The sequence below is a fragment of the Lissotriton vulgaris genome, chromosome 3_1 (assembly GCF_964263255.1).
Source record: "Lissotriton vulgaris chromosome 3_1, aLisVul1.2, whole genome shotgun sequence".
NCBI lineage: Eukaryota > Metazoa > Chordata > Amphibia > Caudata > Salamandridae > Lissotriton > Lissotriton vulgaris.
In genome coordinates this window covers 731,273,790-731,345,878 of record NC_141689.1, presented here as the reverse complement: position 1 = coordinate 731,345,878, position 72,089 = coordinate 731,273,790, and positions in this window count along the sequence as shown.

Sequence of the window (72,089 nt, the reverse complement as noted above, 5' to 3'; positions counted from 1 at the left end):
AACCACTAGCGATTCTGCTTCTTTTTGTCCTTCTTGGAGCCTCTTGTGTTTGGAGCTTCTGGTTCCTTTTCTCTTACTTCGCCTGGGTCGTCGGTTTCTGGGGGGCCTCTCTCTAAAAAAGGACCTGTGTTAGATGTAGAAGCACTCTCTTCCGTTTGTGTTCTATTTTGATCTTGACCCCTGTTAGTGTCGAGGGTTGTCTTCCTGGTTTGTCTGCTCGAAGTGTCACTCCCAGAGGAGGAGGTATCAGTATGCTGGCTTGTCGGTTTATTGCGACGACGTTGGGCATAAATATCAGCCCAAGTGTATACCTCATCCAATTGGTAATCTAAGGTATCACGTTTGAATTTCCTAAGTTTCCTATCATTGATGTCCTTAGTATGTTTATCCAGTTGGATTTTCATATCCTCAAGCATTTGTGAAATGTCTTCTGTTGTTTTGAATACTTCAATTTCTTTCTCAACCTCTTTAATCTCATTGGTGAGGTCAATCAGGATGTTAGACAATTCTTCGATGATAAGCAGTATGAGGTCTAAACTGCATTTATTTAAAATTGTATTCCATTTGGCTTGGAAATTTTTAGAGTTCTTGCACAAAGACGGTTTGAGTGCGATTCTGAGTCCACGGGGAATGCGGAGGGCTTGGTGGTATTTTACTAATGTCTTTGCATGCAGTTGCTGGTTGATGCGTCGTTTAGATAAGTATAGGAGATGTTTGACACATTGTTCTCTTGTGCGAGTACTGGACTCTTGTGAGACGTCGTCTTGGATTAATGCATAGATGCGTTCTTTTTCGTCATCTCCATATGCTAGGAGGTCTGCTCTTGCTTCTGTGGATTTTGATATAGTTTCGTATTGCATACTGACTGCGTGCTATCGCCTTGATGGGCAGATCAACAGTTAAACTCAAAAGGTGGGATAGGCAATGCACAGCGTAATTGATAGAGAAGGTATAGTTAAATGTTCACAGTTTATGTGGATTTTAAAGGTGCTCCAACTGGTGGCGTAACCGTCCGTTTACGCCAAAGCTATGACTTTGAATGTGTGTGAGCATTGGAAATGCGCACATCCCAGAATTTGGGCACTCCCTCTGGTTCAAAAATAAATTGACTCCATATAGTTTTATGAATTTCTTCAATAAGGATTATTTATTTTCAAAAGTTCATCAGTGGATTATTTGCATCCAATTGATTATGTATTTTTTTTCCACAAAATCATCATTGCTCCGATGCATTTCGGGTCCATTACCCTTTCTCAAGGAGCACTGTAAAAATAAGAACGATCTATATTGACATCAAGGTTATGCAACCTAAAGATAACGTATTCAGAAAGCGCATTTCCCAAAAAAGTGAAAACACACGTGTACATTCAAAAAACGAACGAAAGACTGTGCAGATAGATGTGCAAATAACCAGGGAATATTAGGAAGTTTAACCAAACAAGGAAACAAAGAAATGTGTCAGAACGGAATTGGTGCACCCAGAACAAGGAGTGGATGCGTTACGAAAATGCTGGGATAAAACAGTGAATGCTCACGTGTAAGCGGAGCTTTGATGCGGAGCTGTAAAGGGAAAGTAAAAGCGGGCGGTTAGGTTGTTACTCGAGAAGCGAGTGTGAGTTAAAGCAAAAGGTTTACTGCCGGGTCTCGGCTAATGTGCTTACCGATATGAGATTAAAGGTGGGGACAAATGGAGTCTCCAGGTCGTTTGCTGCAACACGGGCTCGCCGGGCTGAAGTGACGGCTCGCGGGTGCAATTGACACAACTTAAACGCTAAGCGGGATCGGCTAGCGTGGAAATTAACAAAGGACCAAGTAGTATTGGCTATGGGGGCCATATTGGAATGTGCAAATGGCATAAACGAAAAGTTCGTGCAATGGACATAAATAAACAAGTGATCAAGGAGTGAAGATAGCAAACATGTATACTGACAGATAACAAAAAGTCATGAAAGAATTTGACATGAACATGGGAGATGCTGCAACAAATAATAATAATAAAAGTACATGATCATCTCAGTGAACTTGCACAATATAAATGTGTCCATACTGTACCCGGCGGGGTACTTTACAGAAAGCAACTCAGCTCTATACGATCATTAAGTCCAAAAGGTTTATATGATTGCAGATGGTAAATCCATGAAGTTTCCCTTTGTAATAGGAACTTATTGTTATCTCTTCCTTCTTTTTTTTCAACCATCTCGAGAACCAAGAATTTCAATTGTGCCACAGTATGTTGATTTTCCATGAAGTGTGCTGCCACTCTATCAATTACGCTGTGCATTGCCTATCCCACCTTTTGAGTTTAACTGTTGATCCGCCCATCAAGGCGATAGCACGCAGTCAGTATGCAATACGAAACTATATCAAAATCCACAGAAGCAAGAGCAGACCTCCTAGCATATGGAGATGACGAAAAAGAACGCATCTATGCATTAATCCAAGACGACGTCTCACAAGAGTCCAGTACTCGCACAAGAGAACAATGTGTCAAACATCTCCTATACTTATCTAAACGACGCATCAACCAGCAACTGCATGCAAAGACATTAGTAAAATACCACCAAGCCCTCCGCATTCCCCGTGGACTCAGAATCGCACTCAAACCGTCTTTGTGCAAGAACTCTAAAAATTTCCAAGCCAAATGGAATGCAATTTTAAATAAATGCAGTTTAGACCTCATACTGCTTATCATCGAAGAATTGTCTAACATCCTGATTGACCTCACCAATGAGATTAAAGAGGTTGAGAAAGAAATTGAAGTATTCAAAACAACAGAAGACATTTCACAAATGCTTGAGGATATGAAAATCCAACTGGATAAACATACTAAGGACATCAATGATAGGAAACTTAGGAAATTCAAACGTGATACCTTAGATTACCAATTGGATGAGGTATACACTTGGGCTGATATTTATGCCCAACGTCGTCGCAATAAACCGACAAGCCAGCATACTGTACCTCCTCCTCTGGGAGTGACACTTCGAGCAGACAAACCAGGAAGACAACCCTCGACACTAACAGGGGTCAAGATCAAAATAGAACACAAACGGAAGAGAGTGCTTCTACATCTAACACAGGTCCTTTTTTAGAGAGAGGCCCCCCAGAAACCGACGACCCAGGCGAAGTAAGAGAAAAGGAACCAGAAGCTCCAAACACAAGAGGCTCCAAGAAGGACAAAAAGAAGCAGAATCGCTAGTGGTTAATATCTCTGACACTCAACTATCACAGCATGAGATCGAACTTCTGCAAAAAGGTACATCCTTCATTCCGACCTCATACACTAATCAATTGGAATTAGAAACCAGCACATTTAAATTGACAAGGAAATTAAGGCTACGACACTTTTTTGAGAATGTGATTCCACCAACCATAGATCAAAGACCGGATCAACTTTGTGGATTACGCCCAACGAGCTCATATATACCACCTACCAGTCACAAAAGCATAGACACGTTTGAGACCTTAGTCAAGCAAGACTTGGGCAAAATAAACTTCAGGAAAAGAACTGGGACAAGAAATCTGACACAGAAAGATAATGACACACTCAAAAAGATCGCCAATAACAAATTGATCAAATGCACCAAAGCTGATAAAGGCGGGGCTCTCGTCGTCATGAACTCTAGTATGTACGATACCAAAATGGATGAACACATCAATGCATCCGACACTTACATTCCATTGGAATCCAATCCTACTAGTTCATACAAAGCCGCATTGATATCAATTATTGACAAAGCCCATGATACAGGCATTATCGATGAACGCACCAAGAAATACTTATTGGTTGATTACCCAAGAAGTCCCACCATAACTTTATTACCCAAGATACACAAAAACTTAAAGGATCCGCCAATGCGGCCTATTGTATCCACCAAGGGATCCCTCCATGAGCCCGTAGGCAAATTTCTTGATCGTTATCTTCAACCATTCGTCAAAGAATCTAAAAGCTACGTGAAAGACACCACCGAGTTCATACTCAAACTATCAGAAATCAAAATAAACCACAACGACAACCTGATCTTCTGCACTGCTGATGTGAACAGTCTGTACACCTCAATTCCACATAGAGGTGGAATAGAAGCCATTGAGAAAACCCTAGCACACAGCAATATCCCGGAAGCCATGAAAGTTTTTTTGATGGAGCTTATGATTTACACACTTTACCATAGTTATTTTTGTCACAACAACCGCTGGTTTCAACAATCTTCTGGGATGTCCATGGGCAATTGCGCTGCTCCAGCGTACGCTAATATTTACATGTCTGACTTTGAACAGAAGTACATATATGATAATCCATCTTGGACCGAAAATTTGTTGATGTACGTCAGGTACATCGACGACCTATTCTTCATGTGGAAAGGCACCAAAACCATGCTGGAGCATGAACTCAACAACCTCAACACCAAAGACCACAGGATACAAATGACATGGAACATTGATGACACCCAAATCAATTTCCTGGACGTTCTAATCACTAGATCTGACACCGGCTTAACCACAGACCTCTATAGAAAGCCAACAGACCGTAATAATACTTTACACTTTGCTAGCTTTCATCAACATGCGTTAAAACGACACCTTCCATACAGTCAAATGTTGCGCGTTAAACGCATCGTATCCAATCCAGACACTTTGGTCCAACGGATCGATGAAATGAGTTTAAGATTCACATCTAGAGGATATCCACAGGAACCTACAGAGGAAGCCAAGATTAAAGTATCCAGAATTGAACGCCAAACAGCGTTGAAAAAGACAACTAGAAAGGAGACAAACCGGATGGTAGTCGTCTCAAAATACTCAACACTGAGTGGAAGATACAAAAAAATCATTTTACAACACTGGAGAATTTTGGCAGCAGAACCTGATTTCAAAGACATGTTTAAAAATCCTCCGATTTTTGCATATACTAGAGCTAGCAACCTAAAGGAGATCCTGTCCAAAAAAACACCCATTTCACCTATCTACAAAGGCACCAAACCGTGCCTTAACTGCAACAGTTGTAATAACATCATCATGGGTAACAGAATCAACCACCCAATGAGAGGAACAGCAATCAACCTGAAAGTTAACGCGACGTGTGATTCAGCCAATTTAATTTACCTCCTCAAATGCCCATGTGGCAAGATCTACATAGGCAAAACTGAGCGAAAAATCAAAGTTAGATTAAACGAACACAAATCTAATATCAGGACAAAGCAAACCAAATCTAGCGTGGCAGCACACTTCATGGAAAATCAACATACTGTGGCACAATTGAAATTCTTGGTTCTCGAGATGGTTGAAAAAAAAGAAGGAAGAGATAACAATAAGTTCCTATTACAAAGGGAAACTTCATGGATTTACCATCTGCAATCATATAAATCTTTTGGACTTAATGATCGTATAGAGCTGAGTTGCTTTCTGTAAAGTACCCCGCCGGGTACAGTATGGACACATTTATATTGTGCGAGTTCACTGAGATGATCATGTACTTTTATTATTATTATTTGTTGCAGCATCTCCCATGTTCATGTCAAATTCTTTCATGACTTTTTTGTTATCTGTCAGTATACATGTTTGCTATCTTCACTCCTTGATCACTTGTTTATTTATGTCCATTGCACGAACTTTTCGTTTATGCCATTTGCACATTCCAATATGGCCCCCATAGCCAATACTACTTGGTCCTTTGTTAATTTCCACGCTAGCCGATCCCGCTTAGCGTTTAAGTTGTGTCAATTGCACCCGCGAGCCGTCACTTCAGCCCGGCGAGCCCGTGTTGCAGCAAACGACCTGGAGACTCCATTTGTCCCCACCTTTAATCTCATATCGGTAAGCACATTAGCCGAGACCCGGCAGTAAACCTTTTGCTTTAACTCACACTCGCTTCTCGAGTAACAACCTAACCGCCCGCTTTTACTTTCCCTTTACAGCTCCGCATCAAAGCTCCGCTTACACGTGAGCATTCACTGTTTTATCCCAGCATTTTCGTAACGCATCCACTCCTTGTTCTGGGTGCACCAATTCCGTTCTGACACATTTCTTTGTTTCCTTGTTTGGTTAAACTTCCTAATATTCCCTGGTTATTTGCACATCTATCTGCACAGTCTTTCGTTCGTTTTTTGAATGTACACGTGTGTTTTCACTTTTTTGGGAAATGCGCTTTCTGAATACGTTATCTTTAGGTTGCATAACCTTGATGTCAATATAGATCGTTCTTATTTTTACAGTGCTCCTTGAGAAAGGGTAATGGACCCGAAATGCATCGGAGCAATGATGATTTTGTGGAAAAAAAATACATAATCAATTGGATGCAAATAATCCACTGATGAACTTTTGAAAATAAATAATCCTTATTGAAGAAATTCATAAAACTATATGGAGTCAATTTATTTTTGAACCAGAGGGAGTGCCCAAATTCTGGGATGTGCGCATTTCCAATGCTCACACACATTCAAAGTCATAGCTTTGGCGTAAACGGACGGTTACGCCACCAGTTGGAGCACCTTTAAAATCCACATAAACTGTGAACATTTAACTATACCTTCTCTATCAATTACGCTGTGCATTGCCTATCCCACCTTTTGAGTATATCTGATAACTCAGCATGTATGAGTGATGTTCCAAATTTTGTGCAAGGTTTGAAGCAACAATTTCCTAATGTTTTCAGTGGCAAGTTGGGGGAGTATCAAGGCTTTAAGCACTGTATTAAATTGCATGACAATGCTACACCTTCACGCCACAGAGCAAGGAACACACTATTGCCATACACAGGAGAAGTTGCAGAATTTATGTAGAAAAACAATTATGGAACCTGCAGAATCTTGACCATGGGTTTCTCCGGTGGTGAAATCAGTTAAATCTTCTGGCGAATTGAAGGTCTGTATTGATTTTCACAGTCTTAATAATGCCATCTGGGTGGATGCTCATCCTCCTCCTAATCTCCATGAAATGGTTACCACCTTGACAGGAGCGCGGGTGTTATCTTGCTTAGTTCTAGCTAGTGCCTACCATCAGCTGTCTTTAAATGAGGTATCCAAAAATCTCATGCCATTTATAACTCCTGAGGGATTGTTTAGACTTTGTTGCATGCCGTTTGTTTTAGCTAGTGGGGCTGCTGTTTTCCAAAGGCTAATGAAAATGACTTTGTATGGTTTAAATGGCTCTGTTGTGTTTCAGGATAATATATTGGTATTTGCCAAAAATGTTGATGAGCACGACTGAAACCTTAAGAAGGTGTTGGCAGCATTGTCTTTAAAGGTCTTGCTCTGCGTGTGTTAACATTTTTGGTGGCCTGGAAGTGATAGCACAGTGGAACACCAGGTCAGAATGTGAAAGAAGTGTGCATTTAATGACAAATTGGCTAAGACAGTGCCTACTGACCGCACTACATGAACTTTCCTTTTGTACCTTGGCGTCAGGTTTTTCTTAATATCATAGGTACTTTCTCAGTGTTGCCAAGGTAGGAGCCTTTTGGTATTGTTTTGGTTGATTACTATTCTGAGTGGTCCGAGATCAAAATGGTGTGAGATGTTACTTAAGAGGTTGTTGTAGAATTTCTGAATAAAGTTTTTTTCAGGGAGGGCATTCCCCAAGATATTGTAACTGACAATGGGCCCCAATTTGTCAGCAGGTATATGGAAAGTTATTTAGAGAAGTGTGGTGTGGAACACAGGAGCAATGCGGTGTTCCACCCAGAAGCAAATGGTCAGGTTGAGAGATTTAACCATTTCTTTAAGGAGGCTATCCACTCTCTGGGAAGGGTGAGTTGAGTTAGAAAATTTTGTTGCAATCCATGCTATTAGCATATTGGACTTCATCCAATTCGGGGACTTCTGTTAGCCCAATAAATTGTTGAGGCAGCGTAAGCCTAGCACCAGGCATCCTGGTGGTTAAGGAACAAAGTAAAAGCAGAACATGAGACAGCAGAAGTGGATTTTAAAGGGACCAGGAGTAGGGTGGAGGACTGCAAAGCTAGACTGAAAGAGGATTTAAAGAGAAGGAAAGGTGCAGTCAGCAGACAAGTTGTTATGGTTGGCGACATGGTTTGTCTTAGGATAGGGGGTGTTGTGATGTAATCTTATGCTATCTTACCTCTGTATTCTTTTTAAGAATGGAAGGTTGACAGTACTCAATGTTAGTCAGTTGCTGCTGGCTCTTCGAGCTGGTTGGATGCCAGGTTGTGCTGTAAAATAAATACTTACTTTAACTTCTCCAATTCTCCTGTGAGTTCTCTGCATCTCATCATAACATTTTTGGCAACAAACTTCAGCTGGTTTCCGCATCGGAGAGGAAGCACAACCTGGAGATCCTGTTTGCATGCTTAATCGTCTCTCTCCATTTCCCATGGACTCATGACTTCCTGTATCTGCTCCAGCAATGGTATTGGCCTCACCTGGATCAAGAGTCATTATTTTCTTCAAGGTACTGTGTTTATTTCATTTTGTTGATCTCTGTGCTGCCGTTGGAATTGCACGCTCTACTTCAGGCATCAAGATTCAGATCGACTGTGGGCTACCTCTGTGTGACGTTTTATCAATTTCATCACTGGAACGCAGGGCGCTTTACGTCATCTACGTGCCGCCATTTTGATTTGTCTCAAGTGGCAAGAAGCTGTTACTTGCACAGCTGATCTTTTATCGCTGCTACATGACGCGTGATCGGCAAACCAGTGGTTTCTTGATGCAGTCACACTCACGGTCATCTGCTCACCTTGAATGTCAATTTTATTGCCAAATACTTGGGCAATCAATTTCAGTGATCTGCATACCCTTGGATACGTGGTGTTTGTGTTGCTGCTCAGAGCACGTTCTGTTTGCGATTTGTGCAGGCACATCTACGGTGATCTGTACACCTTAAAGGAACATTTGTTCTGAGACTTTATTAGTTTTTGAGGTATTATGTCTGTACAATCCAATGTAATTATGCCCCTTATGATTTTAGCTCTTCCAGACACCCCCCCAATAGTCTGGGAAGATTAGGTGGATATGTTAGAAAACTACATCACTCATTAGAAGGGCACAATTTCTCACCTGAGAAGAAAAAGGCATTGTTCCTTAGTGCTTTAGGCAGCAAAGGTCAACATGTATTCAAATATCTCCCAGTAGCCACGGGTCCTAATGGCCAGCCAATGGGTGAAATTTATAAAGCAGCATTAAAAAGACTAGAGACCAGGTTTGCAAATGAAGTTAACCAAGTTATGGCAAGATATAAATTCTACACTCAACCTCAAGTGGATGATGAATGCATAGAAAAATGTGTGGCCAGGTTGCTTGAGCAATCTGTGAAATGTTGTTTTGGTACAATGACTGGGGAATTAATTAGAAATCAATTTATTGTGCAATGTCATGATAGGAAAATTCAGGAGAGACTTTGGGCTGCTAAAGACCCCTCGCTAAAATAAGATGTGGAAATGGCTAACGTCATTGAAGAGTCTAAAAAATGTATTAAGAGCTGGGAGGGAGGGATAGAAACAGTTGAAGTAGCAAGTTTGGAATGTATTCAAGCTGAAGACATAGAAGTTAACACAGTCTCAAAACAATTACTAAGGGAGCGAATGTACTTGGCTATAATCCCAAATCCAAATGATTAGAATGCTTGCGTTGTGGTAGTCAGTATCACAGTGCTGACTCGAAAAAATGCTTTGTTAAAGACCAAGTGTGTAGAAAGTAAGGGGCATTATGCATGTATGTGTAGACAGATTGATAATACTGAGAAGTATGAGCTTAAAGTCAATGTAGTGCACCACGGCACTGAGGTTATAAAAAATGATGTTAACATTTTTTTTATATAAGGTGCTAGTATTTGAAGAAACTCATGATAGCAATATTGTGGAAGTTGGTAAAGAAACAAGACGATTGACAAGACCTACAGCTGTAGTCAATGTGTGTGGAAAAGAAGTTAGTCTCCTGGTTGATTCTGGATCCATGTCCACTATTATTCCTGAGGCTCTCTTCAAAATGTTGTGAAGTGATGTTTCACTATTCGATAAAGATATCAATCTCATTGGGTATCGAGAGCAATCCATCAACATCTTAGGATATATGTGTGGTGTCAAATGTTTTGGAATGAGGAGCACTAAAGGAAAGATATACAATGCTAAAGAAGGTACACCCATTCTTGGTTGGATGCACCAATACGACCTTCATATTGTTATAAATCCAAGGTCCCCCAATCAAGTTATGGTTGTTGATGACCATATTCAAATTTAACACATTTTACAAGATGCACATAAGATATTTGAAGATAGATTGGGGTGTGTGAAGGGTTACATTCACAAGATAATTCGTAAGCCTGATGCATGTCCTGTGCAGCATAAACTTAGGAGAGTGTCGCTGTCAGTGAGACAGGGCCTCAAGGATTTATTGCAGGACTTATTCAAGGAAGGAGTTATTGAACCAGTTGAGGCATCGTCATGGATTTCTCCGGTCGTTTTAACTCAGAAACCAGAAGGGCATTTAAGGTTTTGCATGGGCTTTAGGTCTCTTAATCATGACATTGTCACTTAACACGTTTCCTCTGCCCAACATCAATGAGCTTTTTCAATCTGTTGGGGGCAAAGTGCTTATCACCAGGAGTCTAAGTCACTCACTGCCTTTATTACCAAAGAGGGCACATTCCAATTCAGTCACCTGCCGTTCGGGTTAGCGTCGGCAGCGAGTGTATTTCAAAAAATGATGGGTAGTATTTTTGAGGCGATAGGTGGTGTAGTGCATTTTCAGAATGGAATTCTGGTCTCTGTCAAAACTGTTGAACAACATAATTCCTGAGGCAGGTATTGTGGAAACTTGAAGAGAAGGGTTTAACAGTTAACAATGACCATTGTACATTTTTGTTTGAACAAGTTGAGTACTTGGGGTACACCATTTCTGGTGGTGGAATAGCACCCACACGGAATTTGTTGGAGGCTATAAAAGATGCTCCATGTCCCAAAGATAAAAACCAACTCAGATCTTTCTTAGGACTCGTAGAATACTATTCCAAATTTGTAAAAGGGTTTGCTGATGCTTTTGAACCCTTAAGGAGATTGTTACGCAAAGGAAATAAGTACATGTGGGAGGAAATACAACAAAAATCTTTTCTTAGCTTTAAAGATGAAATATGTAATGCAGGAATTTTAGCTCCTTTCCATACCACATGTAAGTCCTTTCTCACGGTTAATGCCAGTCTCACTGGCATTGGTGTCATTTTGTCACAAAACCAACATGGGGTGGAAAGGACAATAGCTTTTGATTCTAGGACTCCCACACAAGCTGAAAGGAACTATTCAGTGATTGAACAGGAAGCTTTTGCTGCGGCTTGGGGTGTAGAATATGGTAGAGTATCTTTGTGGAGTACAAGACTGGTTTTGAGGATGGACCACAAACCATTGATGAAGATTTTATCTGCTGGAGGTGCTGGAAAAGGGTCTGCACGTTTGGCCAGATTTGGAGCCGGATTACAAGAATACCTGTATGATATTGAATTTATTCATGGTTAGAAACATTCGCAAGCAGACTGTTTGTCAGGCATGTCATTGGATTGGGAGGATGTTGACAAGGATGTGGTGACGAAGCTTGAATCTTAGTGAGCTGTGGCTCTTGTGTGTGATTTTCTTGAATGCAATTTTGGTGCATTTTCGAGGTTGCAGTGGGGGAACGAAATGCATGCCAACTTGGTATTAAAGGAAGTTATTGCCATGATCAAAAAAGGAGCTCGCAGAGAAAATATGGAGTCTATAGCAGCCAGACCCTATTGGAAGCTTATTGATGAATTGTCAGTAAGTGGTTCTAATGTTGTTATGAGAGGTGATCGCTTTGTACCTCCGTGTGGTTTGAGATTTCACATCTTTAAGTTAGCTCATGAAGGGCATTTAGGTCAAGGCACGACCATCAGGAGAGTCAAACAAGAGTTTGGGTGGAGAGAGCGAGAAAAGGTTGAAGGTGACTAGCCAGACTGTCATGGGTCAAATTGCTGATCCGGGAAAATCCCTGGTGTACTACATGTTTAGTTTTCATAGGCCCACTATCCAAGTGTCTTCTGATATGCGCTTTGCTGCTGTCATTATTGATGTTCATTCTAGATGGCTGCTGGTTAGGTTAATGAGGGATGTCACAACTAAATCCACCATTGAAGTTTTGGAGAAGATATTTTTAGAAGAAGGTGTGCCTCACAATCTGTTAACTGATAATAGTACGCACTTAACCTCAGGTGAAATGCGGTGTTTTTTGGAGAAGTGTGGCATTAAGCATTCTTGTACCTCTCTGTACAATCCCATGGGTAATGTAATGGTGGAAAGGGCCAATAGACTGGTCAAAGCTACTATTTAACTTGTTTTATCCACTGGGCAAGTTCCAAAGCGGCTGGTTGAGGAGATGTTTTGGACTTAGCGCACGAACGTTCATAGTGTCACCCATATATGTCCTTTTCAAGTCATGAGGGGACATCTTCTAGGTTGGTTCCTGTCTGGTTAAAGGATTGGGTACACTCTGGAGGTGAGCAAGTTTAAAGTTGGTGATTGGGTCAAACTAAGATTAGGAGTAGTGAAATCCAGTTTGAGCATATTTAAAGCACCTTGCCATATTGTCAAGATCGGCAGATATTTTGTTTTTGTTGAAGGTGGTGAAAGGTGGAATTTGCGTCGGGTGGCCTTGTATCAAAAGGGTTGGGACATATGCTAGGCAAGGTGATGATGAAGGGTGTGCAGGAGCCATGTTCATGGCTGATTATTGTGGGTCTTCAAGTGATGGCTCTAGAGATCTAAGCATCTCACCCGATCCTCTTTCAATCAGTTTGAAAGAAAGTCCGGAGTATGAAGGTGGGTCTAGTGTTAAACTAGACTAGACTCACTCATCTGCAGGATTATGTCACAATGTGAGTTACCACCAAATGGAGGTTATAAATTACCTCCAATAGGAGGTTGGTGTTCTTTTTCTTTTCTTTTCTTTTCTTTGGGAAGGGTTTGTTTTCCTTGTTTTTGTTTTGTTTATTTGCAAAGGGGGAAGATGTGTTGTGATGTAATCTTACGCTATCCTACCTCTGTGTTCTTTTTAAGAATGGAAGGTCGACGGCACTCAATGTTGGTCTGTTGCTGCTGGCTCGTGGAGGTGGTCAGATGCCAGGTTGTGCTGTAAAGTAAATACTTACTTTAACATCTCCAGTTCTCCTGTGGTTTCTCTGCATCTCATCATAACAGGAGCCATTTGTAGAGAAGGGGTTTGCCAGTTGGCCAGATCCTCATTGAAGTGTTCAGGAGTGCCGTACGTGCGGATGGTGGTGGTGTCTGGAATCTCAATAGGGTGTCACTTGTCAAGGGTGATGGATTGTACCATGACAACCCAGGGAGCAATGTGTTTTTGGGTGTGTCTGAAAAGGAATGTGCCAAGAACACAGTAAAGAATGTTTCATCTGGTTTGAGTATGACTAAGGTAGTCAAGACTGCCTCTAGAAGTGTTAAGTCACGTCAAACTCTATCGAAATTAAAGGATTTTATCATAACAAAAAGAAATGAAACGGGGAAAGGTGTGTTCTATACGCGAGCGCATCATGCTTGTTGCGCTCATGCGGTACTGTTTTATGAAAACACGAGCGGGACATGCTGTGTTGCATTCGTGTCTATTTCATATAATCTAGGCACGTGGGAGCTGTGGGCAATGGTTTTGCTCATGTGTAGCGGCATCTTTTCAACCATGGGGTTTGCTCTTATATGGTGGGCAGGGGCAGGCAGTTACCGGCAGAAGAAGACCGGGCTTGTATGAGATGACATACATCTTGCTAAATACATGTTTCTTCCACTACACCTTGGATCCATTGTCTTCGGTCACTTCTTTACATTATTCATACCTCTTGACACCTCTTGACACCTGAAATATGTTGTTCTTTAACAGATGTGGCTTATTAAATGATGTGATCACAAAGTGAAGCTAGCACATTATCCTCAGGAGCAGAGCTAAAGGTTCGGCTGTCTTTTACACGGCGCTGCCAGGTGGGATGCCAATGGTTAGGTGAATAATGATATTTTAAGTCTGATAGCGTATATTGCTTTCCATTTCAGTCTAAGTATATCTGGGTCATGCACACTTCTAGGTTCTCTGAAACTTGTCTCCATGTTTATAATGTTAGGTTACAGTAATGCGCAGACATGTAGCTATGTTAGGAGAGGGTTTATTCCAAGTAAAATATAAATATAAATTACCCTAGCCGGAAAAGGTGTAAAAGCCGCCTTCACCTTGGTAACACTGGCTGCCTGTCCAGGAACCCCTAATCACCTTAGTATTCTGTGACATCACTATGAGCCAAACCATGTAGTACACCACAGCATCTGTAACCTAGCCCACAATAGGCTTTACTAAAACAACTCTGAGTCATCTGCAGAGCTCTGTTTTAATGATTCACACCCACATTCACAGTGCAGACGGGCACTCCATCTGCAAGCCTGTAAAAAGTCTCCTATCCAGATTTCCATGAGGTCCAGCTACATACATAAACTGCAGATTTATCACAGCACCTCTATTCTGACGTTAAGTCTTTGTGGGAAGTACAGAAACACTCACAGTGCTTTTAAAAGTGCATCTGCACAAAGCATTCTGGTAGAGTGTTGAAGCAAGCTCTTTTATCTTTGAGGATTGTTTATGAAGTTAACATGTCTGCTGCCGACATTTGCTCAAACGCCAGGTTCAGAATTTCAAATAGCAGCAGTGGTGGAAAATTACATGCCTTCCAAATGAGTGTGTCTTTAACAGGTGCTGCAAGCACTGGTGCAGAGGATTAGGTGCCGGTGCTGAGCACCGGAAAGCACCTGCTCAAATTAAGCACTGCATAACAGTGGGGTCTTCTGAAGTTCTGATCGTTCCAAGGTTAAAATAAGTTCTTCTGAGTTCAATATGTATAATATCCCCAGCTATTAAATGAAATGCCCTAAATGCCTCGAAGCAATGCCCGTAAAATGTTCTATATAACTACTGTCTAGTTCATCCACATACAGCAATCACTTTTTAACTATTTTTGTGCAACCAATGGCCAACAACTGTACAACCACCCCAGTGTGTTTATAGTTTTTTGTTTTTTAAGGGTGGGGGCAAAGCGGAATAGCTTCCGCTTCAGCCTCTACTCCCCCCCCCCCCCCCCCATCTATGAGGTCAACACACCGTGAGGCACACTGGTGTCACAGCTCATGGAGCAGGGTTTTCTGTATATAAACCTGCTCAGGTTAAATCTCCCATTGTGTGTTAACAATATTTTGAAATTAATTGCTAACTTTATTTTGGAAAAAGAAAAATAGGAAGGTGCCGAAAAATGACAATGGGTTTAAGTAGACCACAAATGATTTCTTCATAAATAAGGCAGCAAAAGAAAGGTTAGAAATGATATTTTTCATGACAAAATGGGAAAGGAGAAATGCGTTCTTTTTATCATTTATTTGAGCACTAATAATTACTAAAGTATTAGGTTAATATGATCGTAAGTTTGAAATGAAAAATGAAATGGAGCTTTCATTGTGAGCAGATAACCAAAATTAGTTTGTTTCTCCTATAGAAAACTGCATGTTTTACAAAGAAGGCCTACTGCTGACTTTAGGGTTAATTTGCTTTAAACGTAGAAATGCGGAAAAGTGTGCTTTATTCTTTATAAATGACTATTGTACTCTTTCAAATGCTGCCACCTGTTTTAAATATCAACGGAACTTCCTAATGCCTGAAACAAAATATTAGTTTTGTGGATAACTGTGCTAAGAAAGTTACAAACTTTGTTCGAATGTGTGCCTGTCGAGGAAGAAGAAAAATGTTATTTCCTCTGCTGAAGGACCATGATGACAGCATAAATCTAAAACAAGGAACTTTTGAGAGAAAAGAGTGACGGAAGTAGTGTGACTTGAACCCTATGCTCCTAGACCAATGAGAGAGAGACTTTTCTGCATTATGTTACCAAAAGGCAGGGACAGACTTTAATCTTAGGGTAAAACTATTAGTGATAGATTCTTTGTTAAAAGAACACGGTGAGGGAGACTGAGAGGCATTCGTGTGAGCTGTTTCTATGAGATCCTTTAGCGGATGCTGTCTGTAAGCTGACTCCTTATCTTTGCTCCTCATACCTTATGAGGATTGCCCCAGCTTTCCCTTCCGGCTGGAGGGTTAGCTTTCCAACTACCAGCACGTTATGCTGTAGATTCAATAGGTTCGCAGGAGATTCTATAATTGTATTGATATTAAGAAAATGCTATTTGTCCCTTACCTTATCCACTCAACTCATGCTCCTTAAATGAGATGTTGTTGTGAGTTACTGATTTGTGTTCTCTTGTGTGACAATTCTAATTCGATGCTGTGCCTGTATTTGACCATTTTATATGTTTTACAAAGAATAATAGATAAAAGCAAAATAACAGAGAGAAACTGAGTCTGTCAATATCAATTATTGTAAATAATGAGATTATAATTGTATATAGTGTGGTTAGAAAAATATGCCCTTCATTCTACGTCCTCATAAGGGGAATATTCATCAAGATCTTTTGCCAAATCCCTGTCAACTCTCCGATCTGTCAGAGGAACTGATGTTGATATGGGCCAAAATTCAGTCTTATGTAAAAGAGACTTATAAACGGATTCTGCACGTGGTGTAAAAATGACACACTCTGAATTAATTAGCCAAACCCCATTTTCCGCTGTGCCACAAGCTATCACAGATACCCATCACAAGTGGAGGAGCCAGAAGGTGAGTGCTCTCTCCACAGTCAGGTGGTGTTTCTGATGGCCATGATGACTCCCAGGTCTCAAGGAGGCCTCGTTGGAAAGGGATGAGTCTCCCCTTTCCAGATGCCTTCCTGAAACTGTTTCCTGGTTGTAAATCACGGCTGCTCCGCACACCAGGGACCTGTGTTTTAAGGAGGGAGCTGGGGTTTACCATTATGGTGAACAGGCCCACTGAAATAAAGTTTTCCAAAGCCTTATAGTGATTCCATAAGAAAGTTATTGTAACATCAGTTGGCCCACAATGCAGCAGGTCCTGTTCAATTGGATCATAGCAGAGCAACTGCTCTAATGGGAATCCATGAGAACACCCATGCACTGAATGTGGTATACAATAACAACAAAAATGTATATAAGTTGAAAGGTGTGCAGAGCGAGCCCGCTCGGCACAAGCATATTGCACTAATCATGTAATACATACATTCCAACATTTCTCCCCTTTTTATCTGAACAGCATTTCCCTGGTTTTATCTGAAACACCCAAATAAAATTGAAACCATGTAAACTTTATACAGAATGAGAAGCTTTTAGTGACAAAAGTAATCGTCATATCTTTTAGGACCTCTCCTGATGCGAGAACCCAGCTGTTTCATGCATGTGCTATTCAGAGCTGTGTCTTTCAAAACTGTAGGCATATTACTTGTAAACTCCGGATATCAACATGCTGGGTTACTTCAAGGCAAAGGTTTTGTGCCTTGGTAGGGAGATGGTCTCCAAAGTATATGTGGCTGTCAAAGGTAGCAACATCGTGGGTTGGCAGGATTTGGCCAGAATGGGCATACTTTTAGATGCGTAAGGTCAAGGATCAGACCAACACTGGGTGTCCACTCTTGTCGCCGTTTGACCCATGGAGCAGGCAGTCGACAAATGAGATATTAAAGCTGTTATGTATCTCTTTGAGATTACCCAGTATTCTTTTAGCCCCACCTTTGGCATCATAGTTTGCTGCCTTTTGCTTATGTCGTGGGGCTACCTAAATCTATTGGGATCCATGACCTGCAGTTGGCTTTTGTCCAGACAAAAATACGAAGATTTGAAGAATCTACAAAGGAGAAACAATCTCCATGTGTTCTGAATACCAGAAAGCAAAGGAGAGTGATAACCCCTTGCAGTTTATTGTACAATTGTTTGGGAAGGCATTCCCTGATCTCAGTGACTGTGAAATGGCCTCACAAATCCAGCCCATCACCTTCCTCGATTCCAGAGTAGTAATTATCACATCCTCACCCAATTCTAATATACATCGGTAATTGGTTTTTGAGTCAAGCGATCTCTCTAACGGCCCATCCTGCCTCGCCTGTAGCAGTTGATGAAATGTTGATCTCCATTCATTCTAGTCCCTTGAATAGAGATTCTATTGAAGGGGGGTAATGTGATGCTTTCAGCTCTGGCTGAGTTGCACAATTTGACCTTGATTAACTTAAATGTTCCAGAAGAATGGAAACACACCATCATCTGTCCGCTACTTAAGAAAATAACTTAAACCATAAAATGATAGGAAATTACAGATCTATTTCTCTACTTCCTGGAGTTAGTAAAATTTTAGAGAAAATTATAAATAGATAAACTACAGAGTACCTGGAAACCAATAGCATTCTTCACCCTACTCAGACAGATTTCTGCGTGGGTTGCAGCACATAAACTGCTGTTTTAAGGGCCACAGTGGATCTTAAAATGATCACAGACCTGGTTTGGTCAGTGGCACTGATTCTCCTAGATTTGAGTGCTTCATTTAATATGGTCTCTTACCCCAGGCTAATTAATCAGCTGGAAGAGGTAGGCATTACAGGGAATGCCTTAAGGTGGCTTGCTTTATTCATGGAGAAATGCAGGTTTCAGGTTAGTGAGGGTCTGTTCTCTTGAGTTTCTTTCTATGAGACTCAATAGCTGCCTATAGAAGGTATCTGATTGGATCGCAGCTAGTTGCCTGAAGTTAAATAGTGAAAAAAACAGTGGTCTTGGTCCTATGTCTCAAACCTATGCTTTGAAATCTGATTATCTGGCCCCCTACTCTAGGAGAACATTGTTCCCCTAAATTGGAGGTTAAGAGCCTAGGGATTATCCTAGACAAACAGCTAACCATGGCCTCTCACGTAAAGAAGGTGGCTGGCAGTTGCTGCAGCCTCTTGAGAGCGCTGAGAAAGATTCTGAAATGGCTCCCGATTGAGTAATGAAGAGCCGTGATTCAAGGATTGATTCTTTCTCGCCTCGATTATGACAGCTCACTCTATCTAGGCTGCCCAACGTCAATGATAAAATCCTCAAAATCATTCAGAATGCTGCCGCCGCCAGAATACTGTTAGGTATTCTGAAAACACAGTCAGCAGGTGCGGTACTAAAAACTCTTCATTAGCTGCCCATAAGAGGAACAGTACAATTTAATGCATTAGCATCATACATCGACCAAAGCACAGCATAGGTCCACAGGTTCTTCATCAACTGGCTACCCCTTATCGTACCAATAGGGACCCTAGATCAAATCATTTAAAGCTTCTTGTTGCACGCAAAATTAAGAGAGCGAAGAGTGGAGGTTAGTCTTTTAGATATCTTGCACCCAAAGGTCTATAACTCCTTGCCTATTGGCCTAAGAATGGATGACACCTGAATGAGTTTCAGAAAGAAGTTGAATACCTATCTATTCCGCTAGCCTATTTTAGGTTTTTAAAATCTTTTAATTTCCTCACTCCAACTTACTGACAGTGCTGGAAAGCCCGATTTTGGGTAGCCATGTGCTTACAGGAACCTGTGAGGCTAAAGATCACTAAAAATGGTCATGTGTTATAAAGAGCAAGAGAAGTAGCAAAACGGGTCTGGCGTGTGGCACAGTAAGGCTGCGCCCAATCTAGAAACAAACAAAACAAATTGCCAGTACTGTGCAATGATTTATGGAGTTTTTTGTTGAAGAGCTACTGATTGCTCTTTCAAAAAATGACCACTCTTTCAGTCAAACCAAGTTTATGAAAAAAATATTTTTGTTAAACTTTATTTAATCAAAGTTGCTCTTTTATTTTTGTATTTTAGCAGTATTTTGTTTTAACAGTATTTTTGTTTTCAGCTTCCACCGCCCCACCCCCCTTAGATATGAATTAGTGTTTATTGTTGTCTAGTGTCTATGTTGTACGTTCATTGTCTAATTGTTGTTTAATACACTTGATTTATTACTTCCTGTGTTCACAACCCTGTTCCTCCTCCGTATTATGTACATTGTTGTAGATAGCTGAAAACAAAAATACTGTTAAAAGAAAATACTGCTAAAATACAAAAGTAAAAGAGCAACTTTGATTAAATAAAGATTAACAAAAATACTTTTTTCATAAACTTGGTTTGACTGAAAGAGTGGTCATTTTTTGAAAGAGCAATCAGTAGCTCTTCAACAAAAAAACTCCATAAATCATTGCACAGTACTGGCAATTTGTTTTGTTTGTTTCTAGATTGGGCGCAGCCTTACTGTGCCACACGCCAGACCCGTTTTGCTACTTCTCTGATTTAGCGGGCGCCGGCCCGCGAGGTTGATACGAGAGACCTGAAACAGTCTCTTTCTCCTGAATTAAGTTTCCCCACAGTCTGTGGTTTGTGGTGAGTGGCCACTGTTGTTTACTAGATCACCATAGATTGGTTGCCTTTCATTTTTTTGTTAATTTCACTTTTTTCTTTATTTATATAATTTTTCACTTCACTGTTGATGGTATGAATGGTAGTGGATGAATTTTATAAAAAGATCTATCTAGGCAGAATTACTAGACCTTTTTCACTTTTTGGACTATGTCAGAGGAACAGACATTTGCGTATAGTGAGGATCACATTAAAAAACTTCTGAGGGACCCTCCTTCATTCGGCTCCGCCACACTCAGTAACGCAGCTCAAGTCAATAATGAATCAGATAAATTGGTCCTTCTGAAGAAAAAACAAATAAGGACAGACCTGCATGGCCACTACCTACTCCAACATCTTAGGTCAGGTACTATACCATCTGGACTGATAGTTAAGAACATACCAGTGATATTCACTGAGGATAGCGTGTACAAAAAAGGCTTTAGTTTTATTGAGACTAAATGTAGCCGAGACCTGATGGTCTTGACTATTGAAACCACTCAACGCTTATCAAAATCTCAACTTGAGGAAATCGAAAAACTTGAGTCTGAAATAAAAGCGAACCCCCTAATTCAAGACTCAAAGACACTACTTGATAGAGTCGAAAAGGAGATACTTGAATTTAAAGATTTTACTGTTCAACAGAAAGACAACAATTTCGAAAGAGACAAACGTAATTTCACTTTTGAAAAAGCTTATCCGTATCTGAAACAGGAATTTTACTCGAGACCTGAAGCAAGGCGCTTCCTCAACGATAACCAGGGTAGATCTCGTACAAAATACCTCACGTTTTCTGACACCTCATCTTCAGGAGGGAGTGACTCTGAACAAGGACCGTCCCGTCCGCAGTATAACCAAAGAGGTGGATACCAAAGGAATTATCAGCAACAATATCAGTCGAATTATCAGCCCAACTATCAGAATCAACAACAGCAACCTTTTTTAGGACAGGACCAACAAAAGCCCCGTGGAAAAACAAGATTCAACCAACCATGGGAGATGTCAACAAGGAGGCAAAATTACAAGAATTAGTACCATATCAAAAATCTTCAGTATTCAATCTTTCACAAACTGTGTTAACTCCATCTGAAATTAGTGTCCTGGAAAAGGGACTCACCTTTGTACCATCTAGGTTCACGGATTTTGTCAGATTGAAGCTTGAATTTATAGAGTTTTGCCGAAAAATCCGATTGATAACCTTCTTTGCGGACTAGGAGAATCCTCCCCAAATTGAAACAACTGGCTTTAAGAAGAAATCAAGCTTCTGCCCTCCAGCATATAAAGTACCCAAGGAGGTAACATACTTTGAAAAAACCATACTCTCAGCCCTGGCTGCGCAAGAAAAGAAAAGAAACGGATATACTAAATCGAATTTGTCTCAGGAACAGAAATCGGCCTTGCAATCTATTAAACAAAACGAAAACATCATAGTGAAGCAAGCCGATAAAGGCGGGTCGATAGTAGTTTGGGGAACAGATGAATACATCTTGGAAGCGACTAAACAATTGTCGGATCCAAACTGTTACCGTAAAATCAATAAGGACCCCACTTTGGAACTACAGAAAGAATTAAGTCAAATTCTAAATAATGGATTAGAACAAGGTTTTCTTGGCAAAAACGAATTCAACTTTCTATCCAACAAACATCCACGGATTCCATTATTTTATGTACTCCCAAAGGTACATAAGAACGAAAAAAAAAACCCAGGACGACCCATAATCTCTGGATGCGATTCATTATTTGAACCAGTCTCAAAATTTATAGATTTCTTTTTGAAGCCTTTTACACTGACGGTCAGATCTTTTCTTTTGGATACCACGGATTTTTTAAAAAAATTGGAGCAAATACCATTTAGTGAGAACCAAGACCTGCTAGTAAGCATGGACATAGTCTCACTCTACACACAAATCCCCCAAGATCAGGCATCAGAGGTCCTAGAGATTTTCTTGAACAAACGGGATAATCCTTCAAAAATTCCAACTGAATTTATACTACAACTTGCCAAATTAGCCCTAACAAAGAACTATTTCAAATTCGGCGAAGACTTCTATTTTGAGATCAAGGGGGTCGCCATGGGCTGTCCTTTTGCCCCGGAATTGGCGATCCTCTATATGAGTCAATATGAGGAAATGTTTGTTTACCACAATCACCCATTCCTCCAATGGATAGGGGGATGGGTAAGATACATAGACGATATCTTTTTTACATGGTCAGGGACATCTGAACAGCTGAACGAATTCCATGTCTGGATCAATGACAGGACAACTGATATTAAATTCACACTACAAACCTCTAGGACCAGAATGTCTTTTTTGGATGTTGAGGTCTATTGTGCGAATGGACAATTAGTTACTACTTTATTCAAGAAAGACACGGATCGCAACAAGGCATTAGATTTCTCAAGCAACCATCCGAGGAGCCTTAAGCAAAATCTCCCAGTAGGACAGTTTCTGGCATCCGCAGAAACTGTACCTTCAAAGACGAATTTATGGATCATGCCAACATCCTAAAAGAGAAACTCCTAGCCCGTGGCTATCCAGCCAAACTATTAAAACAAGCAATCAAACGAGCATGGTGGACGCCACGAGAAGAACTACTTGTGAGAAGAAAAAAACATTAACAACAACGCGTGGTCTGCGTGTCAACATATTGTCCATCATCCAATATCCTTAAAAAGTTGATCCACCAGAACTGGCATCTACTCAAAGACCTGAACACCCAATTCACAGAATGCCCCTTGTTCGCATACAAAAAAGACAAGAGTATCGCCAATTACATCGTCCGAGCAGCGATACCGAAACAAAAGACACTGACAGTACGGGACTATGTGAATCTTCCACCCATCACTGGCCACCGGAAATGTGGCACATGCCTTTGCTGTGCGTCCACTATAGAAGGAAACCTGTTCCAACATGCAGGGATATCCTGCAAGCACGATCAATTTACGAATTGTAAATCAAAAAATGTGGTGTATGGCATTTTATGCCCCTGTGACAAGTTGTATATAGGAAAAACAACACAAGAAGCTTGACAAAGGATGTCCCAACATAAGTCTCGAATAAAGAAAAAAGTGGTGACCGCCCCATTGGTCCAACATTGGCTCGTTGAGCTACATGGAGAACAAGATCTGAAATGGACTATAATATCCAAAATTGACCATGACCCAAGAGGCGGAGATGTAGAGGCTAAACTACGTCAAAGAGAAGCCATGCTGATTCTGAAATTTAATACGACCACACAAGGCTTGAATGAAATGTCTGAACTATATAGTCTGTGAGTGTACAATCAATTATTTGTCATCTTTCAGCCTCGTGTAGTCAAACCTCCTTTTATCAAATATGCATCCTCTGGCATCCGATCATCCAATCCGGTTACTTGTTATTCCTTAATACATTGATTGAAACCCGGAAGCGCTAATCTCGGCACCAGCGGATCACTCCCAAACTTCAACTCCCATGACTCATACTGTACAAACTACAATTCCCATGAGTCATTGAGCATGAACCTGGAAACATCCCTGACTTAAAACAACACGATCCGGTTAAACCAGCATCGCGTTACCAGTCAACCGCGACCCAGCCTGGAGGAGGAAGACGAACAGCCTCAGGTAACCAGACACCGCCGAGAGTTTAGGTTAGCGGGTCCTGCAACTCGCTCGATATTGTCGCATTCCGTGAAGTAATTACCTTTTGACGCATGTAGAGCGGTGTCTATTACGAACAACTAGATACCGCCATTAGTTGAAGCTAGTGGTTCCCTTAACCCGCCTGGGCAACGCCGCCTTCCGTTGTGTTATTCTCCTTTGATGCACTTAGTGAGGAGTCCTGAACAGCACACTGAGAGCCGCTGTTTGTGTCTTTTATCTCTAGATTGAGTCTCGAGGCCAGCCCCCCGAAGAAAACTATACAAATAATGGACTGCCAGTCCCTTTGGATGCCCGCATGAGGTCTTGGATGTTAATACCTTTCAGTGAGTACCACAGATTCTAATCTCGCTTTTAGCACGAGATCATCTGAAAGATTATGTCTGAAAAAGAATTGTTTTGATTTTTTCAGTTCATCGCCACGTTCAAGCCGCAGTGATAACACTGACAGGTAACATACTGAGTGCGTTTGGATGCTGAGTGAAAGTTGAGAGTCACTCTTCTGTTTCCACTGACAGTGTTTTATTTATTTATTCCACAGATTGATTTTGTGTGGTCCTGAAGAGAATCCTATTAAATGCATTAGGATTCGAAACGCGTCGACCTATTGAGGTGTTTGTTGTTAGGTGGCGCCACTGTTGTGGCCGGTTGGCCAGCATTGCGGCCAAACGTTTGTTACAATCTGGAAAGTGTTAAGTTGGATTTAAAATTGATTGTTCGTTTTTTGGTGAATGTAAACACTCATTTGGTTGGACCCAACTGCTACTTGACTGTAAATAGGCTGAATTGTACATAGAACAAAGATAAATTTGCTTTTCTTTGACAAACAGTTAGAAAAAACGCCACCAACTTCCACCGCCCCACCCCCCTTAGATATGAATTAGTGTTTATTGTTGTCTAGTGTCTATGTTGTACGCTCATTGTCTAATTGTTGTTTAATACACTTGATTTATTACTTCCTGTGTTCACAACCCTGTTCCTCCTCCGTATTATGTACATTGTTGTAGATAGTTGAAAACAAAAATACTGTTAAAACAAAATACTGCTAAAATACAAAAATAAAAGAGCAACTTTGATTAAATAAAGATTAACAAAAATACTTTTTTTCATAAACTTGGTTTGACTGAAAGAGTGGTCATTTTTTGAAAGAGCAATCAGTAGCTCTTCAACAAAAAACTCCATAAATCATTGCACAGTACTGGCAATTTGTTTTGTTTGTTTCTATAAAGAGCAAGAGGCCATCTCTATTCTACAGAAATTTCAAGGAACTGCATTGTAGATATGTAGATAGGTTTGCTTATGTCCTAGTTGGGATATAAGTTGGATATAAGCAATATTTGTCTGAGTCTAGCCGGTATTATGAGCTTGTTGGGCCTACTTAGGCCATGAAGGTAATACTATTATCGAAATGTATTCTCTGTCTATTCCCATATCTCTTTTCTTTTTTCTTACATAGTAGCGTTGTATGTAGTGGTTGGGGGAAACGGGTGGGCAATGAGGGGGGAGTCTCACAGGGCTTTCTCGGTCTTTGACAGCCAAGGGGTAGGGTATGGTTCCTTTCACAAGAAACAGGAAGTGTGTGGGGGGTAAAAGGGCGGGGCCAATCAGTGGGGCTCTACTGATGATTTAGGTTGAATTTGGAGTGGCGAAGGGGGAAATAAGTCAGAATGATCAGTGGCTACCTTATGATTTGACGTTTTTTGTCAGATACTGTAATTTGGGCTTTCAGCATGGGATGGTTCACTTTAAGTTGTTGTAGGGGGGCTTTTCTAATGACTCATTTAAAATGCATGGATGTGCTGGAATGTCTATGGCCTAAATTTGTCTAGTTAATGTCAATTGGTCAGGTAAGAGGCTAAAATATATAAGCCACATGTACTGTCCCTAACTGAGAATCACCTTACTCGTAAATATTGCTTACTCTTAAGACACCTTGGGTACAATATTGTTGTACGTACATCACAAGCAGTTTCTATACATGGAGTAGCCATATTGGTGGATAAGAAGTAGGCGCTTAAAATATAGAAAACTGCATCAGACCCGATTAGGAGGTGGGAAACTGCTCAGTTGTTAATATATATTTACAACAAGGGGTGGTGAGGGACAGAGTCTCTGAATTAAGCAGAAAGCTCTCACCCAGTCAAGAGATCAGGGCTAGATCCAACACCGTTTTTTAGCTCACTGCACCATCCCAGTTTCAGAACCTGGCTGTATGCAAATTAGTCTGTTCCTGTCCCAGTGCATGATGGGAACAGGGCAAACCAAACTACAAAAGCCAATTCTTACACTGGGAAGGAAACAAGCTCCCGGGGACCGGTTTCTGGCATTACAGCCGTATTCGGCCCGGTTTGCTTGAATCCTGATGGTGCAATGAGCAAGGGTCTCACATCTGAGAATACCCTTCCACGCTTAGGGTGGACAAAAATATTTACAACAAGGGGTGGTGAGGGACAGAGTCTCTGAATTAAGCAGAAAGCTCTCACCCAGTCAAGAGATCAGGGCTAGATCCAACACCGTTTTTTAGCTCACTGCACCATCCCAGTTTCAGAACCTGGCTGTATGCAAATTAGTCTGTTCCTGTCCCAGTGCATGATAGGAACAGGGCAAACCAAACTACAAAAGCCAATTCTTACACTGGGAAGGAAACAAGCTCCCGGGGACCGGTTTCTGGCATTACAGCCGTCTTCGGCCCGGTTTGCTTGAATCCTGATGGTGCAATGAGCAAGGGTCTCACATCTGAGAATACCCTTCCACGCTTAGGGTGGACAAAAATATTTACAACAAGGGGTGGTGAGGGACAGAGTCTCTGAATTAAGCAGTAAGCTCTCACCCAGTCAAGAGATCAGGGCTAGATCCAACACCGTTTTTTAGCTCACTGCACCATCCCAGTTTCAGAACCTGGCTGTATGCAAATTAGTCTGTTCCTGTCCCAGTGCATGATGGGAACAGGGCAAACCAAACTACAAAAGCCAATTCTTACACTGGGAAGGAAACAAGCTCCCGGGGACCGGTTTCTGGCATTACAGCCGTCTTCGGCCCGGTTTGCTTGAATCCTGATGGTGCAATGAGCAAAGGTCTCACATCTGAGAATACCCTTCCACGCTTAGGGTGGACAAAAATATTTACAAGGGGTGGTGAGGGACAGAGTCTCTGAATTAAGCAGAAAGCTCTCACCCAGTCAAGAGATCAGGGCTAGATCCAACACCGTTTTTTAGCTCACTGCACCATCCCAGTTTCAGAACCTGGCTGTATGCAAATTAGTCTGTTCCTGTCCCAGTGCATGATGGGAACAGGGCAAACCAAACTACAAAAGCCAATTCTTACACTGGGAAGGAAACAAGCTCCCGGGGACCGGTTTCTGGCATTACAGCCGTCTTCGGCCCGGTTTGCTTGAATCCTGATGGTGCAATGAGCAAGGGTCTCACATCTGAGAATACCCTTCCACGCTTAGGGTGGACAGGGTATACTCAGACATGAGTCCCTTTCTCACTGCACCATCAGGATTCAAGCAAGCCGGGCCGAAGACGGCTGAAATGCCAGAAACCGGCCCCCGGTAGCTTGTCTCCTTTCTGGTGAAGAATTGGCTTGGTAGTTTAGTCTGCCCTGTTCCCATGATGCACTGGGCCAGCGACAGACTGATTTGCATATAGCCAGGTTCTGAGCTGGGATGGTGCAGTGAGATAAATAACGGTGATGGATCAAGCCCTGATCTTTGGACTGGGTAAGAGTGGTCTGCTTAATTCAGACACTCTGTTCATCACCAACCCCTTTTCTGAATCGTTTTTTGCCACTATAGGTGTGGCAGGGTATACTCAGACATGAGTCCCTTTCTCACTGCACCATCAGGATTCAAGCAAGCCGGGCCGAAGACGGCTGAAATGCCAGAAACCGGTCCCCGGTAGCTTGTCTCCTTTCTGGTGAAGAATTGGCTTGGTAGTTTAGTCTGCCCTGTTCCCATGATGCACTGGGCCAGGGACAGACTGATTTGCATATAGCCAGGTTCTGAGCTGGGATGGTGCAGTGAGATAAATAACGGTGATGGATCAAGCCCTGATCTTTGGACTGGGTAAGAGTGGTCTGCTTAATTCAGACACTCTGTTCATCACCACCCCCTTTTCTGAATCGTTTTTGGCCACTATAGGTGTGGCAGGGTATACTCAGACATGAGTCCCTTTCTCACTGCACCATCAGGATTCAAGCAAGCCGGGCCGAAGACGGCTGAAATGCCAGAAACCGGTCCCCGGTAGCTTGTCTCCTTTCTGGTGAAGAATTGGCTTGGTAGTTTAGTCTGCCCTGTTCCCATGATGCACTGGGCCAGGGACAGACTGATTTGCATATAGCCAGGTTCTGAGCTGGGATGGTGCAGTGAGATAAATAACGGTGATGGATCAAGCCCTGATCTTTGGACTGGGTAAGAGTGGTCTGCTTAATTCAGACACTCTGTTCATCACCACCCCCTTTTCTGAATCAGTTGTTAATATATGGCATGAAATATATGCTTTGCCCAGTCTATCGGCCAAATCTAGACGAGCCCGAGACTCTGGATATGCTTTGCCTTGAATTGTTGTATTGGTCTGGGAAGTTACTCATAGTGGGTGATTTTAACAGCATAGTGGATTATAGTATTGATTCCACAAATCACTCTGCCTCTCCACGCATGATGAAAAGAAGGCCATCTATAGCTGAATAAGCACAACTCTATGGGCTGAGCGATGTTTGGAGGGCAATTTTTTCAACTAAGCCGGGCTACACTTATTACTCTTCCCCTTATAGACACTATTCGAGGATATATATGGTTTTCGCTAGTGGAAGTTTGATTCAGGAGGCCAAGATGGAAGTTTGCCGTAGGATCACTTCTGATCCTAACCCTAAATTATTGTTTCCTAATCTTCATGCAGTTCGGCTAGTACAGCTCCAGTTTTTGTTCCCTCGCTATCTTCTATCAAATGTAGATTATTGTAAGCTTATGTTCAGCTCACTGTCAGAATTTTTTCCAGAAATTGTGTGTTGTTGGAACCGGTTCTTTCTGGTTGGATGAAGGAATGCCCCTAGCCTATGGGGTAGAGACTATGAGGCAACCCTATGATCTTAATAGATTTTGTACATTTGCTCGGCTCCAGGTCTCTTTCAAACTCTCTCACCATTTCTTTTTTAAATACCTACAGATAAGGGATTTTTTCATGTCTGAAAGCAGGCTTACAGCTGATTTGGGACCTACTTTCCTGTTTGCATAATGCACCTAGGAAATCATTCATCAGTATGATTTAAGAAGGGCTCTGTCAACACAGGGTTGATGATAGTCTGGCCCTCGTGGCTAAATGGAGCAAGGTGCTTTCGGATTAAATTCTTGCCTCAGCAATGCTGTAGAGACGATTAATGGCTCAGTTCACTCTATCAATCTAAATTTGCAACAATTTAAGACATTATGTGTGGGGTGGGAAGACCAAGGGCCTGGTTTAGATCTCGGTGGATGGCCTATTCCGTCACAATGGTGACCGATATTCTATTCGCCGATATATAAATCTCATAGTATATAATGAGATTTATATTTCATCTGACAGGATATCTGTCACTGTTGTGCCACAGTAACCCGTCTGCTGAGGCCTAAATCAGGCCCTAAGTGTCCCAAATGTGGGTGTTAAGCAGCAGATATTTTGCAAGTGTTTGCCACCTGTCCTAATTTGCAAGACGTTTGGGCACGTGTGACCCAACGTTTAACCCTTTGTCTTGCATATGATGTACAACTTTCCTCTAAAAATATTATGTAGGGTAACAAAATGGAATTTGATATTGGCCTTAGACGGATGTTGTCCATAATAATGTTTTCAGCTAGGCTCTGTATTGCTGTATTGCTAGAGCATGGGTTACACTCCCACCCCCTAGGGCAGTTGAGTGGTGAGCTGCTGTTCCTGACATTGCATGGATCTGATAACCAATTCTGTATAATTTAATCATGAGTTGTTTTGGCTTATTTTATGTTATGTTATGTTAGCTGCAATTTAATGTGCCATTGCTATTTTGGTTGTAGGTGTAGTATCCCTGTGTGTTTCTTTTTACTTTTACTTTGTTCTTTGAATCCTAATTACTCTTTTTCAAGTTTGGCCCCTTTGCAGGATACTACATGTAAATGTAGTGTTTTGTTTCTTGATCACCTGACTTAAGAAAACAATAAAAAGAAGTAAAAAAAACCTACTGTGCCGAAATCTTTGGCCAGACAATATTATCATGTTTACAAATCACAAAACATTGAGGTAATACTATAAAACAAATGTGCTGCATTATGCTGCTTAATTTGCCTTTTCTTGCCACATAATTTAGTCAACCCTGTCACATAACTTGGTGCTCTCCTGCCGCATACTACCACACAATTCGAGTGACCCTGTGAGTTTTCCCAAGGAGCACGCCAATGCACAACGTTGTAGGGGCTACTATGTGAATGTGTGCTTCTTGAGATCAAAAGTACATTTCTGGCTCCAGGAAATTACTTTTATACTGGCAATGATCCAGCAGCTCTCCCAACCATAAAGTTTTGCACAAGCAATGACAAAAGTATGCTGTTGTGTTGAGTAGTAGTAGTAGTAGAAAGCTTTATTCGATTTTAGAGCAAATATAAAATAATAAAAGCGACAATCAGTATATACAATTTCATATACATCATAATTACACAATAAAAATAGTATTAAACAAAGTGTGTGAACACACGTACAATAAAGCCTTACATTCATACTATAATTCTAACAGCTAAAAATACAAAGTCAAGCATGTCGATCAACAATGATCTAGTTGTTCTATAAAATTACCGTTAGTCTCCAAAGTGGCTCGGATTTTCAGACAGGTTTTTAAATACATGGCTATACATTTGACATTTGATGCTGTATCTAAGAATTGTAATGCCATAAAGGCAGGATGACATCTTCTCAAACCAAGGGACGATAGGATAGGAATAATCCATCGTTTGCGTGGTACAACATAATATTTGCAGAACAGTAGTACATGTATATTTGACTGTTCAGAGGTACCATCACAGGGACACTGGATGATGGGGGTTGACCAGTCCTGTCTCCCTGGAAATATAACCAAACGGAAAAACAAATTAAGTCTAAACCGAGTCAACAGATACTTCTCATAAGTAGTCAGACAGAAAGTAAGATACGGCTGGATGCCCAAGGAGCGTTGGATAGTTAAAATGTGGCAGTTTGTTGCTTTTTGGGATTCTTGAGCCAAGCGGATTTCCCCCAGATGAGATATGCACAGCAATCGTAGGGCCTTTCTAGTAATAGTATTTAAGACTGCCGGGTCTTTGAAATATTTAGGGAGGCCCAGGTAATTTAGGAAGTTATGTACATATAACAGCCATGGAACATTCGACCAATTATCTAAAACCAGACAGTCTTCAATTAATGTACGGGTTAGGTGGCACTGCTCCGTCGTCCAAATGCGATGCCACAATAGTATTGGCTGGATTTTTATGTGGTCATCAATGTAGTCCATGCCTAATTCCATGTTACAGGCATAGGTTGGAGAGGACTGGGGAACGGCCAGAAAATAGCGGATGAAGATGTTCTCAACCCTTTGTAAATTAGCCACAGGTACATAGCCCCACACCCCAGCGCCATATATAGCTGCGCTATGGCATTTGGCGTAGTATATTTGCAGAAGTTCTTTGGGGGGCGGCTTACCTATTTTACGGGAGAAGGCAATCAATGCGGAGGAGGCTCTTAAGAATAGGAGATATCTACTATCAGTGGCCGATTTCCAGGAGGAGGTATTATAAAAAAGTATACCTAAATAGGGATAAGTCTTGGTACAATCCAAATTTGCATTATCAATACAAATCGATTTATGCTTAGATCTCTTTTTCCCAAAATGCATGACTAATGTTTTCTTTATGTTGACCTTTAGGTCCAACGAGGCCATGAATTTGCAGTATGAATTTAATTGGATCTGGAGTTGGACTGGGGTTCGGGCCATAACTACTGCGTCATCCGCATAGAGTAACGCAGGAATCGGGCGACGGGCGATTGTTGGGAGGTCCTGACTCCCTTCTAACATGGCCTTCTCAAGGCCATTTGTATATAGGTTAAATAGAAAAGGAGCCAGGACACACCCTTGTCTGACTCCCTAAGTTACTCCAAACGGATGTGTGAGCTCTCCATTTACCCCAAATCTTACCCTTGCCGAGGCACCTGAGTACAGCTCACGTAAAAAAGATATTATACGGGGGTCCACACCCATTTCCGCCAGGATTGACCACAGCCTAGAGTGTGATACACAGTCAAAGGCTGCGGTCAAATCCATGTATACCAGGTGGAGGTTGCCTTTCTTCGTCTGGACATATTTTCCAATTAGAAGGGAGAGATTCAAAGCCTGCTCTACCGTACCCAAACCCTCCTGGAAACCATATTGCAGGTCTGTCATGATGTTATTGTCTTTGGACAAGACCTGCAATCTCTCCAGGATCAAGCGACCTGCCATTTTACCAAGGGAATCCAGAAGGGAAATGGGCCTGTAACATGTTGGATTATTTCGGTCTCCCTTCTTAAAGATAGGGAGCAGGATGGAAGTAGACCAAGTTTTTATAAGGCCTCCTTTTAACGCGGCTTCGATTACTCTGGTTAGTACCGGTGACCAGAGCTCCTGGGTGTGCGTATAGATGTCCAGTGGCACACCGTCCGGCCCAGGTGCTTTGCCAGATTTTGAGGAAGACAAAGCCTTAATTACTTCCTCGTGACTAAAGGAAAGTTCGATGGGGTAGGGCGATAGATAAGAGTTTTAAAAAGTATTGTGGATTGTCACCCTCAAAGATCTGAGAAAAGTGGGAAACCCATTCCTCTGCGGGAATCGCTACTTCCACGCTGGGGCCATTTTTATCTATGTTCAGGAAGCGGGAATTAACCACTTTCCAAAACTGTAAGCTGTCTTTCCTATTACAGCTCTCATGGAGCTTCTCCCAGAGCTCTTTTTTCCTCTCTTTTTTACAATCTTTTTTCGCCTTGTTATAGAGTTTTCTCAACCTGCTAATTTCTATTTGATCCCTCTTTGTTTTATGAAGGGCTAATTTTAGGGCAGATAGGGTTTTGCGACAGTCTGAGTTAAACCATCCTTTTTTTTGTTGGGCATTCTGTTTTTGTTTACGGAGGAGCTCCTTACTGATCACTTTAGTTATGTCAATGAAATTATTCAAAGTTTCCTCAGCGGTGGAAAAAGGATTTAAACATACTTCTAGCATAGGGAGAGATTTAACAATAACTTTTTGTGTGATAATGTCTGGATCAACATTTGCCCATTTTACCGAGTACCCATTACTTTTATTCTGGTTTAGGGCTTTTTGATTCAGCAGGCCCAAATGATCAATTGGGGAGGATCCAAACGGTGCTCTGATAATCACGCTGTTTGGGAAGTGATCGCTGCTCGCGTCATCTCCTGTACAGAATGATTGCAGATCATCCCTCATGTGGTTTGAAGTCAAAATGAAATCAATTATGGTGCTGCATCCCCTGCCATGGAAAGTAGGTGAGAAATTGATAGGTGGTACAACCAACTCATCGGCAAAACCCAATCCTAACGTAAAAAGTTTCTCATTTTAAGCATTCCCAACATTTGAATGAGCAAAGTGAGTTAAAGGGCTCCCCTCCTCATCCTCAATACCACATTTAGAGTTGGAGTGTTCACTACATAAGGGAGTATTAAAATCACCACCCCAGATTAACTTAATTGGGTGAGAAAGACTATGTTCCCGCTGCTGCTCTACGGTGGCAGTTATCTTATTAACAGTTTTCACCAATTCTGGGGGTGACATATTGTTATAAAAGTTTATCAGTAAGTACGTGGGTCCCCGATCCGCTGACAATTTAACTATTTGATAGTTCTCTTCAGATGCTATTACTGTGATTTTCTTGAGTAGAAGGGTGTTAGCTACATAAACTGATAAACCACCCTTTGGTCTGCCTGAAGAAGAAGGACAGGCACTCGAGAAATACAGTCTGTAACCCTGTAGTTGGATTTCGGTTTCAGACCATGTTTCCTGACAGCATACTACAGTATGATTTCTGACTATTTCTAGCCAATTAGGTTGCTCAATTTTAGTCCGCAGACCTGCGACATTCCAGAATATAATTGAAAGGGTCAGGGTGCTCGGCTTTGAGACCTTAGTAGAGTTTTGCCGCTTTGTGATCTGGAGTTCAGCTGGCTTTTGAGGCGACGAAGGGGCGTTATGTTGTAAGATATGGAGCCCTTCGGAATGAAAACCGGCATCATTGATGTTATATGGGGGATCAGTTTTACATAGAGTGTTAACATTAAGATCTTCAGAGGGAGGGACCGTCACCGCGGTCTGCCCTTGAGATGGCATGGGGGGGACCTGGACTTTACCGTTGGGCTCAGCCGTCAAGGCACAGTTATCCAGAACTTTGTTTAAGGGGTCCATTTTAACAGTAGGCACGTTACGATGGGCCTCCTTCAAATTGCATTTTACCGCCGTGATCGGCTCACCCTGAAAATGTGAGTTGTAACTGTTTAATAGAGTTGGGGTGATATGTAGTCAATCATTATCATCTAGGCCTGACAGGGTGTCATAGCGGTTCTGGGTGGGAATCATAAAGGGTCTCACAGACGGAGGGTGGTTATATCGCCCTTCCCATGTGTGAGAGCCAGTCCATGGCAGGGAATAATGATCCCAACGAGTCCTGACCGGGTCAGCAAAATGCTGAGGGATGGATCGATGACAATTTGCCTGATAAGGTAAAAAGGCCTAGATGGAACTGCCTGCTGATACGGTAGAAATCTGGAATGCTCTGTAGATATATCAGAATATGGTCTATTGTGGGGAATTACCTCGTCAAATATAGGTCTTATTTCATCTGCCTGAAATTTAGTCAAATGCTTAGTATTAGTCGGAAAGACCAGGTTCTTGGGGTAAAAAAACATAAGGTCTCGGGCTGTGATTTCGTTTGTACCATTTGGGGAAGACCAATCAAGAATATGAGTAACTGCCCTAGGATCTCTAAAGTTTATTATAACAATGTCCCCCGTAATATTTTTTGTGCTAGGACCTAGCCAAGGGAGACGCCTCACATGTAAGATTTTGCCGTTAACATGTGGGGGAAGTGATCGATTTTTCCTTAGCCAAATAATTACCTTATTCTTTAATTGGTTATAGTTTTCATTAATGTTCTTTTTGCCATCTAGACCTTCCTCCAAGGGCGGGACTCCAGTAAGCACCACCACTAATGGTAGTGCTTCTGGAGGCAGCTCTACATTTGGCCTCTTAGGGATGGTAGACCTTACAGGAGCTTCATGGACGGTGACTTTATCAGCACTAATTTGAGAGTTTTGCTTACCCTTTTGTTCTCCTGCGCTAGCGCTGTTTTTATCTGTTGTGAGTGGTACTTTGCTTAGTGTTAGGTTTTGAGCTTCCAAAGTAGGGGTCTTTACAGATGTAGTAGCTGATAGGTCTATAATATTTGACGGAGCCTCCTTCGCAGTCAGTGCTACGGGAGGAGGATCGGGAGTTCTCATTCCTCCCTTAATGAGTTTGAGTTTGAGTTTGAGTTTAAAATTACTTTTAGAGCGCACGTATACCAGCGGTTTCTTGGCGCTATAGCTAACAGGATCCGGGGCTAAAAGGCTAGGAGAGCTAAAGGAGTGTTATTCGTTTAAAAAGCAAAGTTCGGCGCTCCCGGCTTCCGCCTCAGGAGTCCTTCGTTAGTTAATGTCGGTTAATGCTTGTTCCAGGTTCCCCAGTTGTTGACCTATTTTTTGTAATCTCTCTACCAGGGGTAATATGAACGATCTGATTAGTTTTTCGATGTTTCCCATTAAGATGGTGCCTAATTGGTCGAGTATTGGGAGGGGTAGTTCGGAGGGCAGGACAGGTGGCACTGGTATAGGGGAAGCGGGACTCTTTGATTTGGTACAATCTATATGATTTGATTTATAGATTCGGGGTCTACTTCCTCCTGTCCTTCTTTTTTTAGAGGGAGGTCCTTTGTGCCTGGGATTTGACGGGACTTGTATATCACTGTTGGCAGTGTTGACCTCCGGAGGTGGTGATACTAACAAACCCCCAGCCGCTTGTGTCATGAGTTCTGGGGAAAACAAAAGATCTATAAGGAGGTCGTTGGCTGTAACTATCGGTGAGGGAGAGTTTTGTAAGAGTAGTGGGATACCGTTACTATTAGTGGGAGAAACTTCATTACCAACACTTTCACAATCAGTAGAGGGTAGTGGAGACAGGGCCTGTTGTAAAGGGCCCAATGAGGACCGCTTATTCTTTATTAGTTTGATTGAACAACGTCTTTCAGCCCGTCGTTCAGCTAATGTAATATTTCTCTCCCTTCACGTTGAGGTCTTTTTGAAATATTTATCCAAGGTTGCCTGTTTTTCACTACCGCCCACCATATTAGGATTGGATTGGACCGGAGAGGTCATTTCGCCCACCTAACACAAAATATTTATGAAATAGTCACAATAGCCGATTTACCTGAGGTTTATAAATAACAATGAGCTGCAAGATAATGCTTGCTATACATGTATCGCCGGGGGAACTTAAATCGGCTTTCACACACCGGTCGGATTTGCCAACACACACAGAAAAAAGGGGGGGCCCGGACCGGGCTTTTCCGGCCTCTGAAGACCTCAGAGGACCCGCCCTTTGCCCGGCCTTCGCCCCGGGCTGCGACCCGCGCACGTCCCGCATGCGCGCGTCCCTGTTGTCTCAAAAAGGTCAGAGAAGTGGGGGCGGGAAGAGGACCAGCTGTGGCGAGTTGGAATCCGCACAACCCGCTGGTCCTCGCAGTCCTGCAGGGTCAGTTAAGGATCTTGGTCACTGCCACAAAGTTCTTCCACGAGCAGCACCCGCGGAGCGGATGCCACGAGAAGTTGGCTCACAGTCCCGGGAGCAGTTTACACAGTCCAGCAGCAGCCCGCACAGAGTTCAGGAGCACCACACACTCTCTTGATGCAGGGAATCCACAGGTAGGAAATCGGCTCACTCCTTTCAACGCGCTGTGAGGTGGGGGCGGGAAGAGGACCAGCTGTGGCGAGTTGGAATCCGCACAGCCCGCTGGTCCTCGCAGTCCCGCAGGGTCAGTAAAGGATCTTGGTCACTGCCACAAAGTTCTTCCATGAGCGGCACCCGCGGAGCGGGCGCCACGAGAAGTTGGCTCACAGTCCCGGGAGCAGTTTACACAGTCCAGCAGCAGCCCGCACAGAGTTCAGGAGCACCACACGCTCTCTCGATGCAGGGTTGTGTTGAGTATGTGGCAACATGAAGTAATAAGGTGTCTTTTATTTGCCTTTTTTTAGTGTCTTTGGAGAACCCTCTTCTGGAGCAAAAAAGATCAGAGTTTATTTATTTATTTACTATTACACATAAACACAGACCCCCTCCTCACCAACTGATTGTGGAAGGGTATACTCAGATGTGAGTCCCTTGCTCATTGCACCATCAGGATTCAAGCAAGCCGGGCCGACGACGGCTGAAATGCCAGAAACCGGTCCCCGGAAGCTTGTTTCCTTCCCAGTGTAAGAATTGGCTTGGTAGTTTGGTTTGCCCTGTTCTCATCATGCACTGGGACAGGAACAGACTAATTTGCATATAGCCAGGTTCCGAGCTGGGATGGTGCAGTGAGCTAAAAAACGGTGTTGGATCTAGCCCTGAAATTTTTGACTGGGTGAGAGTATTCTGCTTAATTCAGAGACTCTGTCCATCACCACCCCTTGTTGTTAAATATTTTGTCCACCCTAAGCGTGGAAGGGTATACTCAGATGTGAGTCCCTTGCTCATTGCACCATCAGGATTCAAGCAAGTCGGGCCGACGACGGCTGAAATGCCAGAAACCGGTCCCCGGAAGCTTGTTTCCTTCCCAGTGTAAGAATTGGCTTGGTAGTTTGGTTTGCCCTGTTCCCATCATGCACTGGGACAGGAACAGACTAATTTGCATATAGCCAGGTTCAGAGCTGGGATGGTGCAGTGAGCTAAAAACGGTGTTGGATCTAGCCCTGATCTTTTGACTGGGTGAGAGTATTCTGCTTAATTCAGAGACTCTGTCCATCACCACCCCTTGTTGTTAAATATTTTGTCCACCCTAAGCGTGGAAGGGTATACTCAGATGTGAGTCCCTTGCTCATTGCACCATCAGGATTCAAGCAAGCCGGGCCGACGACGGCTGAAATGCCAGAAACCGGTCCCCGGAAGCTTGTTTCCTTCCCAGTGTAAGAATTGGCTTGGTAGTTTGGTTTGCCCTGTTCCCATCATGCACTGGGACAGGAACAGACTAATTTGCATATAGCCAGGTTCAGAGCTGGGATGGTGCAGTGAGCTAAAAAACGGTGTTGGATCTAGCCCTGATCTTTTGACTGGGTGAGAGTATTCTGCTTAATTCAGAGACTCTGTCCATCACCACCCCTTGTTGTTAAATATTTTGTCCACCCTAAGCGTGGAAGGGTATACTCAGATGTGAGTCCCTTGCTCATTGCACCATCAGGATTCAAGCAAGCCGGGCCGACGACGGCTGAAATGCCAGAAACCGGTCCTCGGAAGCTTGTTTCCTTCCCAGTGTAAGAATTGGCTTGGTAGTTTGGTTTGCCCTGTTCCCATCATGCACTGGGACAGGAACAGACTAATTTGCATATAGCCAGGTTCAGAGCTGGGATGGTGCAGTGAGCTAAAAAACGGTGTTGGATCCAGCCCGGATCTTTTGACTGGGTGAGAGTATTCTGCTTAATTCAGAGACTCTGTCCATCACCACCCCTTGTTGTTAAATATTTTGTCCACCCTAAGCATGGAAGGGTATACTCAGATGTGAGTCCCTTGCTCATTGCACCATCAGGATTCAAGCAAGCCGGGCCGACGACGGCTGAAATGCCAGAAACCGGTCCCCGGAAGCTTGTTTCCTTCCCAGTGTAAGAATTGGCTTGGTAGTTTGGTTTGTCCTGTTCCCATCATGCACTGGGTCAGGAACAGACTAATTTGCATATAGCCAGGTTCAGAGCTGGGATGGTGCAGTGAGCTAAAAAACGGTGTTGGATCTAGCCCTGATCTTTTGACTGGGTGAGAGTATTCTGCTTAATTCAGAGACTCTGTCCATCACCACCCCTTGTTGTTAAACAGATACTGAGACAGCATTTAAGGGAGACGAAAATGGAATAGAATCTGGAAGTAATTTTTCAGTCAGTGAAGTTCCATTTGATGAATCATCTTCCAGCGATCCTGAGGAACATGGTCATGGCAGTCGAGATGTCCCTTCACAAGCACAGCCTATGCAGAGAAGTGACAATAGCTGGGTAGACCAACCCAGAGAGCAGGCATGTGCTGTGGCAAGCACAACAGACTGCTCTCATAACAGCCCCCAAATTTAGTACAGCCCCAAGTTACCCCGTTCTGAGGAAATTGCACATCAAAAAATTTTCATACAGAACATTTTCTGAGGATTCATAGAGGCACTCTTGGGGTACATTCTAGGGCACACCAATGAACTCCCACTTCATTTCTAGTCCTTATGCTCAAAAATAGTTTAGTGCTTAAGCCAAGCTTGCAGTCTTTCTGTTCTAATAGCAAGGTTTGCGTAACACCTATCTTTGTTCCTCGCATGAGTAGTAATCGGTTTTTGCTATTTCATAATTTGGCCTCTCGTGGAACATTTGTCTGCCAGGTATCCAGAGATTTATGCTCTTGGAAATAATATAGCCATTGATGAGCCCTGGATCCTGTACAAAGGGCGTCTCCTGTTCAGGCAGTACATACTGAACAAAAGAGCTTGTTATGACTTCAAACTGTACATACTGTGTGAGAGCTCTATTGGCTATGTAAACGTCTTGAAAATGTTTATAGTGAAGGACTCTGCTTTAAACCCTGTAGGTTTCCATCCCACGCTCGGAGTCACAGCAAAGTTTTATGGGTGTTTGTCTGGCCACTCCGTCATAAAGGGTATTACCTTTATAGGGACAACTTCTATACAGGAGTAGAGCTGTTTAGTGAGCTATACGAAGCTGGCACTGTGATATGCAGCATAGATCAATGTAATCAAAAATGATTCTTGCAAGAGCTTGTTTGTAACAAGCTCCAAAAGCCCCAGAGCACTGTGCTGCATTCCAATGAACTGCTCCCAGTCAAGTTCTCTTATAGGCAGGATCTGTACATCCTCACTACTATCTATCCATAGTTCACAAGCCCACCTATAGCGTTGATTACAAGTGCATGGGCAGAGTGAATAATAATGACCAGATACTCAGCCATAAAATGAGAGTAGGAAAGCTCACACTTGGTATAGGAAGCTGTTTACGCACCTGATCCAGATGGCAACATACACATGTTGCTTGTCGTCAGACTGCCACGAAGAGACTCATGTCTTTCCTTGACTTTCCATTGACTGTCATTGAAAGTCTTACTGCTACAGAAGCAGCAGCTTCCAGCTCATATGCTTTGGAGGATGTGGCAAGGCTGCAGGATTGACTCTTCGCCTATCTCATTCCTGCAGCAGTATGAAAGACTCGACCATGTTGTTGTTGCAGAGTCTCATATTAGCAAGGAAAGAGGCAGGGCACTCATTGTTCCTGCCCCCAGTGACTATCTCAGACATCCATACGTTTCCTTCTTGCTTTATGCTGTACCATACAAAAATAAAGTACTGGAAAATTGACTGAGGTAGAGCTGCTGTTGCATAAAACTTTCAATGGCTGCTCATGGATACATACCTTCCTTGGGCCACTTTTTCACTAAGGAAGTAGCCATAGAAATTATTTTACTCTATTCTAGGAATTCATGGACTTGCTAATGGCCTGCTTGATACCTTTATCTGCCATCAGAACATTGTAGGTGTTCTGTTTACCATATGAAGAGTGCATTACAGTCACCACACCGTACATAATGGTGGACGGAACATAAGCCACTTTATCATGGAGTGGCAAAAATAAATGTGTTAGTAGTTTTTGAAGTACTCTTTAAGGAGGCTAGACAGTCTTCCCCAGAATGTTTGCCTTAGATCAAACTCACTCGCTTTAAGGAATATGGGCCTCGAAAGGCAGTCTTAGACACCCTCAACCTGCATTACAAACTGAATGAAGTTGGATTTTAGCACAGTGAGTGGGCTAAAAATGCACAAAAGACATGATTTCTTGAGCTTTAGGTAGTTAGCAACAAAAGATGGTAGTGAATATACAGGATCAGTCTGGACTTTGAAAGAGACATACACAGGTAGGAAAAGCTTGGCTAAGTGTGCTTTCACAGGAATATCACTTAGGAGAGAAATGTGTGGAATGTGCAGCTCTGTCTTGGACTCAAAATACAGGGGCTTGACCAGCTTCTGTCTTGACCTTGACACACACCAGGACTGTCAGCTCAGTTTTTCGTGACAGAGGAAACAGGGGCAAGGTTTCTAGAACCTTCTCTTCAGGTTGGCTAAAGGTATTAAAGGCTGGAAATCTTGGCACCCACACAGGAGCTCGCTTGCCGAGCAGACATGTTGCAGCAGGGAACATTTGAGAGTACCCAATCGAGAATTCTGCCTGGGATGAAAAGGGCTCCTCCAAACGAGTTTGTCAAGAATGTCAAGGGAACAATTGGTGATGTATTTCTTTGACTTAATTTGTGCATATAATCTCTATGTTTCTCTGCTCCATGTATATATGCCATATGTCATTCTGGTTTTGTGCCTAAGTTACTTGCTATTTAGGAGTCTGCATTAACCAAAATATTTTGCCTTCCTTCTAAAAGTATTGGATTAATAAATATGTGTGTGTCACTTTAAATGCGCCTGAATTTGTTTTCTTGCCTCGTCTTAAGAGAGTGCTGGATCTTGTTTTCTTGCCTTGTCTTTTGGGAGTGCTGATTTACATGTGTTATTTAAAGGTACAGCAGTGCATTTGCCTCCTCTCAGGAGTGCTGGGTTTAGGTGTGTCCTATTGTTTCAAATCAGATGCAATTCATATACATCACACCATTCATACATAGCACCAAAACAGGCTGTAGTGACTTCTCCTACCATGCTCCGAAAGGCTGGAATGACCTGGCCCACACATCTGCACCACCTGTAACATTATTGAATTCCACACAAAGTTGAAGACTTGGCTCTTCAACAAAGTGAGTCCATGGCTAACCCCTGACTGCTCCTGTGTCAAAGGCAGGATACCTTCTTGGGGGATAGTGTTCTTTACAAAACAAATCATAAAATTACAGAGAACTCTGCACCCAGCACTACATATATGGGTGAAATGTGTGTTCAGCTTGCCATGTTCATCCTCCGTCAGAACATAGTAGATGTTCTGTAGGGAGGATCACCAGGGCCCATGCACAAAAGCTTCCATTTTTAAAAGTTCACATTTAAACTTGACATCATTTTAGACAGTGACTTTTCACAGGCTTTGCACGTATATGATAACATACTCAGAAAGGGTTCAGCTTGTGTACACATTTCTTCATAAGCATTTTATAACAGCACTGTACATTCTGTTCAAGGATAAAGTACACTGAGCACGCTGCCCTTGAATTTTGTTTTCCATTAGGCGACAGCTCTAAATTGGAAAGACAAACAATGACACAAACAACGTAGCTCAGACACAGTGTGAATGGACCCAGTTTTTATTATATATGCTGCTTCTTAACTTAGCCCGCCAGAGGGGCACTTCTATGGATTATCCTGGACGTCCGCCCATGACTGATTGCCAGCTTTGCTGACTTCCATCATTGTCCTGCAAAGGACGTCAGCCTGTTCTACATCAGACTGGCATCCTGATACATCACACACAGGTAAATGGGGAGTTAGGCTTCTCCAAGCATTCTGGCAGAACCCATTCACACTATGCTCTCTATATTATAGTTAGTGTTAGGTAGAAGTATCATTATGATATATATTCATATATTCATATAATCACTGACATAATTATAATGGTTAAATTATTAATCTTTATCACCATTCCTGTAATGCTGGCAACAATGCTATGTTTACTCCTACTAATAATTGCACCTCATGTATTTTACACAAGAATGCTTCAATAAATGATCGAAATGCCAATTTGAGTATTTCATGTATCTCCTTTCGGCGTGCCTGGGGTAACAAGGAAAGAGTAGATCTGTTTCCTTGGGGTAATTATAGTAGTTATGTTCTGAGGTTGCAGGCACCATATAGTACCCTGTCAGGTTTAGGGTTCCAGATGGTGCATTAGCTGCTAGCCAAGAATTTGGCCCATATATTCTGATCATATGAGGGGACTCATTCCCCATATTTTGAGGCATATGTTTTCCAAACGCACAGTCCTAGTTAATTAGTAGGAATCGTACGACATGGTACCACCAGTCTCATAGGTCAGGTACTTATTTAATGCTTCTCCTGTGTCATTCTTACATGTGCCCAAAGCCCCTGGTCACCACATACAGTGATGTCCCTGGTATTAGGGAATACTCTTCTTCAGTGAAATAGGGAACTCCTATTTTTGCTTAGGGTTGTTCAAGCTTTTTGCCTTTAGGTTGTTCAAGCTTTAACCTTTAAAGGGATCATACCACTATAGTTTTCCCCTTCCCTGAATTCTGTTCCTTAAACTGGCAAATGCAGTACCAGTGGTTATTCCACTATATTGTAGACATGTTGTAACACAGATGGTACAACACCAAAGGCTCCCTCTTGGTGAAAGAGATTTTACCTTTGTGGCAGAGGCACAGAAATCGTATAAAATAGAAGTATCCTATTTATGGGTCACTTTTCCTGCAGCACATACCAACACATGTACATACAGAAGCAGTCAGACCAGGCCAATACAGAGCCTATGAAGATTTAGAAATATCATTAAAATTTCAGGATCACACAAGTTGCTTCTAAGGCGCTCTACTAAATCCACTAGTAAATGTGAGACTGGGTCCCGTGAGCAATGATGGGGCAACATGGCCAGTCTTAGCTGGCTGCACACCATATCCACAATTAGGAGCACTCACAGTAGTAGAGCATTGTCCTCTTTACACAGGTCTGGAACAATAGCAATACACCCAGTGAGACCGTTCAAGTTGCACAGCCGCATTTAGCAATCCCTGCAATTAGTCCAGTTACTATTAATGTGATAATGGGTAAAGATCCCACCATATGGGAGGAGATTCCATTCTGGATTGCACAAAAAACCCAGCTTTAAGCAGAATTTCCTCATATGGAACCACAAGATATATATAGAATTCTCACTATGCACATACCTTTAGGGATGGTTACCCGGGTAGGTTGATGTGCCACTTGGAGCACAGTTGTGGCTACAATATATACCATCACACATAGTACACCATCCATAGCTGTTTTGCCTGAAGTGCTAAAGCAAATTCAAAATGGATATGGGGCTGCCCGTTCCCTGGGTCTGGGGATGAAACTCATTGGCAACTATGCGATAGTAGCCTGAAATATTTTAAGTAACATAAAAGTGGAACTAGCAGTCTTGGCAGTATGCCAATGCCACGTACAGGTTCCGGTAGCAGATTTTTTTTGCTGAAACCTATACTATAGGTCGAGATAATTTGGGAGCCAGGCCTAATAAATCACAACTTAAGGGTAATTCTGATATAGATAACTTGAAACAGGCAGAAGAGTCTTCGAAAAAACACTGTGATAAATAAAAAAGTAAAGGAAAAAACAAAGTCACAGGGTGGATCTCCACAACCGGAGTCCGCTGAAAAACGTTATGATTTGCATAACGGGATATCTGACATCACGTCTTGTTACTTCCAGTTACAACTACCAACACCATACACAAACCATGTGTGAATTCATAGTCTTCGACTATCATGACTTATAGCAAAGAAGTTTATTATGATCCACCTTTGGAGGTATCTACCATTTCTACACTGTACAGTGAGGTCCCTATTATTGCAAACACTGCTGCTGGCTATTTTGCCAATGTTGATGACTTTTCCTTAGATTCGTCAGACACATGGAATTAGAGTATCTATTTTTTTGCTAAAACAGACTTACTTTTTTCCACCTTGGATTTATATTGGGATTGCCATTTCATTACTTTTCCTTTTTGTTTGGATTGGATTTGTGACAGTTTTATTTTTGCTCCTAAATGAACATTCTTTCCCAGAATGCTCTGCTGCTGAACTTGTAACCTAGGTATTGGAGCCAAATTCTTGATTGCATAAACTGCAAAGAGACCTGTCCCTTCTAAACATTTCTGCATTTCCAGTCCTGGATGGCTTTGTATGGGATAAGGTTCCAGTTGATATTTTTGGTCCCATAGAGACTTTATAGATCCCTTATGGTTTTAAAATTTCATTAAGTGATGTAATAACTCTTGGCAACTTATCTGATGATTGTGATGTAAATTTTGTAATGTCCATGCTTTTAGGGTGTGAATATTATACTATATTTGAAAGTGAAGTTATGTATAGTCAAACAAATAATTATGATGAATAGTTCTATTATCATCAATAGAGCTAGTACTCCATGTTCAATTTTCAACTATACACAGTGGGAGCATTGCCCAACACCACCAGTGGGTAACTGAAAACATACCTTCAAAAGTTTGCATATTTTTCTGCCAACAACCCTGTAGATCCAGTGGTTTATTATTTTAAACATTCCCCTTCTCCGGCACAGAAAAATAGACAAACCAAAACTATGTTTATTTATATGGCTTCCTTTATTTCCCAGTTGTCCATACAGGGGTATGACATTTGGAAAAACAATATTGATTTAAAATCAATTTGGTGAACACAAATTTGACAAGATCAGGGCAATGAGGCTTTGTTTAGAGTGTGTCTAATACAAAGGCAAATGATTTTTTTAACTAAACAGAACAACGACCATCATGCCTAGGCTTGGCTAAAATAAAGTACATGAATACACAAAACAGTCCCTCAATTGTACGTTTTGATAATTGGCAAAGGTTTACACATTACACAGAAAAGCAGCTCAACTACATGATACAGGATGGAACATAGTTCTTCACATTCCGATCCAGATGATAAGCTAGTGTGGTCATTAGACACTAATGATTGTAACACACTTTTTTTAAACAGACCCACGTGCAGACACGACACTCAGGAATTGTCACTTCATACAGTGTGGGAAAGTTATGCCAGCAGTGGTTACAGCATTCCACTTTAGAGGAGGTGAAAAACAGTTGTCTCTCCTTTCTGATTGCATGGATTTACAGGATTTTTCGTTAGGTCCTAGAGCACCACATCATAAACACATTCCATATATAATGAATATTAAAAAGTTTCCCAGCTGCTTATCTCATACTAGAAGTTGACAGGGCTAATTCAGAAAATGCATTGACTGTTGTTGATGAGGGCACAAGTACATTATCAACAAAAATGTATTCTATGAATAACATTGTGTCCTCAGCAATAGAAATCATACAAATTGACATGTCCCTCTTAAAACATGAGCAAAGTCAGCTTAAATCAATTATGAAGTTAAGCTGGAGGTTGCAGACTTTAGAATCTGGTCACATGCCTTAGAAATATCGAAATGTGACTGATTTATTTTCGGCTTATAATTTAGCACATTCACAAAAAATAATGGCGAAGAATGACCCGACTTACACAATGTTAAACATAGAGCGTGTAGAGAAATTCCTATTTACAGTAGCTAAAACACAATCTGCAAATGGTTGATACACAGATTTATTTCACTGCCAATTTCTACATTTCATTTAACATCTTATTTGAAACATTTTCAAGTAGGGAGATATGAGGCATTAGGGGAGAAATTTGTACCTGAGCAATGTATCCTGCTTTTTAGTTCCATATGTAGGAATGGAAAAACTGAATTATTTCCCAGCATAAATGAATGTGTAACCTTGTTTGGCCATTCTCTAATTTGCAAGGAGGTCATGCTTCATGACATTTGTAATGCATCTATGGCCAACTTAGCATGTTATCTGAAAGCTGGACCAGCTGCTTGATTCGCCCAGCATTCAGATTCCTTTCAAATGGAAGTTATTTGATGCTGAATGACCAACGTTGCTGTGGGATGAAACCAGGAGTACCCTGTGTGGTGACAGTTTCCAGGGTTGTGACCTGCTGTAATTATTTGTTGTTTCCACCTGCACATATGGTCAGAGATATGCCAGTTTGACCTTCAATAGTAATTTTTTACTTGAACTTTGATGAGTTGAGCAGATTGAAAGACTTATTGTTTTAGAAGGAGGTTTCCTTCACATCTGCTAGAGAGATGCTTGATCCTTAAGTTGCAAGGTCTTCCTCTGAAATATAATCGCTACTATGCACTAACCCCCCTCAATATTTTGGAGAACTTGGGCACTATATATTTAATTCATCTAATACTGCGGGGTAGTGCACTTTTGCAAAACAATTCAGTCTGGCTTTGCTAGCAGATATGTCTTTGGTGTGATTAAATCTTTTATACACTTCCTGGTTTCTAGTGTGTTTAGAGGCATACCTCTGGTACTATTCCTGCTAGTTGGAAATTTGGTCTTATTTTTATTGATCCACTATGGATGTTCCACCTCGCGGCAAATGGTGATGGAACTACCACCTATGCTGCTGTGTCATGAACGATGATGCAGTTTTTTGGCGAGTCTTTGGTTCAAGAACTAATTAACAACTGGTCTTTGCTCTTTCAACTTGAATGTGTACTTTGCGTATAACCTGTGTTCCGCCGTGAGTGTGCTCTGGATATTAGCCTTGGAATTTAATCGGTTCAATCTATGGATATAATCTAGTTATGTGTCCCCTTAGGATTTATGTTCAGTGTTGTCCTATGCGAATGCCATTGCTAAAGAATGCATTCTATGGACTTTCCTTCGACGTTTCAGCTCCTGGATTCATTGATCCTGGCTCCTCCTCTACTGCTATAGTACAGGCTGATTGAGTTGGATACAACCATGTTTGTTCTTTAAAATTTGTGGTCCGGGCCCCAACGGAAACAATGTCTGCCAAAGCTAGATCCATCATGGTTGCTAGCGACTCTCTCAATATGTAAAACATACCCGGAGTCTTCTGAATTTTAATTTGGCATTTCTCTTTTTTTTAATTGCTTTTATACGCATTTATAAATTGTGTGTTTTATAATTGGCTTTTTAATGCAATTTGCTTTCATTTTTCTTCATTATTAAACTGCATTATTATATATTTTTATGATTTTAGGCTCATATATATTTAAAATTTAATTTAAAATATGCCTTTAAGTATTAGTCTCTGTCCGGCCAAGCAGTGGGTATAGTAAAGTTCAACAGGGCCCGCGCACAAAAACTTCAATTTTTACATGTTTCAACGTGACATATTTTTAGAGGGACTTTTTCCATTCTTTGCATGCATGTGATAATGTACTCAGAAAGTGTTCTGCTTGCAAGCATATTTCTTTGCAATTATTTGATAACAAAACTGTACATTCCATTCAAGGATAAAGTACATTGAGCATGCTGCCCTTGCATTTTATTGTCCATTATGAGACAGCTCTGAATCGGAAAGAAAAACAGACACTAACAATGGACCTCAGACATAGTGGGAATGGAACCAATTTTTATTTTATAACCTGCTTCTGAGCTTAGCTCGCCAGAGGAGCACTTCCATGGATTAGCCTGGATGCTCACCCGAGACTGAATGTCAGCCCTGCTGACTTCCATCATTGTCCTTCAAAGGATGGCAGCCTGTTCTACACCAGATTGGCTTCCTGATACATCACACACAGGTAAATGGGGAGTTAGGCTGCTCCAAGCACTCTGGCAGAACGCATTCATACTATGCTCTCTATATTATAGTTAATGTTAGGTAGGAGTATCACTATGATATATAGTCTTATATTCATATAATCAATGCAATAATTCAAATGTTTGAATTGTTCATCTTCTTCACCATTCTTGCATTGTTGGTAACAATGCTTTATTTCTAATAATTGTGGCTCATGTATTTTACACAAGATTCCAATTGCTTCAATAAATTATTGAAATGACAATTTGTGTATTTCTTGTGTCCCCCATTGGGCATGCCTGGGGTAACATTGGAAGGGTAGATCTTTTTCCACAATTTCCTGGAGGTAGTTAGTGCGATCATGTTTGGGGGCTGCAGACACCATACAGTACTCTGGGAGGTTTAGGGCTCCAGATGGTGCACTGTGAGCTAGCCAGAAAATTGGGCCAGTCCCTATATTGTGATGGATATATTGTCCAAATGCACAGTTTTACTTAATTAGTAGGAACCGTACAACTGTCCAGGTTGCTTTAGGACAAGAGCTTTACAGTCCCAGCACTTCACATAAATGTGGGTAGGAGATATGCCATGTTCTCACTGCCTACCTTCTGTGTCAAAAATGAATGTTCGTTGTAGTTTAGGACGTGCTTTCTAGAGAACTTAGGCATCGAGTGTGCACTAAAGGTGCATGAAAGACACATCTTCCTGAGCCTCATGTGGCTCTCAAGGGAGCTGCTAGTAAAGGTTTACTAGGCACACGTTTGAAAATGCTAAGAATGTCGACAAGGATGTATACTTGACAGATATGATAAAAATGTAGTCAACTTTTTTAAATTTGTGAAGTTTGTTGAAGCACCAAGCATTAACATATCTGGCTGCATGTGTTTATAGAGGTGTTCCTGTGGTGTTTGTATGCAAGTTGTTTGATGACTGCATGAGATGTGGTTTGATTGGGGATTGCATCCTGTGGCATATGAATGCAATGGGCCCCTGAATGGCAGTGGTATGTTGATGTGAGTGCATTGATGTGTTGGATTGGTCCTGTGGCTGGAGGTATGAAAGTATTGTGTGTGGTGCGTGAATGTTGTGGGACTTGCCCATTAAACTTCAGTAGCCTTAGTTTTAATACTCTGATACTATGTTTAGTATTTGTTCTTTGAAGATAGCATTTCATGAGTTGCCAAAATCAACCAGTATAAGTGGCGGTTTTAATTGTGTAACAACCACTAACTTTTTGGGACAAACAAACACTTGCGGGTGTCCAGGGCGGTATAACTTACATTGATCTCACTCACCTTCCCACAATGCCCTCTATAACTTGAATGCTTGCCTAAATGGCTAAGATCACTCCTTTATTTACATTTTATGATGAATAATTCGGAAATCTGTTTCGATCTACAAATTGCACAACCACCCAGCGTTCCCACATGTCTTGCCATAAAAAGTGAACTCATTTTTGTGGGTGGCACTAGCACTTACGATTTGAAAATGTAAAAAATGCAACATAGACACTTCAAATGTTTCCACTGAAAGCAGCCTTGTTTTTCTAATGTGGGTAGCTGTGGATTTGGGGGCTTCTCTGTGCTGCCATCCAGAGAAAATTACCAAACCCACACATTTCTGAAAACTAGACAACCAAGGAAGTCCAGGGATGTGTGTGACCTGTGTGGCTATCACAAGGTAATTTTACCCAGAAGCCTTTGTAAACTTCAAACTTTGACTAAAAACACACATTTCTCTGAGGAAAACTTCTGAAACCAGTGGGAAGCCATAATTTTCTTACCACCCAGCATTACCCAAGTCTACTGGTAAAAACGGTATCTCACTTGTGTGGGTAGGACTGGTGCCCATGACAGTAAAGGGGCCCTGTTGGAAATGGCCCTTTCTACAGGCTTAGCCCCAAAGGTTTTGCCTTTCTCATCCCCTTTTTGCTGAATTCATTTTTGTTGGTTTTAGGATGCTGGGCACTTTACCACTGCTAACCAGTGCGAAAGTGCATATGCTCTGTACTCTAAACATGGTAACATTAGCTTATTCATGATTTACATATTTAATTTACTTACACGGTCGTTGTAAATTGCACTATATGTGCCCAGGGCCTGTAAATTAAATGCTAATATTGGGCCTAAAATAGTGCACAAACATGTGAAGGATGGAATGCAGAAAAAATCAAACATTCATCCCCAGTCAAGAGATATGGGTTAAATCTATTGTTCTTTTGCTCAGCATGCCACCCCAGTTTAGGCCCAACCATCTGCAAATCAGTCTTGACCCTGCTCCTCATGGGAACAGTCCAGCCCGAACTGCCAAGCCAGGTCCATCCTGGACCAGAAACAAGCCTCCTGGGACCATTTCGGGGTATCACGCCTCACCTGCCAGGCTAGTTTTAATCCAGTGTACATCAAGCAAGAAACTCACGTCAGGAGCACTGATTGTGCCACCCACCTAAGTAGCCCTTCAAACATGGCTGAGCCCTGCCACTGAAGAGCCTGTGTGTGCAGTTTTAAACTGCTATTTTTACCTGGCAAGTTAACCTACTTGCCAGGCCCAAATCTTCCATTTTATTACATATACATCACCTCTAAGGTAGGCCCTAAGCAGCCCTATGAGTAGGATGCAGGGATTTAAAAAGGCAGGACATGTACCCTTGAGTTTTACATGGCATGGTAGTGAAAAACAGCTAAATGTGTTTTTTACTACTGCAAGGCCTATCTCTCCCATATGTTAACATTGGGGTTGTCTTAAAAAAACCATAGCAAATAAGAACAGTCATCATACAATGAAATAACAATAACCAAAAAAAGGTATAATCATCAGAAACGTTCCTCCCGATCAAACTGTAACTAATACTCTACCATGACGACTGGTGACAAAAAGAAAAACATTAGTTCAGTCAATGCGTGACTTCACAATACATGCAATTTTCCGTAGTACAAGAAGGTCGTCTTACAAATATCTCTACTTCCTTTAGCAGTTACATCACTTTTCCCAGCTTATGTATACAGGAATCAGGCGAGGTATTTATGTCTGTTGTGGCAATGGATTCTCCTCCACTGGTGGTGGTGTTACTGATTGCTCTGAAGTTCGAGTCTCAATGTAGGTGGTGTATAGGCTCCAAAAATTCTTTGGGCGATTTCTGGGAGAGAAAAAGTTCACTAAATGCTTCTGTTTGCGTGTTGCAATACAGCATATTCCTAGCCCATTGTTTCAATGTGGGAGGGGGCCTCTCGAACAATGTATCGCCAATGTTCGTATGGCGACCAGTAGAGCAATGTCCACTAAGTGCCGTAGGGGTTTCTGTATTTGTTTTGAATATCCTAGAAGAGCCAGTAGCGGGTTTGGGCTCATGTCTACCTGTGTTATTGTTTGAAGTTCTGCAAATATCTGCATCCAGTAGTTTGCTACAGGTGGGGAGAGCCATGCTAGGTGTAGAAAATCAGATTCAGGAGGTCCGCAGTGGTCACAGTTTGGCATTTCACATAGCCCGTATTTATAAAGGCGTGTTGGTGTTTAATCAATGCGGTCTAACATTTTAAACTGTATGAGCCTATGACGGCCATTGAGTGGGATACGTTTAATTGCTACGCAGCAGTACTGCCACATGGCATAATCTATGGTCAATTCCAGGTCCGCCTGCCATTCCAGTCTGGCTTTATTGTGTTAGTCTCTATACAGCTCCTGTGTCTGAGAGTACAGCCTTGCAACTAGGTGTTTAGGGGATGTTGCCTGTATCAGTGCAGAGAATGACTGCACTTCCGGGGGTTCCAGCATCTCGTCTCCTAGCATCTGTCTTAGACCACTTGAGGCTCTGTAGTAATTTTACGTAATTGAAGGCGAGGGCCGCTGTTCTCTCACCTGCAGGTCTGTCCATTCCCTGCTCCTACCGTAGCTGAAAAGGTCTCCTATCCTGTCCAGCCCTAAAGCGTGCAGTGCCGCTATCATTTCTGGGGAGGTTAGTGTCGGTAACCATTCGCACCAGGCTATAGGTGTTTTAGGTGAATATAGTATAGTTGCCGCTTGTCTATTTAAAAAGTTATGCCATGCATGCACAGTAGTGTTAATTGAGACCAGAATGATGGTATTTCTGCTTGGCAGGAGATGTAGAGCAATCGCCAAATGGGCTGGAGCTTGTGTGATGCGTTTTATGTGCAAATGCGGTGGGGGATTTTGCTGATGTAGCCAAAAGTAAGCATGTGAAGCTTGGGCTGCCTGATAATATGGATCGAGGTCTGGTGAACCCAACCCGTCCATCGAGTAAGGCAAAACCACGAGTTTCCAGCTTGTGCAGGGCTGTTTGTTTGCCCAGGCCAGTTTAATTAACAATGTGCGAAGATGTTTGAAGAACTGGGCTGGCAGGACCATAGGTATATTAATAAAAAGGCAAAGGAGGCGGGGTACGAAAACCATTTTCATTAGTGATATTCTACGTAGCAGGGAGAGGGGGAGGCGTATCCAACGTGCAATGTCATCAAGTTTAGTAACAGCGCAGCCATAGTTTTGGCGGAAAACAAGGTCTGCGTCTGTGTGTACTTGGATCCCTAGGAAGCGTACCGGGTCCTCAGACCACTGTAGAGAGAGATTTGGAGTTTGGTGTCTCTGGACTCACAATTAAAAATCCCAACTTATGGTGAAGTCGGATTTTAAATTGTAGGTCTGAAAATGCCACTTTAAGAAAGGTACTGACAGCAAAATTGAGCAACCCAATAAACCCTTGGAGGATTGGGTAAATCTAAATCCGAATAAAGTTAATGTGCCAAAATGGGATTCTTTTACAAAAGGATTTTTGTAAATTTATATTTATGTAGCCCTAAATAGTGACTCCGAAGGAACTAATTGACTAAGTCAATGATATTCATTCAAAACATATGTATCCATCAAAAAACAAAAACATACAACTTGTATACTTTCTTTCCATGCAAATTTATATAGAAAAAATCCATCAATAAATAAGGGTACAAAATTCAAGTCACATGAATACAAAAGTGATTGAGCTAGATTGCCTATACAACAGCTGATTTCTCATCAACACTCTGGAAATTGCCCATTTCAAAAATTTTCAAATAAGGAGAACATCATTGATTAAAAAAATGAACATTTCCGTGGAGTTTCTTTGTATATGAAAATGAGTGAAACTGTCGACCTTTCTGACTTGTTGTGTGTTATCATCTATAAGACCAAGAGCAAGAGCACTGGGGGGAAGGATCTGGCAACCAATAGATCATTGGAAAAATAGGTCAGAGTAGAGCGGATTGGAGAGAAAGAGATTATAAAATGATATGCTCACCATCAAAATCTGCTTTCATGGTTTGAAAAGTATTTGTGTTTGTATGATTTCTTTACTTTTGAACCTTTGTGCTGTAATATGTACTGGAAAATATGGTAAAAGTGTGAAAAAACTTTAATAAAAAGATTTAAAAAAAAAAAAGAAATTCACTGCTACTAAATATTCTAGAGATGTACTTGTCAAATATCAATATTGTCCAGTGATTATGTTATGTTATGTTATGTTATTTATTTGTTAAAGCGCAAACAGCTGCCCCAGCAACGGAGCGTCCCGGCGCTAACCTAACCAGTACCTGAGGGGAGGGGGGAACCAACAAAGGAATTAGATGACAGAGAAGAGATGGGTTTTGGGTTGTTTTCGGAAAGCGATCAGATTGGTTTGGGTACGGATGTGTGGAGGAAGGGAGTTCCACAGCTTAGCCCCCAGGACTTTGAAGGAACGTCCACCCTTTCTACAGAGCTTAGTTCGGGGGACCATCACGAGGTGTTGTCCCAGTGAGCGCAAATTGCGCTGGGGAGTGTATGGTACCAAAAGTTGGCGCAGGAGTTCAGGACAATCAGCGTTGAGAATTTTAAATGCCATGGTCAGGGTTTTAAAATGGATCCGAGATTCAATTGGCAGCCAGTGCAAATTGCGGATGGTGGCTCTGGCAGAGCACCTACGTGGGAGACCAACCACTGCTCTGGCGGCCGAGTTCTGGATACGCTGCAGTCTTGCAAGTTCAGCTTTGTTAGCCCCCAAGAGTAAGACATTGGCATAGTCCAGCCGGGCAAGAATCATAGATTGTATAATGAGTTGGCGGGTTTTGGAGTCAAAGAATCCAAGTATGGGGTTGAGGCTCCTCATGAGACCCACACATGTGGCTGCCACTTTTTTCGTGTGGGACTGAAAGTTAAGTGAGGGGTCGAGCCAGACACCTAGGTTTTTGACGACATCTTTTGGCACGGGGGTGGGGCCAAGCACAGAGGGCCACCAATGATTGTTCCAGAGGGTGGGATTTTTTCCCAGGAGGAGGACCTCCGTTTTCCCGGCATTTAGCTGCAAGCAGTTGAGTGTCATCCACTGTGCGACTGCTGCGAGGCCATCTCTGAATTTGGTTGCCGAAGGTGATGGACCTTCTGAGAGTGTGATGACCAGCTGTGTGTCGTCAGCGTACGACACCAGCGTAAGGTCCCACTCTTTTGCCACCACTGCGAGAGGCTGGACGTATAGATTAAAAAGGGATGGGCTAAGCGCCGACCCCTGGGGGACCCCTTGTCCGATGGAATGGGGTTGAGAGATGTAGGGTGGGGCTGAAACTTGAAAGGACCTGTCTTTTAAGAAAGACTGGAACCATCAAGTGCTAATTCGCCAATCCCAATGGCCTCAAGTCGTTTCAGCAAGATGTTGTGTGAGACCGTGTCAAAGGCCGCGCTGAGATCCAACAGGATCAGCGCGGCACTTTGACCGGCGTCTAGGATACCTCGAAGGTGCTCCGTAGTGGTTAGCAGAGCCGACTCAGTGCTGTGACCTGGTCTGAAGCCGTTTTGGGAAGGGTCCAGGACATGGTTTTGTTGCATGTGGTGGGATAGTATTTTGTTGACATGAGCCTCGGCCAGTTTTGACGTCCAGGGGAGCAGTGAAATAGGCCGGAAATTTTCGGGTTTATTGGGGTCCAATGTGGGTTTTTTGATGATGGGTGACACCCAAGCAGATTTCCAGCAGGTGGGGACCACCGCTGAGGAAAAGGAGAGATTGAGTATTTTGGCAAGCGGGGGGAGGAAGAAGTCAAGTGATTCCAAGAATTTGGACGGTCGCATGGGGTCTGCTGGAGAACCAGACTTGACCTGTCTGCATAGTTTAGAAAGGTCGTCGATGGATATGTCAGGTATTCTTAGCAGTTTTGATGTCTCTGCCGCCGAATGGGGGGTATTAGTGGGCGTAGCATCGTCTTGTGGAAAGGACGCGTAGATCTTCCTAACCTTTTCAATAAAAAAGGTGGCAAGGTCCTCGCATTGTTTCAAGGAGGTGATGCAAGAGCCTGGATTGGGGGTTTTCTGGAGATTTTGGACTAAGTTGAAGATGGTTTTAGTGGGATTGGAGCTGCGCTCGATTTCCTTTGCGTAGAAGGAGGCTCGAGTGGTGCGAATCGCCTTGTGGTAGGTGCGAAGTTTAGATAGGTAGAGGGTTTTGTTGATGTCTAAGTAGTTTTTCCTCCACTCGGGTTCGGCTTTTTTGCACTCTTTCCGTAATGATTTGAGTGAGTCATTGTACCATGGGTTAGAGGGGGAACTGCGGGTTTTAGTCCATTTGGGCGGAATTAAGGCATCAAGCCCTGTGACTATCCATTCGTGGAAGGCGGCATATACTGTATTGATATCCCTATTCTCATCGGGGAGGTGGAATTCTCCAAGATGGTTGATGAGGTCTCCGGAGATGAGTTTGTGCCATGGTCGTTTGTGGCTGGAGTTGGCCGCGACTTTGGGGGGCGTTTTTTTTGCCATAATGGTTAATAACCTTCTTATCTGTATTCAACAGTTTTTTTTACAAATGCCTCTTTTTTATATCACACACGAGGTCCGCTTAACTTTTAAACCAAAGTTCTTAAATATAACTCGTTATGTCCAATTTTCGTTGATTTAGCCAAGGCTTGTTATTGTAATGCTAAAATTGCCTTACTTTCTTTTGCAGGCGAACCGGAAACAGGAATTGCGGGAACCAGTTGGAAGACGGACAGGTCCGATCAAGAAAATGCTCCGTCAAGAGAAACTGGAAGTTTAGGTTCCGACTGAAGCCGGAGGACGGAAGGCTCACCAGATCGCGGAACACGAAGAATTTTCCGCAACTTCAGCTTCATGAAGAGGTAAGGAGGTCCAGAAGCGGGAGCGGGAGGATATGAAGAGCTGGAGGGTCGCGGATGACGAGGTCCTGGAACTCTTATAGTTGGAACGCTGCTACGTTGAAGCGAAGCGTCTCTCTGATTGCCGAAGCGGCTTTTATAGGTTCTCATTTGCATGCGCTGGCAATTATTCATGTGTAATCTTTTTTCTGTTAGCGCACATGCTCCACGTGCTATGCATTATGAATATTCATGATTGAGAACCATGAATCTGACTAACAAGCATTGCTACATACAAGCTGTAAGCATTACTGCAAAGAAACAAGCAAATACAATTTTAATGTCACCAAACGTTTCAAGGCTTCAAAAATACACTAAGTGTGGTATTAATGGAAATAACTAAGTGTTCCTGACACCCTGGTTCTGGTTATTCTTGTAATGGTCCTCTTTGATGATCCTAGTCATCCTATTAGTCCACCTCCTGGCCCTTGTCTTCCTATTGATCTTTATTGCCCTCCAACTACTGGTCCTTCTCATTTCTTCCCCTGTCCCCTACACAATGACTTTGTCCTGGGCTGTTCTCAGCCAGGGTAACAGAGTTACTTCAAAATGTTGATGAGGAGGCTTTGTCCTATAAAGATGATATCTATCCGATGGATAATGAGTTCATGGAACACTTGGCTAGAGTGAACCACATCATTCTTGGGTTTGCTCATATTGGTTACAAACCCAATTTAAAAAAATCAAAAACTCCCCACCTCAATGTCTTGTTTCTGGGATATGAGTTGTCAAGTGAAGGCAAAAGCCTGGCAGCCCTTTTAGGGAAAATGTGCACTGCTCCAACCTCCAATGACTCTGAAAAGACTACAATCCATTTTAGGTTTCCTGAATATTGGCAGAACATACCTTTTGGATTATGCAAAACGAGTAAACCCGTTCTTAAACTTAATCAGACCTGATTTTTCAATCAACCATTAGACACATGAATATACAAACATTTTACGTTCTGTACAAGCTGACATGATAGCTTCCAAACATTTATGCACATGTGTGAACACAGCTAACCTAGTGATCCACATAGTCACTGGACTGACTGGGTACACATATATCTCTTTCAACAAAGGTGATACAGTGCCTATTGCATACAAATCACATTTGTACACAAACACTGAAATGCATTGTGCACTAACTGAGAAAATTCTCACAGCAGGACAGACTGCTGCAGTGAGAGAGAGAGCACTGGCTCGGGGTAAGCGAATAATTGTTGCTAGCCCTGTACTGACCTTAGAGGCCGTTACTAAAGCAAACGTTCCAATTGCCAAAGCATTGCATCTATGATGGCTTCAATGGGCTAACTCTCTCACTGAAACAGATGTAGACTACAGATTTGATTCTAAATTACAAACACAAGCATTCCTGCAGTACGAACAAGAATATCCTCTGCCAAATGAAATAATGCCACTAGATCAATATGAATACGTCATTTATACCGATAGATCTGCTCAGCCTGACTTAGGGACATGACAACAATATTCTGCGGCATGTGCAATAGTAAAAAGGCGCATGCATGACGGAAAGGTCTGTCATGAAAAACACACTCAGTCCCTAGGAGACTGTACAGTGCAGATGGCAGAACTAAAAGCCCTGATACTGACTCTACACAGTACGGATCCCTAATTCCCCACACTTATAGTGTGTGAATCATACTACTGTGTCCAGTCCTATAATGCATATTGTCACTATTGGGGCCAAAATGGATTTTGAGATTCCAAGGATTGCACAATCAAGCACAAGTTCCTTTGGGAATAGGTGGCAAAGCTGAAAGAGTGCTTGCCAGTGCCACAGGCTCATATTACCCACACATTGAGTCGTCAGCCTGTTGGCGTTCACATTGAAGGGAATTCCATGGTTGATGAAGCCGCTAAGGCAACAGTCCGCACTGCTGCCGCTGCTGGAATCACTTGTTCAAGTACAAGATTAGACAAAGACATCTTGGTGGCTGTCAATACAGACCACAATAACACCCACCTGACGAAAGGTTTTCCACTCAGGCACTCCTACAAGTTAGATGCACAAAATATTTCATATGCTCAGATTACAGGAGTGGGGTATAGAGTAATACTAAACACTGATCGCAGATTGGGACTAATACTAGCTGCACATGAAGGTCTGGATTTAGCAGACGCAGGGGTAACTGCTACAGTCTTGTTACCGAAGCAGTGCTATTGGTGGCCTGGTCTAACCAAACAGACCAAGGGCTTTGTCTTAAAATGGGGCATCTCCCAGCAAATGAAAAGCTCAAACGTACCTCTATTGATCTCAGACAAGCCTCTAGCAGTTATCTATTTGGATCACTATGGCCCCTTACACTCAGATTGGACCTGCAAGTACATCCTGGGGGCAGTTGATTAATGCTCCAGATTCCTGTGGGTTTGGCCGAAGCGCTCAGCTGACATTTCAACTATTATAAAGGATTTGTGAGTCTTCATCGGGACATATGCAATTGGCATACTACATTCCAACTGCAGCCCGGTGTTTAGCTCACTGGCTTACAAAGAAGCCATGGGAAGTTTGGGTGTGGCCTTGCGGTACTCCTCCCCAACTATCCTGAGGGAAATTCTGTAATTGAGAGTGACTTAAAGCAGTCTTTAACAGCAAGGTTATTAGGCTTGGGTGGCAGTTGGGTCAGTCACCTATATGGGGTCCAGAGGGCACTCAAAAACATGGCAAGAAAATCCCTGGGGAGTTGTACTGCTTATGAATGTTTGGCTGTTTTACAGGAACTCAATGAATTCCGGAGCTCTAAAAACAACGTCCAAGTAAAACCCACTGCCCCTGGAGAAGTGAAGGTCATACGGGCAAGAACTGCCTGGGTCCCACAGATTGGGAATCTGGTCAGAGAAAAATAGTGGACAAAAAAGAATTTGGGCCATCTTACAGAGCTGTCAACCAGGGCTCTTAGATTAATAAATGTGGAGGTGGAACTTTTTACAATTTTTCTTCACCTATCACTCACTCACTTTCTTACGATGTAGTGTCCTTCCACTTTAATTGCCTTATTTTGTAAAACAATGTTTTTATCAAGAAACAGTCATATAACCCATCTAATATTATAAATGGGAAAAATTGTGTATCTACCAAAAACCACACCTATAGATGTGTTTATATTACAAAAATAGTGAAAAAGCAAAATGGCACCTCCTGTGCTCACCACCAGTCGAGCTTGCTGATTGGTACTCACCAGCTATGCTCACTTTTATCATCATCGGTAAGCATTTTACTTGGATAAGTATATAGGGGCCGATTAGGATGGAGGATTCTCCGCATCCTCCGGGCCGGCGGAAGCCACCGCCGGCCCGGAGGATGCGGAGAATCCTCTGCGGAGCCTCAAAAGACCCACCGCCAAATTAGGATGGCTGGTGGGTCTTGGATTCCGTCCGCAGCTTTTCCGCCGCGGTCGGCTTCCGACCGCGGCGGAAAAGCACTAACATGGCTGGTGGTGTCTATCAGACACCACCAGCCATATTAGGATGGTGTAAAAGTAATGCTTTTCCGCGGCGGCTTTTCCGCCGTGGAAAAGCATACGGACAATCACTTCGGGGGCCCGTTGTGGGCCCCCTGGGTGAAGGGGGGGTGAGGGGTGCACATGGGGGGGTACCTTTGGTACCCCCCTGCATTTGCGTGCACAAAGCAGCAGGCACCGCGCGGTGCCTGCCGCTTTGTGCACGCAAATGCGGTGCATGCTTTTTTAACATTGCGGCGGGTGCAGCTTGAAGCTGCACCCGCCACAATGTTAAATATACAGGATGTGACCGCCACCCTGGCGGTCACATCCTAATTGCAATGGAGGGAACTCCGCAGCCTCTGTGGGAGTTCCCTCCTCCTCGGGGATCGCGGACGGACTCAAGTCCGTCCGCGATCCTAATCGACCCCATAGTGTCCGAAAAAACAATGCTAAAAAAAATCCAAACACACCTTATGTGCTTTGCAACTACCACGCAGGCAAGACCCAGTGAAATATAAAACTGAAATAAGACGCACAATTTACCAATTTTATTATTTTCTTGTGCGCTCATTCAGAAATTTAAAACCGGCTGCATTAATGCAGACCACTTCCTTTCTCAGCTGACATGTTTCATTGCCAATCAATCTTTCAGGCAATTTCATCAGGACAGGGTCATTTGTTGCTAATGTTGGACACTGGTGCAAGTTCTAAAAATGACTGTCAAATGACAAAGCAACACAATGGCCAGGTTACTATAACACATCTTCTCTCTCAACTTTAAAAACACACATACATCATAATAGGGCATTTCATTAATGGTTTTTACCATGTGGGAACCCAAGTCAGTGGTACCAGCTCTCCACTCATAGTCAGAAAATAACTTCAGCCGTAAGTTCCTCTTCTCATAGGCGTATCCTAAATTATTTTTCTAGATATAAAGGAAGTAGATGAATGCACTTATCTTTTCACCATATGCTCCCTCTTTCTATCCCCTTTTGGAGACACTACGGGCTTATACCCCACCTTCTTATATACTCTTGTCTTTTGACCATTTACTCCCTCTTTCTATCCCCTTAGGAGTGTGTTTGTGTGTGTTTGACATAAACTGAGAGGAGGGCGACATGCTCATTTTATTCCCTCTACAGCTCCCTATTGTTATACCATCTTACAGAGTGCCTGTACCAGTCCTGGCTGTGGAAGGTACCAGAACTGTACTTCTTCCGCCCCTTGCCGGGCACAGAGACAAAAGGTTTGTCTCCATTGATGTCATCAAACCACACTATGGGGGCCGGTTCGCAACAATAGGCCACATGGCCTCCTGGGTAGCACTCCTCTCACTACTGTTCAGGAAGGTTTAACAACTACAGAAGATTTCCCTCACCAAAGAGAAACAATGAAGAACAATGAAGTAATACTTCTTCCTGTTAAACAACTACAACTGTAAAGTCAGCGAGTACAGAAATCTCAATAAAAAAATTGATGATGTCTACGTGAATATGCCACAGATTGAGTCTTTTTTTATGTGTGAAGTGCTCAAATGTCATGCATGATGGCGCCAAGATCGAGTCATCTCCCAGTACTACAAAACCTGCTGAGTTGCTAAAAATAGACTGGGCGGTATCTGGCTACTTCGTGCATTAAGACGACTTCACATTGGATTCAAGTGAATCTGAGCTGCCACCAACACCTCTCCCTTTTAAGCTACGAGTGTATGCCCTCTATCTTTGGCTGAAAAATACATACTTTGTTACTCATTGGTTACATCTCTGGATTACAATTGGATTACTTTTCCTGGTAATTTGGATTGGCTTGGTAACTGCCTTTGTCCTACTTCTGAATGGACACTATCTCCCAAGACACTCTGCATTACAACTTGTGAACTTGGTTCTGAAACCACATGCATCATTGCACCGTTAAATAAGGGCCCTGTATCCAGTGACTATTACGGTTATATGTCTAAAAAACGATTGTCTAAAAAACGATTGCCTAAACCACGACTTCCTGAACCACAAAAGCTTTACAACGAGCTATAACAAACCACTACTTGTTTTTACGACTTCCTAAACCACGAAAATAATCACCTCATGACTGGCCAAATAGATGGCAGTATTGTAATAACAATACTTCCACCAAATATTTTTCAATTGTTTATTACCCATTTCTTTGATTATTTATTCTGTGTATCTTTTAATTAATAGTCATATTTTTTTAACCTGACGAACTCCAAATTCTATATTTTTTTAAATGATATTGTGCTAAAAAAGTAAAATGTATTTAAAAACGAAACATCAACAATATCGATTTAATGATATCAATTACCATGCTGACAGGATGATGGCTGGCTGCTTCCCCATGTTCCTCAGACCCTGTGAAAAGTGCAGGTCTTTTTAAAGAAATAACGGAGGAAAGACGTGCAGCTTTTAAGGTGAAGTAGCTTTATTTCAGTTGTAAGCAAACACCACTGGAGTGCGTCCTGTCTCGTACTTCGAGGAGACAGGACGCACTCCAGTGGTGTTTGCTTACAACTGAAATCTCCAGTCAACTGTCAAGTTGGGGGTGGGGGTCGTGCTACAAAACTGCATGTGGGCTGGGAGCATCCCTGCGCTGCTCGTAGTCTGCAAGACAGGAGGCAACAAGTCCAATTCCTTGAGTGAGGCGGAGAGGAGAAATATGCCACACATTGTGCCAGGGGGCAGAGAGTTCAAAATGTCATCCCTTTTCAGATCTCGTTGCCCGACAGCCAGTTTGCCTCACTGCCGCTTTCAAGTGTAATAAAGGGGTGTGGGCGGAGAAGAGTGACATGACCAGTCCGGGGGGGTGAGCTTAATGTCAGGCGTTAGCAGCAGTGGGGGTTGGGGGGAAGTGACGTGCAATGCAGAGAATGTGGGCGGAGAGATACCGAGCACAGTTTTGCATTGCAGTTCTGTAAAAGTTGTGGTTCAGGACTTCGTTGTTCAGGACTTCATTGATCAGGATTTATCGTTGTTCGGACTTTGTTGTTAAGGCGAGTCGTTATTAATACTTAGTTGTTTAGGATGTTTCCCGAATATTACAGCTGTTCCAGTTCTGGAAGGAATAGTATGGCATAGGGTATTGTATGATGTGTATGGTCCTACTGAACTTTTACAAATTCCATATTTGTTTAAAATTTCTTTAAATTATATCACCACCTCTAGTGCTTTCTCTGATGATTGGGACAATCAAACTGTGCACAATTTGCTTGCAGATCTAGAGCAATCAGCTGTATTTTCCAATGATGAGTTGTATGATGGTACATCCAACTCTGGCGACCTGTTCCGTTATCAACATTATGGTCACCATTTCTTACATGTGCTGGTTTATAATTATACTCAATGAGAACACTGCCCAACACCACTAAAAAGCAGTTCAAGAACATTTGCACAAAAGCTTTCTTATTTTTCTGGTTTTGACACATCAGACCAAGACTTTAATTATTATAGGCTTGTAGCTATACCTACAAAGAAAAATGCTAACAAACAGCAAGCTGATATATTCTGCTTCCTTTATTTCTAAACTGTCTGTACAGGGTTTTGACATTGGGAAAGACACCAATGACACAAAATCTGTCTGGGGGCAAAAGATTGGCAGGTTAGCATATTAGTTTTTTTTTTTAGTTTTTTTAACGTCTTTATTTCGATTATTCATCATAAAAGACACATATATACAAAAAAAAGAAATACATTATCTACAATTAATACAACAAAGTCATATCAATAATAATAAAGATATTTAAATGCATATAAGAACCAAAACAGAGAAAATGAAGAACAAGACAAAATCATTAAAAAAAGAACAAGTGAAGTTAAGATCTCAATTAAACATACGTATAAAGACGTCCAAAGAACTAGTAAAAATCATTTAGACATGTTTAAAATTAGCAGGTCATCAATACTATCAAATTCATGGACCATAAAACAATCAGAAAACGTGGAATACAGGTTGTTTAGATCTTGATTTATGAGCTAATTGACCTAGATCTTATCAGCCAAGCCCACCCGAGGAATTTCGCCAATCCTATGGTTAGCCATTCGGAAGTGTTCATTTTCAAGATGTGCAATGCTTCACTGCTCACTCGGGTATTTAGTCTAATACATACAGGTTTCAACCACTTATTACGAGGTTTACAATAGGCAGTACAGACAAATAAGAAATGGCCTACTGTTTCTTCGCAAACGGCACAACAAGGACAGAGGCTTGACTCAAGCCTCTGCCAGCCGCTGGTAAAGGCCCTCACTGGCAGCGTGCCCACACGGAACTGGTGATATAGTTTCCTATCTAATGTTTTAAGGATAACATCCCAGTATACTTCTTTATTAGGAATTACTTTGTGGAGCAGAAACTGGCCTGTCAGGTTCACTTTCTCAGAAAGTGCAACATGTTCCGTTTTTACCATGGACCAGAAAAGAGTTTTAAATTCATCCTTAGTAGGAAAGGTATGGGAACCCGGTTCTGACCATAGCAAAGGTAGGCCCATTTCAATGAGAGTGTTCTTAATTTGCTTTAGCCATGGTATACTACCAGCCCCCTGTTGCAATCTCACATCTTGAAGTTCACGGGCAAACATGGCCAGTTCCGGGGTTGACCATATGCGTCTCCATAGAGCCACCATCCTGTACTGTGCCTGATGTTTAATGGTATGCATGCCCATGTCCATCAAAAGTGGAAGGACTGGTGTTGATGGGGGGAGACTAACTAGGTTGCGGAGAAATTTATTCTGTATCCTATCCAGGACAGCCAGGTCCACACAACCCCAAATATCTGCCCCATACAATATCGCTGAACTGATTTTAGCACTGTAGATTTTAAGCGCAGGCAGCACTCTTTTAGTCAGCGAGCGCCGTTGCTCTTTTACTAGGCAACCAGTCAAGCGGGCAAATTTCAAACAAAGTGCGTCTATTTGCTCTTTCCATTTTAACCTGAAATCCAAAGTAACACCGAGATAAGTCATTACATTGACCTGTTCCAGTCTGGAGCCATTCATTAAAATATTGCCCCTCAAAGGCTTTTTCTTGGTCAAGACCATAAATTTGGTTTTATTAATGTTAATCTCAAGATCATTCATGTTACAAAAATCCATAAATTTGTTTATTGCAGCCTGTAAACCCTTCTGTGTTTTGGCCAATATGAGAGTATCGTCTGCAAAGATTAAAAGAGGGAATTTTGACCCACCCAGTGAAGGAGCATCAGTGGGGGTATCTGAAAGGAACTTTACCACCTGATTAATAAAGAGCACAAATAGGGTGGGGGCCAGGACACAACCCTGCCTCACACCACGGGTCACGGGGAAGGATTCAGTAACCTGGCCCTGACAACCCCATCTGACTCTTGCAAAGTTACCCTCATGCATCTTAATGGTGAAATCTAAAAGTGCAGAAGGAACCCCCATCCTTTTCAATGCAGCCCACATCTTCCCTCTAGGGACCAGATCAAATGCTGATTTGAGATCCACAAATGCAGCGAAGATCTTCCCGTCTCTCAGTGACACAGTTTTCCAGTAGATCATGACAAATCTTAAGATCTGATCAACTGTACTAATATGTGCCCTAAACCCAGCCTGCATTGGAGACAGAATATCTACTTCTATCATCCACGAATGAATTTTCCCCAACAACATTCTGGCTATTACTTTTTGGAGGGCATCGATGAGGCTGATGGGGCGGTAATTTCCCGCATCAGATTTGTCCCCTTTCTTATGCACTGGCAAAATTTCGGCCCCTTTCCAGGAATTTGGTATCCTTGTGCCCCTAGCTATGGCATTTGCTAAAATTAATATATACGGGACCCAGTGTTTTTGATCGTATTTAAAGAGGTCCGCGGGGATGCAATCCATTCCGGGGGCTTTGCCATTCTGCACTAGTTTGAGAGCAGAAATAGCTTCAGTTTCGGTAAAAACAACGTGATCAGATGAGGACAGTTCAGACTGCACACTGGCATCTTCCCTAACAGTGGTAAGGGAGATCCGTTCCGTGTGGCTGAACTGCGCCTCATAATGTTTGACCCATTGTTCTGCTGGAACATGGTTTACCGGAGTATGTAATTCCCCCGAGATTCCCCATTTCACAACCTCCCAAAATCTTTGTTGGTTAGATGAGGTACTTGCCTGGTATAAATCTAACCAACGCTGGTCATCCCATTTGCTTTTTGCCTCTTTTAATGCCTTCTTGTAGTTCACCCTAGCTATCCTTATATCCTCGCATGATTTGGATTTGATGGCACTTAACAGAGAGCTGTGGGCAATACCACAGGTCCTGTCGTACCATTTCAGCCTAGGATGTGCTTGGGCTTTTTTACTTCCTCCCTTAACAGTTTTAATAAAAAAAGACTTAATTTTATTAAAAAGAGTCTCATGAATAGTCCCAATTTGGTCCAGTGGAGTACCAGCCTCAAGAATGTGTGCCATCTGTTTTGTGGCCGCTGAGACCTCCATGGCAATTTTGCTAATGGTGGCAGTGTTCTCTTGGAGGCCAGCCCATTTTACCCTTCTGCAGTCATTTGTGAGGCCAGCATCTGCAGTTTCAATGTTTGTAACAGGGTTCATACAGAGACCCTCAGATACTGATAATGTTATCACCAGGGGATTATGATCACTTTCAGATCTATTAACAACTTCCATGTCCACCAACATTTTCCAGAAATCTATCTTAAGTAGAAAATAATCAATGCGACTTGAGTTTATGGAGTTATCAAATGTAACTTTTCCCATTGGGTCTGATTTAGTCCTGCCATTTACTGCACGTAGGTCCCATTCAAGACAGAGACCCAACCATTGCATAACTGCCTCCGTAACTTTTTTGATAGGGGCGACAGACAAAGGGGGAATATTCCAGATCTGATCAATTTCCCCATATCCCCCATCATCAAGGTTGGGAAATGGTTCAAAGCAACAGTTGAAATCACCTGCCACCATGACACAGCTATCTCTGCTAATATCGTTCAGTAGGGAGTCAAGTTCAGCTACCACTCCCGCAGGCTTCCCACCTGGCATACCTCTGGCATATATATTAAACAGAAAAGAGGTCTGATTATTGTTATCTGTTAATTTCAATGCTAGGATATCATTACTCAGAGTAGGGAGTTCAGTGATGGTAATGGCTAATGATTGTCTGATCCAAATGACTAAACCCCCTGACGGGCGGCCCTTCGGTCCTTTGGTGGCTGGTTTATAGTAGTTAAGATAGCCAACCCGATAGATAGCTTCTGTTGACCAACTTTCCTGCAGGATGATTACATCATGTGAATCCACATAGGAACCCCAAGCGGCCTCTGACATTTTCCCCTTCAATCCCGCTATGTTCCAAGACAAGACTACAAGTGTGTATGATGTTTTCTCTGCCATAAAGGCAGATGGGTTGACAAACGCCTTAGTGTTTTTCTGCCTGGGGTTACCTGACATGAAAGTTTCCCTTTTTTCCACCCTCTTAGGTTTTGTACTAGGTATGGAAACTATCTCTGCCCCCAAATTACACACATTATTTGGAGAGCAAGTTAGCACAGCGCTAGCACTCCCTGTATTCAGTTGTTCTACATCAAGTCAATCCACACCTTCCAGACCGGAGAGGGGAGCAAACCGGTTTGCAAGGTGAGTATAGAACATTGGGTAGAGCGGGGTGTCAAAGTGAAATCTCCCTCTGTGCCTGTCCCTTCTCGAATGTTGGAACGGAGTGTGAGATCTATTGGCATGTAAAGCTGGATAGAAATAATGCAGTAGTAAAGTTTGTACGTCCCCAACTCTGCCAAATCTTGGTTCCCTGCCGATATATTCGGCAACCCAGGGCTCTCTGAAGCTAACCACCACACAATCCCCCTCTAGATCTTTCTTACCATAACCTATCCAATCCACCCTCCTAACGTTAAGTATTTCAGGGTTTAAATTAGGAGGGAGTGGCCGATTTTTATTAAGCCAAAATGTGACCTTATTATAAAGATCCTTGTGTGTTTCCCTCTTGCCATCTACGAGTGGAGCCACGCCAGTTAAAACAATTGTATATGGCACTGACTCCGGTGGAAGGTTCACACACTGTTTCTTTGGGATAGGTTTAACAATGGGCTGATGAGTGGTGTTTTTGTCCCTGGCTGGTATTGGATTGTTCTGTGCCTGCTGGTTTTTGATGGACTTAGGCCTTGCAGGATTCTCTGTAGAGGCTATTTTCTTAGGAGCGGGTCCTGTTTTTTGCGGGGCCTTTGGTTTAGAGGCTCCCACTTGTGAGTTATTACCCCCCGCTTTATTACTATTTGTCACAACCGTGGGCTTCGGATTGGACAGGACGGGTGGGGACAAACCAGCTCTTGCTAAGCTGGAGAGAGTTCTATCGGAAGTCGCTATATTTTCCTTTACTAACAGGTCTAAGGTGTCCAATTTTGTATTTAACAACCTTGTCCTTTCAAAGAGGGGTAAAAGAAGAGATTTGAATAGCAACTCAATTTTAGCCAAAAATATTTCTTCTGTTATGCTAATCATAGTCATAGTCTCACCCCCCCCTTGCTGGCTAGAAACGTTAATATTGGGTAGCTGTGGGGGCGAAACTGGAGCATTAACCACCCCCTCTGTTTGTTCCTCCAAATCTGGTGAGGCAACCCTCTTACGTTTCCCAGGATTCTGGGTCGGTGTCAGTTCTAATAGAGAAGGAGAATCCATAGGATCATTGCTAATGTTAAGTTTTGGAGAATCTGAGAGACCAGAATTATCCCCGGACTGATCTAAACAGATGGTCCCACTATTGGGTAGGTTCTCATGTGCAGTATTAAAAACATTTTCCTGGTTGGTATTCGTAATCTCCTCGTTATGAGTCTCAATAACAGGTGCTAACATTACATCTACATTGCTATCCATATTCAGCGTAGAGAGTGGGACAGGGGAGACAGCCTCGCTTATTTTACCTAGTGAAGAACGCTTGCCGGTGATAATATCAAGCGAGAGGCGTTTTTCAACTAAAGCGATCTCCTTCTCTAAAATGGCTGTTGAACGTTTAAAAAATTGGTCAATTGTACCAGTGAAGGTACCATTAGAGGTGGAGACCTGAACCTGCCTCTCCTTACCAGATCTTAAAGTCATTTTTGTTAGTCTTTCCAGGGTATAACAGGTAAGAATATGACCAACCTTAGTTGGCGATAAAGCCACACAAAACGCAAAGTTTAACTGTCCAATTAAAGGGACTTTAACGACACTATAAACGTTAACAATAAAAATAATGTCAGGAGGGAAATATTAATAATGAGGCCCGGCCCGGCCTCCTCCGGCCCCGGACGGCCACAGACGGTCCCGCCCTTGTCCCGGGCTTCTCCCGGGACGCTCCCGCACGCTCCCGCGTAGCGGGTAGTTACCTTCGTTTATGTAGGAGGTCCATAGGATTAAAGGCGGGGCGCGGTGATGGCCAGGGAGAGCGGCCAGCTGGTCAGAGGCGCGGTGCGCAGGGACTTCTGGGAATGGAAGTCCTGCCCCGCTTGCTCGCAGCCCTGGTCCTCCCACGCAGATGGCTCACAAGTTGCCCTTGTCCTCTGGGGCGCAGCGGGACCCGCGAAGCGGGTTCCGCCAGTCGTGGAATAAATTACAGGGGCCAAAAATCCGTGTCAGATGAAGGCAGCAACAGCAGCAACGCCAAAGGTTTCCCACGTTGAGTAGTCTAATTCCGCCCTTTAAGGGATTAAAGGCGGGGCGCGGTGATGGCCAGGGAGAGCGGCCAGCTGGTCAGAGGCGCGGTGCGCAGGGACTTCTGGGAATGGAAGTCCTGCCCCGCTTGCTCGCAGCCCTGGTCCTCCCACGCAGATGGCTCACAAGTTGCCCTTGTCCTCTGGGGCGCAGCGGGACCCGCGAAGCGGGTTCCGCCAGTCGTGGAATAAATTACAGGGGCCAAAAATCCGTGTCAGATGAAGGCAGCAACAGCAGCAACGCCAAAGGTTTCCCACGTCGAGTAGTCTAATTCCGCCCTTTAAGGGATTAAAGGCGGGGCGCGGTGATGGCCAGGGAGAGCGGCCAGCTGGTCAGAGGCGCGGTGCGCAGGGACTTCTGGGAATGGAAGTCCTGCCCCGCTTGCTCGCAGCCCTGGTCCTCCCACGCAGATGGCTCACAAGTTGCCCTTGTCCTCTGGGGCGCAGCGGGACCCGCGAAGCGGGTTCCGCCAGTCGTGGAATAAATTACAGGGGCCAAAAATCCGTGTCAGATGAAGGCAGCAACAGCAGCAACGCCAAAGGTTTCCCACGTCGAGTAGTCTAATTCCGCCCTTTAAGGGATTAAAGGCGGGGCGCGGTGATGGCCAGGGAGAGCGGCCAGCTGGTCAGAGGCGCGGTGCGCAGGGACTTCTGGGAATGGAAGTCCTGCCCCGCTTGCTCGCAGCCCTGGTCCTCCCACGCAGATGGCTCACAAGTTGCCCTTGTCCTCTGGGGCGCAGCGGGACCCGCGAAGCGGGTTCCGCCAGTCGTGGAATAAATTACAGGGGCCAAAAATCCGTGTCAGATGAAGGCAGCAACAGCAGCAACGCCAAAGGTTTCCCACGTCGAGTAGTCTAATTCCGCCCTTTAAGGGATTAAAGGCGGGGCGCGGTGATGGCCAGGGAGAGCGGCCAGCTGGTCAGAGGCGCGGTGCGCAGGGACTTCTGGGAATGGAAGTCCTGCCCCGCTTGCTCGCAGCCCTGGTCCTCCCACGCAGATGGCTCACAAGTTGCCCTTGTCCTCTGGGGCGCAGCGGGACCCGCGAAGCGGGTTCCGCCAGTCGTGGAATAAATTACAGGGGCCAAAAATCCGTGTCAGATGAAGGCAGCAACAGCAGCAACGCCAAAGGTTTAATTAAAAATCAAAACTACCACTTGCAAGATGCATTGTGCAGATGACTAAACTATCAGTGTGGTTGAATGGGGCTACTCATGACATGTGACCAATAACATTTATGACAGAAACCCACTCTGCTGGATGAATAGTATGTTTATTCAGCAGGCAGCTGATGGAACTCCTGTAAATTACTTTCACTTTCACATTCCAGGAAAGCCCCATTATTGTGTCTCACTCAATTTATCTTCCGCAAGCGACCCACAGAACCATGCCTCAATCACTGATTGCCTACTGTAGGAGGTCCTCCCTCCGTCCACCTATCTCTCTGAATTCCCTGTTTGCTCCTGCATATCTTCTTCTGCTGTGTTGCTAGGTCTGAAATCCTAAGAAATCATAATCTTTTTTTAAAAGATGCCTAAAGCTAGCACTAAGTCTTCCATAAGAAGCCCAAAAAGCGCCCAACCCCCACTGATCGTCAAAAGGATTATGAACAGTGAAAAAGCAACATATTCTCATGAGTGATTAAACATGCTGTAAAGCTATATTCATTCAAATACTTCTAGGCTGCAGCACAAATTGTTTGTGTGCCTGATCCTCAAACTCCTGAAAAAGAAGCTTCATTCCTAAATTTCGTATTTTAAGATTAAAATAACATAAATGTATTTATTCAAAATTGATTTTACAGTTTTTTTTATTGCTAAGCATCTTATCTCATACTATTGTACATTCCATTATAACATACTACGATTCATTTGTGTATGAACTTCCTTTCAAATTTTACACACATAATTCTGCTTCATTAAAAGATGACCAGCACCCTACCATTGCCTCGAGTACCTTTTTAATTTATGTACAGCTAAATAAAGATCCCTTCACACTCTTTATCATTCTGCCAGTCAAATAGTAGACCATCTCTGCTATTTAGCCTGCAGCCTGCTAAACAGCAGAGATTATGTACTATTTTGCAGGTTGCTGAATAAATAGCAGTGCTGGTAAGTATTGAATGTCAAATCTTCTAGAAACCAGTGAAAGGTCTCATAGTGGAATGCATTCAGTGCTTAAGGTGTTATGGAACCTCCATTGAAATAAAAAGTAGTGTGGAAACAAGCAGCTTGCCTTGTCCTGGTTGTTCTTT